Genomic DNA, 72,089 nt, shown 5'->3' with positions numbered 1-72,089 from the left:
TTTATAGTATTTACCATCTTGATGAGAATGCTATTAGCCGAATGACCCTTGGGCCTTGCCTTTTGCTTCTTTCTTTTCTTTCTTCCTTCAACGTGTTAGACAAGCCTTGCATCAGTTTTGCACTAAACCAAAAGCTGATTTTTTGGGACTTGAGAAGACAAGCTCATAATGGAGCTTTGACAAGAGTGGCAAGCAAGTGGGCTAGACCCACTAGGTGCCACGCACCCAACAATTAATTGTGAACTTTTGTTATCATTATATGTAGATGTAGGCTTGGAGATGGCCAAGCCATGTTAAATGTCATTCTCTTGTGTCTTGTCTAATTGCTTTATTTTCATATTTGTATAAAAGCGCTTTTGATAACCCTAAATCACAACAAATCAGTATAAAATCTCAAAGTTTGGTGTTGGTGAAGTTCAAAAAAGAAATTATGTTGTGCATTTTCAGCGGTAGTTTAATCGCATAATATTAATAAAAAAAACATATAGTTTTTGGTAACTTTTATGTTAAATGTATAGTAAAATGCTAAAAACTAGATTATTTCCAAATAAAGTAAAAGTAAGATTTTTTGTATAAAAAAAAAAAAAAAAGGAAATTGTTAACGATTGTCCGTAGAGCATTGGTTAATAATCTATTTAAAGAAAATTTTATGGAAAAATAAAAAAAAAGCAATTAATGTTTGTGTGAGTATATGAGAGTTTGTGAATTCAGTTTGTCATGTCTGATCGAGTGTGGTTGTAATCCATGTGGACCATGTCATTAATGTTGGGAAATTCTATATATCTGTGAATAAATTTTAACAAGCACAGTGGAAGTACAGCCACACAAGAACACAAATATTTACGTGAAATTCTTTTTCCTTGAGGGGAAAAATCACAGAAAAAATTCTGAATAATTTCACTATATTAAATAAAGATTACAACACTTAGAGATACAACTTGAGCAAAAAAAACTCACTTTTTCTTTTCACTCACTTCTCTCTTTCTCACTGTATATCTCTCACAATTTTCTCTTACCCTCTCTATTTTTCTCTTCCCTTTTGCTTGCTCTCACTCATGCAGTTCTTCAAGATTGCACCAGCCCTCACACTCTGGGCTTCACTTCTTTTCTTCACATCTTCAAATGGCCAAATGGCTTCTCCTTCTTTTCTCCCTTTCACACTCCTCACAGCGTCACAATAAATGCAAGCCAACTTATCTTGACTTTGCTTCAACCAATTTCTTATCTTCAGCACTCTCTTAGAGCATTCCTATCAAATCTTTTAAAAATTTTAGCATTTAGCATCTCAAAAAATCACTTTATCAATTTTAACAACTCATTTTACAATATACCCAACATCAAAGATTCTATTTTTTTACCATTTCGTTTAAAATAATATAATATATTCATTAAAATAATAATAAAAACTACACAAACCACTTTTTTCACCATAAGCATTAAAATAATATTATTTTTTTTAAGATTGGAGCTACAATAACCTTTCATTGAAAGCTCACTGTAACTCAGTTGCCATTTTTTTAAATTTAGCATATTTATTGTAATTTACTTGTTGGTACTTTTTACAAATTTAATGTTAAAATTTAGTATTTATAGCATTTACCATCTTGATGAGAATGCTATTAGCCGAATGACCCTTGGGCCTTGCCTTTCGCTTCATTCTTTTCTTTCTTCCTTCAACGTGTTACACACGCCTTGCATCAGTTTTGCATTAAACCAAAAGCTGATTTTGTGTGGCTTGAGAAGACAGGCTCATAAATGAGCTTTGACAAGAGTGGCAAGCAAGTGGGCTAGACCCACTAGGTGCCACGCACCCAACAATTAATTGTGAACTTTGGTTATCATTATATGTTGATGTAGGCTTGGAGATGGCCAAGCCATGTTAAATTTCATTCTCTTGTGCCTTGTCTAATTGCTTTATTTTCATATTTGTATCAAAGCGTTTTTGATAACCCTAAATCACAGCAAATCAGTATCAAATCTCAAAGTTTGGTGTTGGTGAAGTTCGAAAAAGAAATTATGTTGTGCATTTTCAGCGGTAGTTTAATTGCATAATATTAATAAAAAAAATATAGTTTTTGGTAACTTTTATGTTAAATGTATAATAAAATGCTAAAAACTAGATTATTTCCAAATAAATTAAAAGTAAGATTATTTGTAAAAAAAAAAAAAAGGAAATTGCTAGCGAATGTCCATAGAGCATTGGTTAATAATCTATTTAAAGAAAATTTTTATGGAAAAAGAAAAAAAAGCAATTAATGTTTGTGTCAGTATATGAGAGTTTGTGAATTTAGTTTGTCATGTCTGATTGAGTGTGGTTGTAATCCATGTGGACCATGTCATTAATGTTGGGAAATTCTATATATCTGTGAATAAATTTTAACAAGCACAGTGGAAGTAGAGCCACACAAGAACACAAATATTTCCCTGAAAACTCTTTTTCCTTGAAGGGAAAAATCATAGAAAAAATTCTGAATAATTTCACTATATTAAATAAAGATTACAACACTTACAGATACAACTTGAGCAAAAAAAACTCACTTTTTCTTTTCACTCACTGCTCTCTTTCTCACTGTATATCTCTCACAATTTTCTCTTACCCTCTCTATTTTTCTCTTCTCTTTTGCTTGCTCTCACTCATGCAGTTCTTCAAGATTGCACCAGTCCTCACACTCTGGGCTTCACTTCTTTTCTTCACATCTTCAAATGGCCTAATGGCTTCTCCTTCTTTTCTCCCTTTCACACTCCTCACACAGTCACAATAAATGCAAGCCAACTTATCTTGACTTTGCTTCAACCAATTTCTTGTCTTCAGCACTCTCTTAGAGCATTCCTATCAAATCTTTTAAAAATTTTAGCATTTAGCATCTCAAAAAATCACTTTATCAATTTTAGCAACTCATTTTACAATATACCTAACATCAAAGATTCTATTTTTTTACCATTTCGTTTAAAATAATATAATACACTCATTAAAATAATAATAAAAAACTACACAAACTACCTTTTTCACCATAAGCATTAAAATAATAATATTTTTTTAAGATTGGAGCTACAATAAGCTTTCATTGAAAGCCCACTGTAACTCAGTTGCCATTTTTTTAAATTTAGCATAATTATTGTAATTTACTTTTTGGTACTTTTTACAAATTTAATGTTAAAATTTAGTAGTTATAGCATTTACCATCTTGATGAGAATGCTATTAGCCGAATGACCCTTGGGCCTTGCCTTTTGCTTCTTTCTTTTCTTTCTTCCTTCAACGTGTTAGACACGCCTTGCATCAGTTTTGCATTAAACCAAAAGCTGATTTTGTGGGGCTTGAGAAGACAAGCTCATAAATGAGCTTTGACAAGAGTGGCAAGCAAGTGGGCTAGACCCACTAGGTGCCACGCACCCAATAATTAATTGTGAACTTTGGTTATCATTATATGTAGATGTAGGCTTGGAGATGGTCAAGCCATGTTAAATGTCATTCTCTTGTGTCTTGTCTAATTGCTTTATTTTCATATTTGTATAAAAGCGCTTTTGATAATCCTAAATCACAACAACTCAGTATCAAATCTCAAAGTTTGGTGTTGGTGAAGTTCAAAAAAGAAATTATGTTGTGCATTTTCAGCCGTAGTTTAATTGCATAATATTAATAAAATAAAAAATATAGTTTTTTGTAACTTTTATGTTAAATGTATAATAAAATGCTAAAAACTAGATTATTTCCAAATAAAGTAAAAGGAAGATTATTTGTAAAAAAAAAAAAAAAATTGCTAACGAATGTCCATAGAGCATTGGTTAATAATCTATTTAAAGAAAATTTTTATGGAAAAAGAAAAAAAAGCAATTAATGTTTTGACAATTATTTTTATTTCCCATAAAAGTTGTATAAAAATTTTCCTAAAATATATTATTAACTAATATCCTAAAGTCACTCGTTAGCGTGACCCAAAAAGGATTAGGCAAAAGGCAAAAAGTTTTTTGCCTTTTCCCAAACACTGTTGATTACACACTCATCCCTCCTCTACTTAATGCATTTTTTTATGCTTATTACCTAGGGTGTCTTGACAATAAATGCTCTACCGATGTATTTTGTGTTTATCTCAGTAAGAATTGTTTTATTTCTTATTATTGGATCTTAGTAAGAATTTAATCTCTTAGAGCTCCCAAAATCAACCTACAGTTGCTCATTCAATCACCAAAGTAAAGTATAAAGCTATTGTCAACACTGCTACTGAATTATTATCAATTCAATCTCTTAAACGTGATCCTGGCATCTCCCAACCTCGTCCGCCCTAGTTATGGATTGAGATCCTGTGCAATACCTAGGGTTTTGCACGGTGTGCAATTGCACAAATCCCATCCGTCCATTTAATCCAATGACTCCTTATTTTGACACCTTACCGAAATTAAAAAGACCCTTTTACCCTTAAAATTTTTGAAGTCTCGCCGTTGTTAATGCGTGTGAGTTGTGTTCATATTTGATAAAATCAAATTTCTTTCTCTCCCTGAGCTCCTCTGCCTCTCCCTCAACCCGTCGCCACCGCTGCCAGCATCACCCAACAAAGACCCATCAGCCAAAACAAAGAAAATACTCATCTTACCATCTGAAATTTCTGAACCCCCAAACACTCACACTCACACTCTCCTTCTTTCTCTGTCTTCAAGTGCCGTTTCTTCTACCTCTCCCTCAACCCGCCGTCACCGCTGCTAGCATCAACCAACAAAGACCCATAAGCCAAAACAAAGAAAATACTACTTCTTCCCATCTGAAATTTCTTAACCCCCAAACACTCACACTCACACTCTCCCTCTTTCTTTGTCTCCAAGCGCTGTTTCTTCTGCCTCTCCCTCAACCCGCCGTCACCGCTGCCAGCATCACCCAACAAAGACCCATTAGCCAAAACAAAGAAAATATTGCATCTTCCTAGGTTGCTTCCAACATCAAACAACTCAAGGAGGTGAGTTCTCTCTTTTGGGTTTTGATTTTAGTTCTACTAGTGATATATATTTCACCATGGAATCATTATTTAGTTTATGTTTTGAGGAATATTTTTGGGTAGTTTTTTTGCTGCAACTTGAATATTGTACATTTTCAAATGGATATGTGAAATATGGTCTAGCAAAATTATAGAAAGGGATGGTCAGTGGTACAGGGGATATAGCTAAAATCCCTATTTTACTTAGTTAGATGTTACATTGGTTGAATTCTATGCTTTTAGGTCCTGGATGTGTTTAAACTGTAGTGTTTTAGGTATGATACACTTAAATAGTTTCTTATGAAATTTTAGCTTGAAACTGTCCTTTATCAATTGGGTTATCATCTCTCATGATCATACATTGGTCTGTTGTAATTCTTATATATGATAAGCACAATGTTGGTATAAAAAATTTCAGCTTTTATTTTCAATGAAAAACATTCATTCTTCTATATTTATAATAGTAGATAATTTTGTACATTTGTTAATTACAGGAATATTCTTTAATTCATTGCATAGTGTGGTGAGAGAATTCTCTCAAAACATGGATGCCAATGCAGATTTGGATCCTAGAGTTGGTAAAATATGGAAGGCAAGTGGGCTTTGATGTTAGAAAACATTACATAAATAAAAGTAAAAATGATGGTAAGATAACATCAAGGGGATTTGTATGTGCAAAGCAGGGGATTCGAGGTAAAGAAAAAGAAGATGTGATTCGCACTCGTAACCGAGATGATACAAGGACTAATTGTCCTGTAAGGTTATATGCTTCATTAGTGCAAGAAAGTGGAAAGTTTAAAGTGTCTGATTTTGTTGGAGAACATAATCACACTCTTCATATATCATAAACAGTTTATATGATGAGATCTCAACGAAAAATTTCAAAAGTGCATGCGGGATTGATTGAGTTAGCATGCTCTTCTGGAATCAAGCCAAAGGCAATACATGAGTTGATGAGTAGAGAGGCTGGTGGGAGAGCTAATCTTGGATTCACTGAGCTTGATCAGAAAAATTACCTTAGAACAAGGCGCCAAAAAAACTTGATATATGGTCAAGCTGCATGTTTATTAGGGTACTTTCGAGAACAATTGATTAAAAATTCATCCTTTCAATATGGAGTGCAATTAGATAACATTGAGCAAATAACTAACATTTTTTGGGCTGATGCTAGAATGGTTATTGATTATGCTAATTTTGGTGACGTGGTGAAATTTGACACTACATATGGTACTAATAAAGGGCTAAGACCATTGGGGGTGTTTACCGGTTTCAATCACTATAGAGGGTTAACGGTTTTTGGGGCTGTTCTTTTATATGATGAAACGGCAGAATCATTTAAGTGGTTGTTTGAAAGCTTCTTAGTTGCACATGCAGGTAAAAGACCTTAAACAATTTTTACGGATCAAGATCCTACAATGGCAAAGGCATTGAGTGAGGTGATGTCTAACACTTACCATGGATTATATACTTGGCACATAATGCAAAATGGGATAAAACTTTTGGGGAATTTGATGAAGAATGGTTCTTCTTTTCTCCAAGTTTTTAAAATTTGTATGTTTGAGTTTAATGATGAAATTGAATTTGAAAAAACTTGGGAGGACATGATTGACACATATGCTAAACATGATCGTAGTTGGTTGGATACCATCTACAAATTGAAAGGAAAATAGGCGAAGTGTTACATGAAGAATGAATTTACATTGGGAATATGAAGTACCCAACTCAGTGAAAGCTTGAATGGAGATTTGAAAGATTACTTGAAATATGATTTGGTTGTGGCAAAATTTTTTGAACATTTTGATCAGGTGATTGAGCAAGAACGAGAAAGAAAGTTACAAGCTAAATTTAATGCTAGGCAAAAATTTCCCCAATTGGGCTTGAAAATTCTCCATTGTTGAAGCAAGTAGCACAAGTGTACATGCCTGTAATATTTTGAATGCTTCATGATCAATATGACCTTGCATCAGCAGCAAGGATAAAAAATCACCAAGAGGACTTGTTAGTGCATACATACACTGTTAAGTTTATGCATAAGCCTGGTGAGTTCATAGTCTCTTATGACACTGCAAATAAAACATTTTCATGTAGTTGTAAAAAGTTTGAAATTGTTGGAATTTTATGTTGTCATGTTCCGAAAGTCTTTGACTTCCTTGATATAAAGACAATTCCTGATATATACATTTTGAAAAGATGGACAAGAGAGGCAATAAGTGGATGTATCTTGGACAATAGGAGAACAAATGTGGAAGAGGATGTCAACTTGAGTGTTACACAGCGATATAGAAAATTATGTCCCAAGTTGGTACGATTAGCTTCTCGAGCGGCAGAAAATGAAGAGGCATTTGCTTTAATAGAGAAGATGATAGAGGAATATGAAAAGAAGGTTGAAGACATTGCAACAAAAAATGTGGTTGGTCATCAATTGCCCCCATCAAATGCCATTATGTAGTGGTGCAGAAAATCTTGATCCTAACCAACATTTGGAAGATTTGGTTGAAAGAGCAAAAGGTCTTAATAAAAAAGAAGGTCGCAAGGGTGGAAAAGGAAAGAAAAGTTGGGTTGAGAAGCAAACAAAAAAAAGGGGTAGAGTTGAATTAAATGATGAGGTTAGCCAATAGTTTTCCAAAGTAAATTTTATTTATTTATTTTTATCTCTTACTAAGTTTCCATTGTTTGTAAACTTTTATATTGTTATGGCTAATTTTATATATATATATATATATATATATATATATATATATATATATATATATATATATATATATATATTTTTTTTTTTTTTTCTCATATAGGAACTTGGTTTTGCTCCTAATATGCAATACAATAATTACGGCTCACATGGAGAACATTATTCGCATCAAGTAAGAGATTTTTTTTATTTGTAGTAGAATAACTTAATAATTTGTAAAGTTCGAGGTTGTACTACACTTGCCTTTTCATTTGTGAATTTATTAATAAGGTTTTCTTTTTTGTGATATAGTGGCCTTATCCTACCACTTTTTCCACGCCAATGATGACATCTAAATTGGGACCAATCCATAGTTACCAAACTAGTTTCACGTCATTCTTAAGGATAAACATACTTGTTTACATGTTTTGCACTTATAAGTAATTAGATTATTTCTTAAACTCCCTCTTATAATCATTTTGATTACATAGGCACCATTAACTCTATTATTGTCTCAAGTATTAAATCATGCTGATGTTGGTCAGGTAAAATGTAAATGTTTTTATACATGAAATTTTGAAAAAACTTACATGTTTACTTGTTTTGCAATTATAAGTAATTAGATGATTTCATAAATTATTTCTCTTATAATCATTGTGTTTACATAGGCACCATTAACTCCATCATTGTCTCAATTAACTCTGTACGGTACGGGATCCCCGAGCCCTTTAGGCCTTTGACCCCGACCCTATGGTACGGTCCCTAGCCCAACCCCTTGTACAAGGTAAGGCCCCAGGCCCACAAAGCCGTGGGCCCAAGCCTCATGCCACGGTGCTTGGCCTAAGGCACATTAGGCCTGTGATCTCAATCAACTGCGTCTCAGATGGGAACGTGATTGCTCAGGAGTACACGTCTTAGCTGTCCGGTAGGGCCTTGGGGAATATCACTGCCGAACAGCCTATAGGAGGTGGGAACTAGTTCTAATGCCACTACTACCATTCCCAACGAAACATCCACTTGGAAACAATGAAATTGGACCCCATCTCCACTAATAATCAGGAATAATCATGACATTCCTACTGACCTTACACTATAAATAAGAGACTAGGATGAGAAGTAAGGGGGTCGGAAAACTTTGGAGAGAGAACTGATAGAAAAGAGCGACAAAACTAAGAGAGAAAGGAGAGTGACTTTGTGAGAGGAGGGATTGTAGAAACTAGAGAGTATTTGGATCACCGAGTACAGGACCACCCATAGTAGGAAATCCTAAGCCCACGATATAAATAGATTGTGAGCCCAAAGTAGAGGTTGAGCCCAATAACCATATTTTGGGTACGCACAAACTCCATCATTGTCTCAAGTATCAAATGACGCAGCTATTTGTCAGGTAAAATGTAAACGTTGCTTTAAGTGACTATCTTCCCTCAGTTGAGCTTTGCCAATCTTCCCTACTTTATTTTTTTCATGAACTTGTTAGATTTGAAGTCTGTTTTTCTGATTGATTTGTATTACAAAGTTTCTGTTGAAGTGGCTTTATGTGTAAGATTTAAGTAGATCTTGGCTGCCAATCAGGTAGTTGATGGGTTGGGATATTGTTATGGCTTGGTTGTGTGTTGTCTTGTTGACTAGTGATTTGGGTTGGCTCTTTGATGGTTGATATCTTGGCTATGTAATCCTGGCAATGAGTGATTTCGGTTTTGGCTTGGCCTGTGGTGAGTGACTTTATTGAAAGGTCATTCCTGACTGGCCTTTTGTGTAAGTTCCACCTATAACAATTTGGTGAGTGACTTATATTTTTGGTTGAGGCAAGTTTGGTTTTGGTCCCTCAAATTTAAAATATTTAGTTTTAGTTCTTACTCACCAAATGAATATTGGTCAAGTAAAAAATAAATCCATGTGTTTATATCCTCTCTACTCACCAAATGAATAAACTTATTTGTTTATATATATACACAGGGAAATAAAGTTAGGTTCAATCATGGAAAAAATTAATAAATGAAGTTAGGTTCAATCATGAAGTTAGGTTCCATGTGTTGAAAATACAAATGCTTGCCTACAAACACGGCACTTTTTTGGTATGTAAAAAACTAATAAATGGTAATTTCAATTATAGTGAAATTTTCTCATGTTTGTTTAAGCTTAAAATGTGACTTGATTTTTTTGACATATTTTCAGGCTAATATTGATTTTGCAGTATGATGGATAACATTTTTTTTTTGCAGTTTGTTTGATAGTATATTGCATAGTGGACATGGTAGCATATTGCACAGTGGACAGCATTTTTGGACAACTTTGCCTTGGACAGTTTCTTGGACAACAAATCTGACTATTTAGACAACTGATTGCACATGTAGCAAATTTTTTGGATATTTTTTGTAACTAAAGAAGTTAGTCAAACATGTTAAATGTGTTAGATTGTACAAGTGCATGTTTGAGTAACTTCTAGTTAAACATTAATTATATATGCAATTGATTAATATTTTTAAATGCAATGTCATGTACCAAATCTTGTTCATTTTTTAAATGCAAGTAATTAATATTTTTATGCTTCATCACATATACGTGCTTGATTCTAGAAGCTCCTTGAAGAGAACTTGTTTAGGAGACAGATAACCAATTTCTTTTACATGCCCTTACTTAATGGAATGTAGCATCTCTTCGTACCCTAACTTTTGTTCCCTAAATTTGTTAGTACATGGTAGAATGAATGAGAGATTTCCAATTTCATATTAGATTTGGTGCTATTGAGTGTCTAATTCTGTTGTATGTAAAAGGAAAAAAAAATGAAAGAGATAAAGACAAAGGAAAAGCACAGGAAGAGAATGAGGAATTGTGGAGCTTGGCGCACGTTCAGGTGATCTAAATTGTGCAGAGATAAATATCAAGTTATCATGTTAGGAGAACAATTTTGGAATCCCAGCATTGTTAGAAATCTATACCACCCCTCCTTGTTTTTTTGAGGACAAGATGTTTTAGAGACATTGAAGTACTGGTATGTACCAAATTAAGGTCTATAAGGAACAAATGGAAAGTATAATACATGTGAAGATTATCACCTTTGTGTGGAAAATATTACACGATTGTTTGTCTGTTAATCTTAACTTGATAGAGCAAAAAACTCAACCAAAACACTAAAAACTATGGAAAGATGATACAATAAAAATATGAAAAATAAAAGTAAAAATCATGAACAAATCCAGCTTCACAGAGGGGAAGTTACACTTGGTAAGTAACTTGTTCAGCTCAGCAGCTCTGGTCACACTCTTGACAAAAATGACAACCTAATTGAAGTCCAATGTGTCAAGAAGGTCATTCAATTTGCAGTTTTTCTCTGCCTCCTTCAATAAACTGTAGTGTTGCACAAAGAGACAATGAAAATGTGCATTAGTTGAATGAGCAAGAGACAGTCAACTGATGAAACAAAAATATTGCAAAAATAAAAATAGCATCGAAGATACCTGTACAAGACCGTGATGAGTCAACTTGGTCTCATCATCAACATAAATTTCTATTGGCTGAAAAAAACGAGTGTCAATATAAAGTGCATCAAAATACCATATTCTACAACAACCAAAACTCAACAACAGTAGATAAACAAAAAACTGGCAATCCAAAAAGTCAATCCTTCTAAACTACGATGTATTGATTGAACTTACTCATTTCCCAAATAGTAGAAACATCCAACTACTACCCAAGAAATAAGAAGTTGAACCAATATCCTCACTAAGGCCCCACAAACACAATCACTTAACCACATATAACCAAAAGGATCAAGAGGATTGGTTATGCCCAAAGAAAAGCTCAGACTAGAAGTGGGGAAAACTAAAAATATTGCAAGTACTACAACTACAAATTCATTCCCTTGCCAATGACAAGGCAAATTGAAACCTCAGCCACAAAACCGCACAATTGACACAACCAACAAGGCAATGACATTTATAAATATAAAGAATATCATAACTTCATGATGCCTTATCACACCTCTTGCATAAATTTTTTGCAAACAGGGCGGATCTCTTTACTAAGAGTTGCTGAAAACATCATAACTTGCTTGTCATTAGGAGTCATTTTGAAGATCTCCTGCACATCTATCCTCATGTCTGTAAAACATACAAGAACATGGACAATAGAAGGCTTAAAATAAGAAAATTATTATCGCAAACAATGCAATACACTATAAAGAAAACAAGAGAATTGCAAAGTATCAGATTTCAGAACTAATTCACATAAACAAGGGGATAAAAGGAAGAAGAATAAGAAGACCATACCCAGTGATTCTAGTATCTTATCACACTCATCAAGAATAAAATGCCTCACATTCTTCAATCCAAGATCTTTATCCCTTGCCAAAGCCAATATTCTTCCAGGTGTTCCAACAACAACAACAACCACAATAACAACAATAACAACAACCACAAGAAGCAAGGCAATAACAAAAATCAAAGCAAAGGGAAAAAACATCAAGAAGATTAATACACTCACCCATTGCAACTTTTTTACACTACTACATGCAAAGCCCATCCAACCACTGTTCATTGGTTTCAAATCCAAACAAAAGCTATAACCATTACACCAAGGACACACAGGCTCACCATCAAACAGAAATTCAATAACAGCATATTCAACCATTATAGAACCAATTTAAATCCAAAAAGACTAAGATTAAAGAACCAATTTCATTATAGAAATTATAACTAACAAACTTCATGGCTAATGATCTGCATCTGTAGCGGTTTTTAGGGATGCCAGGAAAATTGAAAATCTGAATAAGTAAATTTTGTATAATTAAGAATTTGCTACCCATTTAGTTTCTTCTATATCTAAGGAGTGACACTTGATATGAATCATTCAACACAATAAAAGCATGCCTTTTTAACAACACATCTACAAGAAGTCTTTAAATTCAAATTTATGTAATTAACTCCAAATGAAAATATGTGCTGTCTAAAATTTTCTGTGAAAGCCTTTCAGTGTATTGAACATTCATGCTTTGGTTAAATAGCTCATAAAGGTTCAAAATTTCATCATTAGGAACCTAATAATTAATAAGCCCTTGATACAAATTACAAGGATTCAAGCATTTTTAAACAATTGAAAAAAATGCAAACAATATAAGACTTGATTTCAATTCCTAAGCTAAAAACCCAAAAAAGAGAAAACGGAATTAAATTCAACCCCAATGAGAAAAAGAGTTTGACCTTTGAATCTTTTCAATATCCATGGCAGTTTTCATCAAGCATAATAAAGCTATGTAAAATCTACAATAAATTCCTCCAAAGTCCTTAAGTTAAGCCGCCACAATCACTATTTTTGGAAGATTTACAATTCTAATATATTGTTTTTGTATCACGTTGGTAGGTTTTTAATGCCAGAGAAAGCATTTTTAATTCCACAATCACAATTTTTGTATCAAACATTTTTAAACAATTAACAAAAATGCAAGCAATATTAGACTTGATTTCAATTCCTAATCTAAAAACCAAAAAAAAAAAAAATAGAAAACTGAATTAAATTCAGCCCCAATAAATCAATCAACAAAATTGTGACACCATTATTTACTTTCCTTCCTTTCCTACCAACCAAACAGAGTTTATTTAAAAAAATGGAGATAAAAGAGAACCCTACCGAGTGGTGGTCTCTCTCTGAAACAAGCCCAAATCACCAAGGATAATTTTCATCTCCACCACCACCTCCAATGGTGGCTTCTTCTCTCCTTTGACCAAACTCTCTTTTTTTCTCTGTCAATCTCATATCCCTCTATAGATCAAACCTAAAAAAGCATCAACTTCTCTCTTGCACGATTCTCTCCAAACCCTAACCCTTACTTTCTCTGATCTAGTTCTGAAAAGGGTGCGAGTGTTTGGGGGTCGGGATCTCAGATGATGAGCTGCCATTTTTTCTTTGTTTTTGGTTATTTGTCTGAGTTGGGTATGCAGGAAACGGTGACGACAGGGTTGAGGGAGAGGCAGAGAGCAAGCGTGGATGTTGAGAGAGTGGTGGAGGCGCAATCGGGGTTCAGAGAGTGGAGCGTTAGGGAGAGTGACGGAGAGAGCTCGGTTGAAGTGAGAGAGAGGAGAGAGAGTTTTAGTGAAATTCAAAAATGGGAAGCTGAAATGAAATCTTGAGTGAGCACACGAATTGCCAGCGTGTCCTGGTGAGATGTCAAAATAAGGAGTCATTGGATTAAATGGATGGCTGGGATTTGTGCAATTGCACACCATGCAATACCCTATGTATTGCACGGGATCTCAATCCCCCTAGTTATAGTCCAACAATATTGGTTTATGTACCTCACTGCTAATCCTATTTTCATGCTCGCATGAAGCATGTTTAAATTGATTTTCACTTTGTTCGGGACAAAGTTGCAACTATGGCCTTGGATGTCTAATTGATTTTCACTTTGTTTCATCCCTTTTTCATTGGCTGATTTTTAAACTCAACGGTTTGGAATTTAACCTAATTCCCAGAAACCTATGAAATAGAGAAAATTGTGCAAAGAAACAATCCCACAACACATGAAAGATTTACGTAGTTCGACAATGTGCGTACATCCACAAAGTTGCAACAGTTTCATTATTTCATAGAGAAAATACAGAAACAATAGTATAGTACATAAATACAGCAAACCTTCGGCTCCATGGACAAAGCCTCACAAAAAATCTCATTTAAAACCCTAACGCTTCCATGTCGAGTCAGATCACAAACTAGATTAAATAAAAACCAAGCTCCACATAGCCGAACATCAACATCTGTCCACCCCTGTTGAGCTTGTGCCGGAAGGTAGGGGGTAATTAATGAAGCATTGCTATCAAACAAGCCCAAGCTAACCGAATGAAATACAACACCAAAGAAGATTTAGATCAGTTCAAAGTTAGCAAAATAATAGGAACTTTTCACACCTCATCTATAACTCATATTTTGAACTTATTGTAGTCTTTCTAAATACCTTATCAAGTGTAACTGTTTTGTCTACTTATGTTATCATTTTCCCAAGATTCAAGTGTGGAAACCAAAACACATTCAAACAATATTCTGATATTACAAGTATTGATAGATGTAACACTTAGGAGTGAACGTTTTGGTTGTGGCCCTGCATTGTTGTGTTGTTTGTGGATGACTCGGTAGTACCCCTTTTTCTACTTCCTAAGTATGAGTATGAGTTTTCCCAGTCTTAGATACTACTTGCCAAGTCTTGCGTTTTGGTAGTGACATGTACAATGTTTGAGAAATGAGATGTTGCTATGAAAGAAATACCATGGTTGTAGACAAAGATTAAAATAGAAGATTTTCCATTCCAGCGTCATATTTCGTCACACTCAGGTCTCTCACACGATGAGTGGCATATGGTTCTTGCTCATTAATTTTAAGTTCAACAGTAACGCAATCTAATTCAACTCGCTCTCAAGATTTGAACTTTCATTTAAATCATTTGGCATGGACCTTGTTCATATACATAAGAATCCGATTAAATTAATTATTGCCAAAGGTTTGTCTGTCACTCAAACCAGGGCTTCAATTGGGTTAAGAGAGAGAGTCAAAAGAGAGAAAGGTGAGTTTTAAACTCAATTTTATTATGAGATATGCTACGTTCACAACATTTTTACAACAAATTATAGGTGGTTAATTGTAAAAATGTTATAAAACTAGCGTTATGCCGTCGGGCTCCATGCAATGCATGACTTAATTAAAACTTAAAGTAAATAAATTGAAATCATATTAATAATTAGTGAGTCACTTGACACTTGAATAGAATTTTACCAAAAGTAAATTAATATTTAATGAGTCACATAACAAAACCACACAATATAATATGTAAATTTTACTATATTAAAATATAAAATTATAAATATTAAAATCTTAGTTTAGATATATGAAAAATTTTGGAAATAGCACTTCAGTGGAAGTAGAATTTTTAATTTATTGGAAATTAGATAATATAGTTTTAATTAGAGTAAACAATTGGTACTATAGTTTTACCCATCTTAACGTTATCAACAAAAATAAATCATCTTAATAATTAATGAGAGTGTAGACATTTTTCACATAGAGAAGAAAGCCTCTTAACACAATTATCACAACTTTTAAAACCCAAGTTTCTTTATATATATAGTATAAGCATGTGATTTTAGACAAACAAAGTATGCCTCTAATTAATTAGTGTTTTCTTTTGCTGGGATGATTTCATTCACTTAAAAAAGTTTGTGAGGTGATTTCTAAATCTTTATTCTTTGTAATATTCATCAAAGTTATCCTTCAAATAAATCCGACCAAAGATTTTTTTTAATTTTAAATCCTCAACTGTACTATCATGAATAACAATGAATATATTTCATAAGAAAAGTGAAGTAAAAGAAGAAGAAAATGAATTAAGTTACCATAATCATTACCTTTATTAAGAAAATGTTTATAATTTTTTTAAACCATTATCTTGCTGGAAATAGTTTATCCAAAGAATTGATAAGGAATTAAGCTACTGTTTCTAGCTAAAAAAAAATGCTGAAATTTGGTGCAACCACTTGGTAATTAAACAAAATATTTACTTGCCATATCACAACTTTTAAGTCCAACTTTTATTATATAATATATGATACTTACAAAAAAGAGTAGTACTACAGATACTACAAGTTTTACTACATATTGGTCTTACAAATAGATATGTCGCCAATAGTGAATTATTCAAAATCTCAGTTATAAGGTAGTTGAAATCTACCAATTACATTTATCACCATATCAGTTTGTAAGCTTCATGCAGTAAAACTTATAATACTTCTTGCATTTTCTTACAAATAACACGGCAGCTATTATAATTAGTATCACATCAATCACATAATAAACAAATTTTTTAATTACTTTTTTTTATATGTTTAAAAATTGATATATCAATTTATAAGACTAACATAATGCAATTAGTAGCCCTAGCAACACTCAAACCCTGAAAATGTGATGAGGAGTGAGGGCAGGTGGATGGCTCTTAGGCCTACAACAGAGGATAGATTACTTGGATTATTTAGTAAGAGTTAGGTATAATACGATTTGATGAAGTTACCAATTCAGGTAATTCAGGACAATAGGTTTAAATGTTAAAGACACAATATCTTTTTTTTTTTTTTTTATCAATAGTAGTAGTGTGCCAATGAGGCGGTGGAGATGAAAGTGGTGTCACTTGAATTATAACTTATTATAGTTAAGAAAAAATTGTAAACTTTTTTAAGCATTACTCGTCAAATTACCCATGCTTTAATTTGCAAGCACAATTTTTATGACTTAGAAACCTTCTTTTTACATTAGTCCACTCATAAGCTGTTAAAATTCAAAGTTTCAAACCAAATACATTTCTGACAGAATAAAATTTAACGACTGACCAACTGAATGTGGATTTAGATGGATTTCTTGTCATTTATATCTTCTGCTGCCCCATGTGAAGAGTCGTAGAGGTAATTAAATGATCGTAGCCTAAGGCAAACATTATACTATGTACTAGGAAATAGTACAAAAATAATAGAAAACTGAAAAAGAAGGGCAAAAAGTCTTGTAACCCATTTTCAGAAATAAAACCATTTGAATGAGTTAGGCTGCTGTTATTTTTTTTTTCCTGCGTATCATGCCAGGCATTCTCAAGCATTCGTGACATAACTGTTATGGCCAAATCGTGGGAGGAGAACTTGTTTCACAAATCAGTGTATATTTGTGATTTTTAATGTCACTGCTAGCTATATGTACAGGACCTTCTTCCTTGGTCTTCTCTATCTGTTAACCAAGGAACAATGATGTATTTCACAACCTTCGCTCGTAGGAAAATCAGCATGCTCATGAAAAAACTAGGTTTATTAAGTCATTCAAAGAACTCGTACAATCGAATTGACCCTACTGAAAGCTCCAAGACCCGCAAAGTTCCAAAAGGTCATATAGGTATGTACGTGGGAGAAGAGAGGAAGAGATACGAAGTTCCAGTGAAGTATCTATCATTACCAGCATTCCAAGAATTGTTTGTGCAGTCACAAGAAGATGAGCTTGAAACAAAAATAGAAGGTCCCATCATGCTTGCATGCAAAACTGAAGAATTTGATCAGTTATTAAAGCTAGCCAAAGTAGCGTCACAATCCTAGAAACTAGTTCTCATGTCTTTAAGTTTTCATTTTATTGTTCTTTGTGGATGGATATGGCTTAGAATAGTGTTATCGGTTTATTGCGCATATTTACTCTTGTTCTGCACTTTGCTAAGTTAGTATAAAAGCAATCTAGCCTTATTTTTTAATTTGGGGTCTGAACAAGCTCAAGTGTTTTCACACTAATTTGAGCTTTCAATTGACATCAGAGCGGATACACTTGTATTGGTTTAATTACCTAAGTGAGATCCTTGACCCCTTGTGTTTATTGTCATGGATAGTGTTTTGTATGCTTTTATGGATGTTTAGGATGATGTTGAGTGTAAAATGTCATGTGTTTGTGAAAATACCTCTATGAGTGTTTATCCTCATGCTTGTGATGACATGTTACATGACTCTTTGGGTGTTGTTAAAATTTCAAATGTCAAACTCTTGAAGAAAAAGGCTTAAGAAGTTTCATGAGAATTTGAGCAAGTTCATTTGCGAAAAGGATGATTTGATTGCTAAGCTCAATGAATCCGACAAATTGGTTGGAACATATAAGAAACTTGCTGAACATATAAGAAACTTGCTGAACATTCTCTTGAAAAACTAAAGGAGTTTGAACGTTTGAACGTTTAAATGTGGACTTGGATGCTAAACTTGTTTTGTCTAACAAACTTGTTGATGATCTTAAATGTGAAAATAAATCTCTTAAGATGCATGCCAAGTGTTTGGTTGCTGAACATATTGCTAAAAGGAAAATATTTGTTGCAATCATGTTGTGTTGCCCGATTTTGTGTATATTGTGAGTTCTACCTCTAAAAACAAATCGGTGTACATTTCTCCACACAAAATAAACCAAAAAGTAGAGAGAAAGGCTCTTAAGCCTAAGCCTCCGTTTAGGTCTCGTCCTAAGGATTTGAGTGGATCAAAATTTGTTCCTACTTGCCACCATTGCAGTGTGATCGGTCACATAAGATCTCAATGTTCCATATTGAAGAGAGAACAAAACCATGTTGCTGGTGTAAAATTTTAGACTTTTTAACACAATATGTTTAACCTAATATTAAGCCAAATTGATTAACAAATTTGTTAATTAAAACTATGTTAAACCAATATGTGTAAAATAAATATAATGTGGAAAAATAAAAAACACAAAGATCTAATGACCAAGGAAAACTAAACTGGTAAAAAATCTAGGGAAGATTTAACTTAGCTATACTCAAGGTAAAACAGATCCACTATGAAAGAATTGACGTTTGTACAATAAGACTTAGACCACTAACATCATATTGCTACCTCGAGGAAAAAACTTGCTACCTCGAGTAAAAAACTTACTACCACGACCACGTGACAGCTTCGAATCCACAGACTACTTCTTTCCTTTGATCTACTGCAACCATAAGTTCTCCTACTTATGACTTTGAGACTCCACTCAAAAATTTCAGATCTTTGTTAAGTTCTTTATGCAGCAACTGAAACGATCACCAAGTTCTTGATATGAATCTAGATCTTGATAACTCTAAGTGTGTATGAAGGTAAACACCTCTAGATCTCACAAAAGATTTAACACACAGCACGTCAAAAAGCCTCTAAAACGTAGCGAGGTTTCTCTTTTTATATGTAAAGTAAAACGTAAAACCCTACATATCAAACGGGCTTGGGCTGAGTTGGAAATCTTGCAAAAAAAACAATATGCACGTGGTTCGATCAATCGAGTCTAATTTTTTATCGATCGAGCCTTGCAGATTTAGTCCAATAAATTCTGTAGTCACTTGATTCCAACTTTGCAATAAAACATACTTTGAGCAAGCCTAAACCTAGACTCTATGTTTTGATCATGGTTTGCCAACACAATACATTTTGAAGTTCTAATACATTAGTCCCTAAGGTTTTATAACCTAACAGCTAGATCCCTCCCTAAAAAGCCCAGTGGACCTAAACCCATTGTTTGTCACCATTGTGGTGTCTTTGGTCATCTTAAACCTCATTGCTCTAAATTTCAAGCTCTTAAAAGAATCAAAAGAAAATAGAAACTTGAGCTTTTTAGAAGTTGTGCTTTACAAGCTAAACCAAATTTGATTGAAAGTGGTAAGTTGTTGAAGCATGTGGTTAATGCTCTTACCTCCTTGTCTATGTGCATCTTCGGTTCTCATTTTTCCAACCCTCATCTCACTTCTCATGAGACACTTATTCCAAACAATCGTTCCATTTGGATGAGAAAGGGTTTCTATAGTTAAGCTTATACTTTTTTTATCCTTGATCTAATTCTTTCGACCTTTGTGTTGGGTTAAAATGAATTGACCCTTCGCAAATTAATTAATTACCCTAGTTAATTAATTAGTCAAATTACATGCAATAGCATGGTAGCACAAACAAATCACCAAATAACTAAATGCAGTGGAAAATAAATTTGACACAGGTGATTTGTTTACGAATGGGGAAAACCACCAAGGCAAAACCTCACGGGGTGAATTTAAGGCCACCAATCCCGAGAATTTACTATTATCAATCACAAGCGATTATAAGTATAAGAAATCTTACCAAACCAAATGGCCTATCCCAAAATATCAACCTACTGTCAAACCCTTACCCCAATACCCAATTGGACTTGTATTGTAGCGGTAATCTCTCTGTTCAATGCACAAATCACAGTACGTGACTAACCAATGATGTACGAATCTCAGTATGTGACTAACTCTTTTGTATGAATCTCAGTACTTGACTAACTCCACAGCAACCCTTTGATTGATGTAGTTGATTTGCAACAGCTTTACATAGAAACACCAATAAGATCTTCAATGATGGTGTGAGAGACTTTGCTTGGTTACAGAACCCAAAGGCGTACAACAAACGCATCAAGAACTCTTTCTTCTGTAGAAGGAGGCTAGGGTTTCAAAAAGAAAACCTTATGAAGCTCTCTAGGGTTAGGTTTTTCTATTTCCACCTCCTTGTTTAAATAGGAGCTCAATGGGCTCTCCTATTCCAAATAGGTATACACAAACCTTGGGCTTTCTTAGTCCAATAAGAATTATACAAACCCATAAAAAAATAGCCTTTTAGAATAAAAACGTTGCTGGCTATAGTCTGAATCCTGTAAGCTCGATAGATCGAGACATGTGTCGAGATTTAATGAATATCGACAGGTCGAGCTTCTGTCGAGGAGGTATCGAGACCCTGCAGATTGCACTTTTATTGAGAAGTTCTTGAGTAATCTTCATGTCTTCAATGTAACCACTTGTAATGATCATCTTGAACCTACTTAGATTTACCCAAATACAAGTAAAGTGCGTTTTATCAAAGGATATGCCAATTACATAAAAAAATATGTCCCTTACACTTTGTAGGACTCTTCATGCATTAGATGCTTCATTATCATGCATTTATGCATCATGCATCTCTTTATATGCATTGTTTTAGTTGTTGATCTTACTTTATTGTTTTTGTTTTATGTGTGTACAAATCCAAAACCACATAAAAAGTGAAAAATCCAAAAAGTTTAATCATGTTTGCTTGAGCACATATCACATGTGAGTTTGGCATAGTACCTCTGTACTAATGGCGTAGTGTATTTACAAGCTTAGCTTGTTATGTATGCACATTTTTAAATGTGAGCGAAATCTAAAAATCTATGTTTGATTGTTGTAACTAGATCTTCAAGCTTGTCATAAATGATTAGTCAATAGTCTTATTTGATCTTGATACATGCATAGACTTGTGTATATATATCACCTCACATTTATTTTTATGTCAAAAAGCTCTACAAACGTCAATCTCTAAAAAGAGAAAGAGCTGAAAAAGCTTTACTTCGAAAACTAGTTTAACTAAGAAAAGGTAGAGCAAATTGTATTCAAAATGTATGATGCCAAAGTCAAAGACTTACTTCTCAAAGAAATATAAAAAATTTCATGGCATCATTGCTCAAAAGTTGAGTTGTATAGATCAAAAAGTTTGAAAAATAGAAGCTAAATGAAAAGCTTTCAATCAAATGTAAATACTTTGGTAAGGGATCATATATGTTCATTTCTACTAGTGAGATAGGTCACTTGACTTGGTGCTAGTTGTGTATGACTTGATTGAATTGATCATTAAAACTTCATACTAGACTATGTACTAGTTCATACTTGATTTGCACACACAACACACAAGACTAATGTTCAATAAATGTCTATTTCATTTGTGTGATTGTACGTGTTCAAATGTGATGTGTGTGCACTCAACCATATGCGGATCAAACCAAAAAGAATTTTGATCGTTTTATTTGTATTTGGAAGTGTTTTTCATCACTCTTTGTTTCTAGGTTTTGTACCTACTTTTTTTTTCAATGCGTAAATGCACTTTTAGTCCTTACATTTTGGCTTTTTTTCATTTTGGTCCCTACATTTTCATTTTACCAATTTTAGTCCCTAAACCAATTAAAGCGTGTTATTGTAATCCTTTTCGTCAGTCAATAGACGAAAATAACTGAGGTGACTAACGGAGGGATTAAAATATTATTAAAAATCCACTGTAGCACTCATCACTCATGCCACATCAAATTATAATTTAAAATATTTATTTCTCAATTTTAACAAAAGAAAAAGTATGAGTTAAAAAATTTTTTTAAAAAAATAAGAACACACCAGAACATAAGAACAAGAACAGAAGGTTAAGATGGGGATTTGGTCGAGCATGTTCCATTCGGGTTGGATGTCGACGGAGGATTTCAATGGCTCTCAGCGCATCATGTTGTTGGCATTGGAGCGGTTATTATTGTAGTGACGATCGCGGCAAGCACGTTCCTTCTCTACCTCATGCTTTTTGGCTTCGACTTACTCGTCACGGCGTTGAGGGAGCTGGTGCTATTGCTAGAACCTCCACTTGGGGCCGAACTTGGGCTTAGGTGCAGGCTTGCCATCGATGAGACGGAAGGAGGAGTCATCATCGGCGATGCCAAAGGAAGGGAAGGAGTCGTCGTTGGAGAAGTCGAAGACGGAATCAGAAGGGTTCTTAGAGCGGTTCTAGTTCTGGTTGTTGAAGTTGGTGCAGGTCCAATCAGCGATACGACCAAGCTTATCGGAGCGGGAGAAAGGGGCGAAGGGGATGTTGACAGGGAGATTTAGGTTGAGATTGGAAGAATCGGGCAGGCCCCATCCGTCAGGATTGAATGGGACTTCTCCAACTTTGAACGCTCGTAGACTTGGCTGTTTGCGTGGTAGTGGATCGGCTTGGGTTCGATTTTATTGGAATGCAGATCTGTGTTGTAAATTGTGTTTTGTATATGTAAATCATGTAAGTGTTTTGTATATGTAAATGTGTATGTAACCGAGTGGGTTTAGATAAATTTTTTGATTTGGATTTGATTGGAGTTGGGTTTAGATGGAATGGACTTTGATGGTGTTGTCCAAATTTTTATTCTTTCATTTTCTTGGCAACCAAATAAAGATTGAAAAAGAATTGAGAAATGATTTTGCTTGCGTTTGAGGATGAGGGCTTTGGAATTTATGATTTTTTTTTTTTATGGTGTTTTTATGCTTAATTTTCTGGGTTTATGAATTTTATTTGATGGAGGTTTCGTTGTTGATTGAAAGATGAGAAAATCTGGGTTTGAATTGTGATTTTGTATATTTGGGTTTTGTAGTTTGAGAAAATCTGAGAAGATTTGCTGCTAGGTTTGTATTTGTGTTCTTGCTGGAGATTGATTTATGTTTGTGTTTGGTTGAAAAGAAAGGGCAAGAAAATCCAAGAAAATCTGGGCATGTGTTCTTTGGTGTTCTTGTTGAAGATGAACATAGATCTTGATGTATTTTTGGATTTTAATTTTGTTTTTTTCAATTTTAAATTTATTAAAAACTTAAGAAGATTAGATTTTTTATATTATTTTATCTGATGAGTGCTACAGTGAATTTTTAATAAAAATTTTAATTCCTCCATTAGTCACCTCAATTATTTCCGTATGTTGACTAGCGGAAAGGACTAAAATAACACGCGTTAATTGGTTTAAGGACTAAAAGTGGTGAAATGAAAATGTAGGGACCAAAATGGAAAAAAAAAAACCAAAATGTAAGGACTAAAAGTGCATTTACGCCTGTTTTTCAATGTTTCAAGCTTGTTTTTGTGTTGAGAAACAGGGGACAGAGTCTTTTGCGAGTTGTTCGCAAGTAGTTCGCAAGTTGGCTGCGAGTTGCGAAGCAGAAAAATGAATTTTTGGTCATCAAACAGAGAGTTTCACGAGTAACTCGCGAGTAGGCTATCTCGCAAAATTCCCAGATCAGCTATTACATGGGTATTTCATGAGCTTTTGGTCAATGACTCCTCATATGACTCTTTTATGACTCCATCCTCTCCAAACCCTCTTTTTCAAAGCTTCTACATCAAAACCCAACTAATTTCAATTGCTTTACACTCCATAAACATCTCTAAGGTAATCTTTAACACTTTAATTAATTTTGATCCTAATATTATATTTTTGGAGGTTTTATGTTCATAGTTGGGATTTTCTCAAATGGGGTTTGGAAAGTTTAATTTTTGTCAATCTTTTTAATTGGGTTTTGTTTTAAATGATGATTTGTTTTTGATGTTGGCCCCTTGTGGCAAAAATAACTTGTATTAAGGGTATATTTTCATGTGTTCATGCATTGTTTAACATATATATGTAGTGTGTGCACTCTAAGTGTTTGATAAAATGTCTAATGGTATTTTTTCATTCTTTTGGACTCCAATGAGTACCAATATTTAGGGATTGACATGATTAGTCATGTTTATCATGTTTTGATCATTGGTTGTGTGTTTTACACACTTTGCCTCATGAGTGCTTGTTCATACATTGATCATGCATTGCACATGCACACTTGATGCACCCTCATGCACACACCTTTGCTACCCTAGTCATGCCTTGGTTTACATCTTGTTTCCTTATCCTTAGCATGTCATGTTTATTTTATACTTTGTAACATTTTGTTTTTAAGATGTTTTACCTTTTGTTTGAGCTTCATTTTTCTCATTCATCTTGCATCCCTTATACATCATTACCCTTGTTCATATCTTCTTTTCTTTCCCTCATTCATCTTGATTCATTTGTCTATTCGTGACAAAAAGAGGGAGAGTATACTAGAGAGTTATATCATTTCTATATGACTCTTATGCATATTCATAGGGGGAGAAATTTTATCTCGTGCACATTCGTAAGGGGAGAAAGCCATAAGGGAGATGCATATACTAAGGGGGAGAAGACACCTTTTTATCAAGAAATCCTCATTTTGTTTTGTTTTATTTTATGTTTGTTTTCTTGTTTCGCTTTATGGTGCATTGAGTTATGTTCAGTATCTATGCTTTGTTGTTCTCATCGCATCGTGTTTATGTGTTAGATATGCATACATCCTTATGTTATTGTGCTTTATTTGTTGCATGTTCGGATGATCATTTGTTTTGCTATATGTTCATTGTAGTCATTTCCATATGATAGTCATATGTTTGATCAAGTTATTCATATGTTTCACATCATGTTTACTTGATCACATTTTATTTGTTACATTATACTTGTCCTTTTATTACTTGCTTTACCTTGATGTGGCGTTTGGTACGGGGGAATCCACATTACTCTTGGCATCTAGATTCCTAAGAATGTGATTCCTAGGAATCACATTCCTAAGAATGTGATTCCTAGGAATCACATTCCTAAGAATGTAGCTATTCCAATGTTTGGTTTCATTAGGAATATCTTAAGATTCCTAGGAATGTGAGATGATAACGCTTGGTTTATTCCCAGGAATCTTAAATGAATTATTTATTTTTCCTATTCTATCCTTAGATTTGAATGTGAACTACCAAGTTCTTAAAAAAAAAATATTCCTCTAAATAAATAATGAAAAACCAAATATAAACTATTAATTATGAAAAATTCATTAAAATTATAGTCTAATATTTCAAAATGACAGGTACAATACAAAAATAACTATTTAAATTCTCAAATGCTTTTATTCTTAATAATAATTTTAAAAGAGTTTAATCCATAATAATTTGTTTTATATTTTATCTTAATTGCTTAAATGATAATGAAAAAGGGTTAAAATTGTCAATTTATAAAAAATACAATTTCCTTTAAGCTTGGGAATCTGGATTCCCACCTGTTTTAAAGGGAATCCACATTCCTACTGAGAGGGGAATCCAGATTCCCCTGGCATCTGATTCCTTAGCGTGATTTGCAACCAAACATAGGAATTTTTAAACATTCCTGAGAATCCTAAAATATTACCCCGTACCAAACGCCACATGAGGGTCTAATGCGTTTTGTGCAAGTGGTTCAAGATAGAAGTATTTTGTTCCAAGTTCATCGCAAGTTTTAGATTTAAGTGTGAGTAAGTTTTACCATTGTTCCTAAACTCACGTTTAAGTCTAGAGTCTGCTATACAAGGTTTTAAAACCTGGATCGTTCATTGAACCGTAAAAGGAAGAGGTTCAAGATTTTTGAGGTCGAACAGAAGTTGAACCGGGGTTGAACCGTGATGATGTCATAATTAATTTAATAATTAATTAAAGCCTAAATATAGATATTAAATTTATAAAACTAGCAAAATTGACTAATATATCTATATATGTGAGGAAAATTTAATGATTTTCAAGCATATATTTAATAATTAAATAAGAAAGTTAATAAAAAAAATAATAACCATGAAAACATTTAAATTTATTATTTATTTTTGAAGTAAAGTTGAATATTTTTGAAAGATTTTAATTATAAGAGATGGATAATTTAATTAAGTAGAATAAAATTGTGATAAGTTGTTTTTATAAATAAATAAAAAAATATTATTAAGGGGTTGGACCTCACGGTTCTTGACCGGTTCGTGCGGTCCAACCCCGGTTTTAAGAGTTCACATAATTAACTAAAAATACAGTTCTTTATGCTTAAAAAATCGGTTTTCATCCCGGTTCCCGATTTTCACGGTCTGACCTCCCGATCTGGGCCGGTTCTGAAAACAGTGCTGCTATAGGGTGTTTTGTTACGTAATAGCCAAAGGAGGAGATTTTAAAGTTGTGATTTACAACTATTTTTTATGTTGGCTTTATTCCATGACAAAAAATATCGTAATTGTATTAATTTATTTCCTTGTATTTTGTGAGATTTTATTGTATTGGATTTCGTATTAAGTTGGTAAAGAATCGAATATGAAATGAAGATCAGTGCAGTTTCACGACTAGCTCGCAAGAAGTTCGCGAGTAAAAGTTCCCGCAAAAAGGTCTCATGAGAAGTACATGCTAGAAACTGAAGAGTCAAGTGCTAGGTTGCATTTCGCGAGTACTTCGTGAGACAGGCCATTTCGTGAGGTACCTGCGAAACTCTCTGCCTAGAGAATTTTAAGTATGACTTTCTTACCTTTCACCCATACTATATATACCTTCATTACTCACAAAAGTAAAGGAGGCTATTTAGAGAGAAAACCCTTGACAGGTTTCTACAACACAACACACCCACCTTTTAGAGAGAGCTACTCATCTTTTAGTGAGAAATCATTGTAGTCTCTTTTCCTTTCCCTCTCCCATTATTATACCTTGAGAAGAGATTTGTACCCAAACACAATTCACACCTATTTAGAGTGTAGAGAGTATTTTAGAGCTTGGGAAGCATTTGAGATTTGCCAAAAGAAGCCGGTGAGACTTGGTAGATACAATCGGGCAGTATTACGAGATTTGGAAAGTTAGTGAAGACAAGACTCCGAGAAGTCCGTTGGTAGCAAGAGCTTGGGGGACTCAAGTACATTGGGAAAACTAGGCTTGGAGGGTCTTTTGTTATTCGTGTACTCCAACTTATTTACTAGTGGATTGATTTTGACTTAAAGGGTTGCAAAGAGGTTTTTCGCCAAATTCTTCGATTTCCTCTTCGATAACACATCTTGGTATTATCTTGTGCTTGCATCTTTCTTCCCTACTTTTTAAGGCTTCATTATATTGTTCATTGTGGATGGAAATGGCTTAGAGTAGTGTTATCGGTTTATTGCGCACATTTACTCTTGTTCCACACTTTGTTAAGTTAGAGTAAAATCAATTGCCGTATTTTTTAATTTTGGGTTTGAACAAGCTCGAGTGTTTTCACACTAATTTGAGCTTTCATCATGCATGCACGTAGATTGTTGCGAATTTATAAGTTGGATTCACCAATTGCTTTCATGTTTTAAAAAAAACAAAGTCTTTAACTCTTGGAAAACTTTCCTTCTTTTTCTTATTTTTTATAAAGGGAAAAACTTGCTATGTTGTTTCTCGATATACTTTTGCAATCTTTTTTACTTTCTCTCTTCCTTTTTCCTTTCTATTCATTACTAAATCACTAAACATGAGATTTTTAGAATCTTGTCTAGCTACCCAATAATTATTAGATTGCGTTTTGGATTCATTTATTTTCATCAACTTATTTACCATAATTAGTTTATTATATGAAAGTATAATCGTAACTAAAAAATCACTACTTTAAAACGGTATACATTCTCCCTTGATCAAGAAAAAATAAGCTTATCCATATAAAGTCTTAGTCTTATTCACGTGAAAGAATGATAGGAAAATGTCTTATTCTTGCGTAAAAACCCCTAACATATATACTTAATATAATAAATTCATACGATTTGACTTTTTTATTTTCCAAATTGTTTTGTGCGTGTGTGTATACTATACGCTAGTCCAGATCTGCGCGAGTCACATGAATATGTGATTATTTTTAATGTGATATAATGTATAGTTTGAGCTCTGAAATTTTTTTGAAGATAATATATTTAAATTAGATGTCTTTAGAAGAAGTGGATTCAGTTACTTACAAAGGTATTCCAACACTCAAAACATTTTTCTCTTTCTTGATTGTGTATAAGCATCACCATTTATGTTCATTGACTCTCTCTCTCTCTCTCTCTCTCTCTCTCTTGTGGGCAAAACATGGACTATATAGGAGAGAGAAGCACAAGGGGAGGAATGGTTTGAAAAGAACATAGGAAAATAGCTGGAAAAATAAAAGTAAGAGAAATGGTTGTAGGAAAAGTAACGTAAGATGGAGGAATAATTGGGAGAAGAAGAACCACAAAATGGAGAAGAATAGTTGGAGAATTAGGCCCCGTTTGGTAAAGTGGTTTAAACACACATTTTCAGTTTTTAAACAACATTACACACATTTTCACCCACACGTATTTCAAAAAACTACAAATAATATAACTCAAACTTTTCTACCAAACGGGCCCTAGTAACTGTAACGTGAGGAGTAACGAGGGAAAATAATCACACACAATAACAACAACAAAAAGAGGAGAGGAATGGTTTGGAATAGGCCTGTCCACGGGTTGGTCCGGGTCAGGTTTGTGCCCAACCCGAAACCGACCCGACCACGTCAGGTCTCCAACATCCAGACCCACCACCGACCATTAGATGAGTCGGTTCGGGCGACTCGGATATCGGGTACGGATCAGTCGGTGGTCGGTCGGACTCAGGGAAAACGAAACCAGGCGAAATCAGGCCGGAACTAACTGAAATCTGCTAGATCTGGAAGAAACATGGCCGGATCGAGCAAGATTTCTTAACCTACTCACCAAATCTTGAAGAGATCTCGACGAGTTCTCGAAGAGATCTCACCGGATCTCAATGGATCTGTCAAGAAATGATAAAAAATCCTCATACTTGAGAAAATCAATGTGTGTTTCTGATATATAGGTGATCGGATCAGTTGGAATCGGATTTTGAAGAGCAAACCCGTCAACCGACCCGCCGGTCTCAGTTTCTGGAGGTTGAAACCCGCTGTCAACCGTCACTATTGTCAGGTCGACCGGTTTCGAGCACGGATCGGACGATTCGCCTCGGGTTGGTCGGGGACGGGCTCTAGTGGACAGCCCTAATTTGGAAACATGTGGCTTAGCACAACAAAGTATCAGCAAAATTAATTGTTAATTGTGCGGGTGTGTGTGAGAAGGGATGAGTTTGAGCCCTCTTCCGAATGGGCCCAACTCAAGGACACCAACCGAGGAATGCCATTGACAGTTGATCAAAGAAGGAAGAATCCTTGGCATGGCCTTTAGAATAGGGAAGGGTGGAGATTGAGATTGAAAAGTAGTCATGGAGAAAGGCTAGGTCAGGTTAGGAAGAGACATGTGAGAGAAACAATTGTCACTTCTGCATTAGTTACGTTCACCTACCAGCATCCACTCAGGATTAAATACTGAATGACCTGTCTAAACGTCTAAACAGTAAAGCAATCTTCAGCAAGCCTACTACTACTACTGCTACTAAACATAGGTAAAAGGACAGCTGATGGGAAAACAGCCCACTATGCATCCCCTGTTCGTGGGGAGCTGCACCATCCACTAGTATAAATACCCCACATACCCCACCTACTTCAACAAAGGGGACACCAAAAAATAAAAAGGATTGACAAGTGGAAGAGAGGTAAAGAGGATGGCAATAAAATCGGAGCTTCCGAGGAAAGGGAAAAAGAGAGTTTAGAGGGAGAGAGCCATCTTTGTTATAGTTAGGGAGGTGCTACATAAACATAAAACAGATTATATTGAGTAACCCCCTATTGAACAAGCCAATCTTTGTTAGCGACCTTTAAATTATCACAACAAAGTCAACTCTATTCTTTTTCTTTTTTCTTTATCATGGTGAGGCACTTCAAGAGTAATCTTTATCAAAAACAATATAAAAAAAAAAGTAATCTTTGCACGGATAAGATGTGTGTAACACAAGCAAGTTGAGGGCCAATCCAAGCTCAACTCAAAGAACATGATACTCTGCCCAAAAGCCCAATTTTGCAGCAACTTGAATTCTTTAAGCAAGTCATGGATGGGTTGCGATTAGGCCATGCAGTAAATTATTCGTTGAGGGTTAAAATTACGCTCAATTGTATTCTTTGGCTAATATAACTACGTAATTTTTAATTCTAATGCAATTAATTGAGTATGTTTCTGCAGTTGCAAAAATAAAAGAGTTTGCGCTGTCAATAACAATCTTGAGAGCTGCCACTTCATATGAAAGTACAGAAGTTAAAAACCGTGCCCATATCTCCTCTCCCAAGATTTACTTCTGAGAGACTAACAAGTGGCCTTTAATAGACTAACAGAGGATCTTTTTTTTTTATATATAAGAAAAGTGTTCAATTAAAGGATCATGTTACTAAGCTAATGGGCTGTTATCCAAAACAGAATTTTATTTATTTATTATTATTATTGTTATTATATTATGGGGGAGAAGTGGGGTGTTTCTTTTGGTTTCTTCTTCTGTCAGGACAGACGCTAGAACAAACTATATACACTAGCTAGTGAAGAAGATGCCCCTAAATACATAAGGCGTTTGATTAGTGCAAAATGGAAGAAGATGAATAAAGAACCAATTGCAACTTCTTCCTACTCTGAAACATTTATTGAAATTGTATTCAACCTTGGAAGGATGGTCCAATGCACGTACCAAAATAGAGAGATGGGCAAGGTGTTGGAAACCATGAAACGAAGGACCGTTTATCATCATTATATGCTTACTCCATTCTACCATATAGAGATCAACATGATGAATTTTTTATACATAAGGATGTAAATTTGAAGCTTATCAATTGTATTACATATATTACTTCTGGGATTTGTGAGTTAGTTTGTCTTGTGTGATCTTTTATTTTCTTATTCATGTGAAAACAACCTTTATGTGTTTGACAGTTCATTTTGTCTACTAGTTTCCTTCAAAATATGCATGACACAAGCTAGTTCTGGGTTATTTGGCCTGACCAAAAAATATATAAAAAAAACATATGGATGACATGCTTCTCTCTTAAGATGTTACTAATAATTCCGGTAATCTTGCTCACAATCACAAGGTAACATATCACCTACCATAACACAACAACTTCTCCTACGTCATCTGTAACTCATATTTTGAAGTCTGAACTAATTGTAATCTGTCTAATTTTGATAAGAATTTTACTAATGTGTGCCCTGCACACAATAATATACTATTTTTAAAAAAAAATTTATTAAAAATTAACAATTTTTTTAATTTTCAATAAAAAAATTTCAAAAATAAATTTGTTAATATATACCCTAAAATACATTAATCGGAACCTCATACCTTACAAGTGTAACTGTTTTCCATATCTTGCCAAAAGAAAATGTCAGATCACAAAAGTCTTGGATAGTCGGTAGTACCCAGTTTTTCTGCTTCCTATATATGGTTTGTCCAGATTGTCTTTGGATACTATTTGCCAACACGTTTTGGTAGTGACACGTGCAATATATGTTTTCTGAGTGAGTTGCGATATAAGCAGTAGACAAAAGATTATAATATAAGATTATTCCATTCCAACATCATATTTCGTCACTCATGTGTCTCACACGATTTGTGCAATGGTTATTCCTCATCAATTTTAAAATCAAATGGTAACACAATTCTAATTCAATTCTTTCATCAAATTTGACTTTCATTTAAAATATTTTATATGGGCCTTGTTCATATTCATAAGAATCAACTTGATTGATTATTGCCGGAGGTTTGCCTGTCACTCAAACCCAAGCATCAATTTGGATTAAGAGAGGAGTTTTACATTCTCAATTTTATTATAAAATGTTTACAAAATTATAATTAGTATCACATCAATCACTTATCAAATAATTTATAATTACTTCCTCACGTGTTTGAAAATGATACATTAATTTATAAGAATACAATTTTTTTTTAAAAAGAATCAATATAATTCAAAATTAGTAGCCCTAGCAGCACTCAAAAAAGTCCCTACAAATTAAATGTGATTGAGAACAAGTGGGTGGCTCTTAGGCCCACACACAACACAGGATTTGGATTGGATAAAATAGAAAGAAAGAAAAAGATTGACAAGTTATTCCATCGTCAGATTAGAATAAAATTAAATTATCTATCCCATTTTTTCTATTTTTTACTTCTTTTTTTTTTTTTTTTTTGAGAATCTTCTATTTTTTACTTTATACTTCATCAATCATAACTTGTCATGTATTAATTTAAATTTTCTTATAAAAAAATTAAAGTTAAAAAAAATCAAACACATGATATACCATACTTGATAAAACACAAAAAGTAAGACAAATAATTTCTATACGATAAATTAGATGACAACTTTGAATGTGAAACATTTAAACATGAAGCAAGGCTAACGAATTAAAAATAAGGGTGCTATATTATTTAGTAAAAGTATCAAGGCTAATGAATTAAAAATGTGGATTCTAGTTAACTCAATTGGCAAAGGTTCTCATCGCAGAACAATAGATTTGAGGTTTAAACTTCAACTAAAGTAAAAACCAATTGGTGTGAGTAATCATAATGGAGCGAATGGTATATGTTGAAATTTTATCATATTTAAATTATTAAAAAATTATTGAATTTTTTTGGTATAATAGGATTTTTTTTTTTTAATTTGAGAGAGAGTTTCAACCTATGACGTCTGCTCATGATAATAGCTCTTTATTATCAAACTAAGATACTAATCAGTTTTTGATTGTGTTACAGTCAGGAAATTCAGGTTACGATAACTTTAAAGAAACAATTAATTTTTCAATCTTTTATCTAATGAAAGTAGTATTAAAGAGGAGTTAAGCTGAAAGTGATGTTAAATCATATATAAACCCTTACCTGTGTTCATAGTATTACTCTTCAAATTACCCATGCTTCAATTTGCAAGCACAATTTTAATTTGTTTACTCAGAAAACCCTTCAAAAATAAGTCCTTTCATCAGCTGTTAAAATTCAAACCAAAGCCAACATTTCTGAACTTCATTCCATAAAGACTAACCATTACAAACTTCTAGAATAATATTAGACAAATTAGAATATAACAACTGACCAACTGAGTGTGGATTAGAATGAATTTTTTGTAATTTATATCTTTTGCTGCGGTGTAGAGGTAAGTAGATAAGTGTGGCCCTAGGTAACAATACTACTACCTTACAAAAGAATAAAATATAATCGAAAAATAAGGGCAAAAAGTCTTGTAACACATTTTTCAGGGCACCTTTCATCCTTGCAACTGACCAACCCTCCGAAAGTCTCTATGTTTCAGGCCAAGGCGCATGTTTCTTGCGTGCATAGGAAAAGGGGCTTCTATGCTAGGAGATGTTCTTCTAAATAGGCTTTCGAATCTTTCTATAGACAACATCCTCCTACAAGCTGAAGTACATGAAATTTATAGTGGGGTTGAAAGTCTTGGAGTGGACCCTCAACACTTGCGCGAAAATGTTGACAAATATTGCGAAGGTGTTGCAGACTATTTGAAGATGAAAGAATCTCTGAACACACGACCAAGTCCTGTTATCTTAATTCGACGTGAGGCTGAAGTTGAATTCCTCCTTTCTAAGGCATCGCATGAGAAAGCATCTTTGAAGGCCGAGCTTGATACTGTTAGATTAAGGATTGCTGACCTGCAAACCGAGCTTGTCCAATTAGAGCAATCATTGTCTCAAATTGAAACTCATCAAGTTGAACAAGATGATGTTGTGCAAGCCTTAGAAGAACAACTTGAAGAAGTCAAATCCGCTCCCGTTCTTGAAGGCCAGGATATGGAGGCTTTAGAGAAGATACAAGCCCTTCTGGAAGATAATCATTCTAGCTTAAAAGACTTGAAATGGATGTCGTAATCTCTTTGTTTTAATTCCCTTCATACGTGTCATCATGCTTTCCCCTGTACTATTTTCCTTTTGTCAATCAATAAAGAAGACTTTATTCTCAGCCCTTTTTGTTCATAATTTGATAATATAACTCTCTTTTTTTTTAGTGCGTGATTGAACTTAGCAGAAGATACTAAGTTGCTTATGTACCCTTGAGAGGGATCAAGTCATTACGTAGTTCATCATTTTTTTTTTAATGATTTTTTTTTTTTTTTACCAAAAAGAGAGGGCTCACGTGTGTAATCCTCACCCTACACCCCACGGCATTTCATGGGTATCAATTACGCAATAGTGGATATCACCTCTAATCGAACCCGAGACCTCAGCCTCAAGGGCGACAAGGGCATCCAACCACTACGTCACACTCGTAAATGGTGGCATAAAGTGGGATTAATTTCTCTTTATTTGTACACTTTCAAAGGTAATGGGAAGACATCATGTACCCTTGTAGCGCTGCAGTGGGCAGTTTAAACTCTTACCAAGGAGCAATTCTTAATGTTCAAGCATAGAATCGTTTGAGGAACTTCCCATTGATGGGGCCGATCCTTACACCCTCCTGATCAATCAACTTGTAAGCTCCATTGGTGTAGACTTCTTGCACAACATAAGGTCCATCCCATTTTGAAGTGAACTTATTGCATGTGCGATGAGTTGTAATGATAGGTCTTCGAACGGCGAGGACTAAGTTACCAACTTGGAATGATCGCGGTTTAACTTTTTTATTGAATGCGCTTGAAAGACAAGCTTGATAGCACTCAAGGCGCTCCTCGAGCCTTTTCTCATCAAGTGCCTCTAATTCTTACAATCTGAGCTTGGCATTTTCTTCTTCAGTCAATCCTTCTTGAATGGCAATCCGTAATGATGGGATTTGGCATTCTAAGGGAAGGACAGCTTCCACTCCATAAACAAGAGAATATGGCGTTGCTTGAGTAAGCGTTCGAGAAGTTGTTCGATATGCCTATAATGCTTCTCTGATCCTTTCGTGCCAGTCTCGTTTTGTCTTGGATACTACTTTCTTTAACAAACTTCCAAGTGTTTTGTTAAGGCTTCAGCTAATCCATTTGCCAGGGCATTGTACATGGAGGAGCTGTATTGTTTTAATTCAAAATTCTCGCATAGTTTTGTCATTAGCCTATTGTAGAACGGTTTGCCATTATATGTTATGATATACCGAGGGACGCCATACCGATAAATCAAGTGAGTTCGAAAAAAATTGACCACCGTTTCTTTCTTCACTTCCCTAAGAGGCACAGCTTCTGCCTATTTCGAGAAGTAATCAATTACAATGAATCTCTAGCTATGAGCTTGTTAGAAATTCTTTGTTCTTCGTGTTCTTCGCGTTCTTGATACGTTCTTGGCATTCTTCGTCTTCAAAGGTTTGTGGTGGAAATTCTTCAGTGCTTTAAAGGTTTGAATCCGTAGAGCTTCGTTGATTTATGGTTTGTTGAGGTCCCTGGAGGCTTTCGAGCTTGACTCCAGTAAACTTCGAGATCTTGGTTGAAAGCTTGGATGGTTTTGCTTCGAATGTTCTTCGGTTTTGATGTTGAAGTTCTTGAAGGCTTTTAGGCTTAATTCCTGCAGAGCTTCTATACTTCTGAGTGTTTCTGAATCTTCTTTGATGCTGCTTATCCTCTAGATGGCTTGGTGTCCCCTCAAATGCCTTAGAAAGGCTTCTATTTATAGGAGTTTGGGGGTGGGTGAGCAACACGTGGCGAAGTCTAATTGGTGACACATGTCACAGCCTAATTGGTCCACTTATGTCATTGCTTACACGTGCTGGATTGCTTGTGTCATCGCGTACACGTGTAGGGCAGCTTATGTCATTGCTTTCACATGCTGATGCATTTTATGCCCCTATTTCAATGATATTTAGCAAATTTCTGTTGGTTTCTGAATAGAGATAGCAAAACCTAGCGGTAGTATTAGCAAAACCCAGTGGTAGTATGTGGCACTTTGTAATTGGCCATATTTTATGGACTTGGTAGTATGATGTGTCAACTTGTAATAGGTCGAGAATTTTCCCTCTCTATAGTGACACCAAAATTTTCACCCAAACCGTGTATATTTTGTGCTTCAATGGGTCCCAGTGAGGTGAGTTAATTTTTTTTTTTTTTTTGAAAAATAATTACAACATGCTGCTAACTCCGCAGCTCGAACCATTTTTCCTTAGACCCCCAAGCACTTTGTACATGGAGATGTGTCAATTCAACTACAAGGCCTTTGGCGAGGTGAGTTAACTATGTGAAACAGTATATGAACTTTTGACAAAAATTTAGGAGTAATTCTAGGATCACAATAATTATCACAATTATTTTATATAACAAAGTGTTTATGGACCCACTATTTTTTCCTCCACTCACAATTTGTTACATTAGAATTATGACAAAATCAAACCCTTTTGGATATACATCACTGTCAATTTCTTTAAAACATTCTCCCCTCTCTCCATGTATATATTAAAATACTTAGTATTCTAAAAAAAGAATTGTGGCAAATTCGTATCACATAAAGTTATAGTGCTAGATTTTTTTGAAAATTCTGAGTCTATAGTGGAGCTTTTTTAATATTACTGCTAACTATAAATAGGATTGGGACATTCTTCCTAGTCAACTATCTCTTTCACGAAAATTTCTTCTTATATCCACATTACTCCTTTAGCATTCACAACCTCCTTCAAATTAATTAGCATATCTGCTTTTCTATTTTCTTTGAAAATTGAATAAAAACTAGCTAGTCTCTCTCTTTCCAAGGAACAATAATGTATTTCACAACTTTTGTTCGTAGGAAACTCAGCATGCTCAAGAAAAAACTACGTTTAAATCATTATAAGAACCTGTACAATCGAATTGACTGTACTAAAAGCTCCAATAAGACCCGTAAAGTTCCAAAAGGTTATATAGGTCTGTACGTGGGAGAAGAGAGAAAGAGATATGAAGTTCGAGTGAAGTATCTATCATTACCGGTATACGTTTTTAGACCCCTTAACACAAGTTGTTTAACCTAATTATTTAACCAAGTGATTACTTAGATAAATTATGCAGATTTAGGTTAACACAATAATATCATATCATGCACATAATGCAGAAAAATAAAGAACACCACGATATGATAACCCAGAAAAACCTAACCAATAAAAAACTTGGAGAGAATTTAAATTAACTATCCTCAAGGTAAAAAACAAATCTACTATGAAAGAATTGAAATTTTTACAATAGAATTTAGACCACTAACATCCTATTGCTATCCTGTGTAGAAAACTTACTACCACGACCACGTGACAGTTTCGAATCCATAGACTACTTATTTTCTTGATTTGTAACAACCACAAGTTCACCTACTTGTGACTTTGAGACTTCACTCAAAGGTTTCAGATCTTCTTTAAAGTTCTTTATGTAGCAACTAAAGAGATTACCAACTTCTTGATGCAAATCTTGATCTTGATAGCTCTATGTGTGTGTGAAAGTAAACACCTCTAGATCTCACAGAAGATTTAGCACATAACTCTTCAAAGACTTCTAAAACGTAGTTAAGGTTTTTCCTTTTATACGTGAAGTAAAATACTTAACACCCTACACGTCATATGGGTTTGGGCTAAATTGAAATTTCTGTAGAAAATTAAACCTGCACGAATTTCGATCGATAAAATCTAATTTTCAATCAATCGAACCTTGCAAATTTTGACCAATAAATTCTGCAATCACTCGATTCCAATTTTACATAAAACCACACTTGAGCAAGCCTAAATCTAGACTCTATGTTTTGATCATGGTTTGCCAATATAATATATATTGAAGTTCTAATACATTAGTTTCTAAAGTCTTAGAACCTAACAACGAGCGTTCCAAGAATTGATTGTGCAGTTACAAGCAGATGAGCTTGAACCAAAGATACAAGGCCCCATCATGCTTGCATGAAGAACTGAAGAATTTGATCAGTTATTAAACTTAGCTAAAGTATCTTATGGTATGCTAAAAATCCTAGAAGTTTGTTCTCATGCATATATGCATGTAGATTATTGAGAATATATAATTTGTATTCATTTGCTGCTTTTATAATTTGTATTTTACTGTTAACAAACTACATGCTTTTCATTAATTGTTCGTTCTTTTTTTAGGTCATGCTGCATAATCATGTTTTACAAATGCAATAGTTGTTGTTTGGATGCAAAATAAAGTTCTTTGGCTGATAACGAAAAACTTGCTATTGTGTTTCTTGATTTTTGTTTGCACTCCTCTCTCTCTCTCTCTCTCTCTCTCTCTCTCTCTCCTTTTCTATTCATTGCTAAACCATCTAAGCATGGGATTTTATGCAAATTCTTAGCTACCCTATTACTATCAGTGTGCATTTGGATGAATTTATTTTCATTAGCTTATTTAGCATATTTAGTTTATCATATAGAAGTATATTTGTACTTAAAAAATGTGATAATTTTAAAAGTTGTACATTCTCTCTTTATTAAGTAATAAATAGTTCATCTATACAAAGTCTTAGTCTTGTTCACGTGAGAGTATGATATTGCTAATAAATTTCAATCATAGTTTTTTTCTTACAACAAAGTGGGAATGGAGGATTTCAAACCCGGATTCTTCAATGAACAAAATAGACAATTATACTAAATTACAAGATTCTTAGCATTTCAATTATATAATTGTTTTTATTTACTTTGCCTTGGGTCACATTAATTATATGATTGAATTTTTCTTTTTCATTTGTGGATTTCCTTTATGCATTTTATTGTTGGTATACCTCTTTTATAACATGACTAGTGGACTATTATATTTGTTTTACTTCGAACTTCACTGGGGAAAACAAATCTTAAGTATTTTATCAAATATTTTTAAGGTTTAAAATCAATAAAAGCAACAAATATAAGATAAAAAGAAAATACAAAAGCAAGAGTATTAATTAAAAAGGAACATTATTGTTTCCTTTTGAAAGTGACAAAAATTAATAATATGATCGTAAATTCTTTACGTATAATTAATTCTTCTTGATAAAATTATATGTAAACCAATAAATTTTAGGGATAAATACATAACAAACTCCATCTTTTGATATTATTTTTTAGATAACATGTTGAAGTTTCAAGCACATAAATGTTCATAACATAGTTTTTTTTTTTTTAGAGAATAACATAGTTTTAAAGGTAATACAATTTGAACATTAATTTTATGAACATATATTAACAAAAATAACATTAATTTACGTATGTTATTTTTAGGTTCTACCCAGCTACTAAAAATTCCTCCATGTGAACCATAAATGGAATTTTGAATTTAAAAAACTAGGAAATGGCTAATTCAGGTCGAAAAAAAACCCTAACATATATACCTAATATAAATAAATATAGAATTTTTTTTCTTGCCTTAAAATATCATTTAATATTCACATGATTGGCTTTTATTTTACAAATTTTCTCATATGTGTATGCATGTATACACTAATTGCAAATGTAAACAAGGCACATTTATTATAATGTATAATTTAGACTCTAAAATATTAAAGATAATATGCTAGAATAAACTATTTTTACAAGAAGTAGATTCAGTTAGTTATGGAGGTACTCTAAGTTCTAACACTCAAAAATTTTCTTTTCTGAGTCCCTTCCTCTCCTCCCAAGTTAAGCTGAGAGAGAGAGAGAGAGAGAGAGAGAGAGAGAGAGAGAGAGAGAGAGAGAGAGAGAGAGAGAGAGAGTAAACACCTAGTGTAACTCTATGTGAGTTGCACCACTTTAAGTTTACTTTGAAATAGTATGTTCACAAATAAACCATTGGATTATGTTATCTCCCTGTACTTTTTATGTTTGTAAAATGTCAAGACAATCGAAACTCAATAACCATCTTATCATAAAATGTTTGAATATCAAGGTTTTTAAAATTATACATAAAACATCAGTTTATGAATTAAATAGTAAAAAACATCTTATTAACATGAAATTTGGTGTGTATTAACAATGACAAAAATATGTAATCTAACAATAAAATTTTCAAAATATTAATTTAATAAGAAGTCACATAGAGTTACAACACGTCTAACTCTCTCTCTTTTTCTCTTTTTTTATTATTCTTTTTTTTTATTATTATTAAGAATAACAGAATGTGATTGTCCTAAACTCTTAACCCATATATATCAAATGCGCATGCATGTATCCTTTATATAAACCTTACTCCTAGAGTCCAATACTGGAATTGCTTATATATTGATTTTAACATATATGGATTTTTCCATAAAACCTTCTCGCTCATACTTTTTGCAATTCGCTTTCCTACTACAATATATTAACATTTAGGTAGTCGATCTCTTTTTTTGGCATAAGATGAGTTCTAACTTAATGGCAACTTCTAATCCTATAAGCAAGGATGGATGTAAACACCTATTGGATAAGTGTTTTGCTTACCAATTTTAAAAAAAAAAAACAAAAAAACAAAACAAAAGCTGATTTATTATTATGTACGTATGCAAATGATTATTGTCCCAACCTCCAATCAAAGTTAAATTGGAGGTTCTTCTCCACCAAAAAAAAAAAAAAAAAAAAAAAAAAAAAGAGGTTAAATTGGAGGTGGAGATTTTAGTTGTTAATGTTTTTTGGATTCCCATGGGCCATGGCATGTGGAATGATATACGTCCTTACTTGTGCAGCAGAAAGAGGAAAATCAATTTTCTCAAGCTTATGTACTACCGAGTAGTGACTGTTGGGTACCTTCAATGTACCTTTGTACTGGGCACCTTTGCAAGTCAACAAATCTTTTGGATGCTTTGATCAGGAATTGAGTTGCTATATAATATACCCCATATCACTATTTCATTACAAAGATCCTACCTTAGAAGCATGACATGCAATAGCACGGACACAAAGCTTGAACAAGTGCAGATCATCAGCAGGTAGGAACTGAAGTGCAATGCTATCGTAGAAATTCGACTACTTGTTCTGTAGTTTTATGTCTTCTTAATGTTTTCTAATGCTCGCGCTTTCATATAACAAGACACCCATATCAGTAAATAAATAAAGTTGTGACACAAATTTTATTTTATTTTACTACCGAGATTCATGACAATTTAGGAGTTGGAAGCCATACCTGCCGAATTTGTTAGTTTTAGAGATCAGCTTGTTCTACATTCTAATATATATCCATCTTTACTATACGTATAGAAATGAGGGGCTAGGAATTTATTGATTTTACATCTTCCTGTAGTACTCTTCTTTTTTGGGAGGGGGACAAAATATTTCATTTACTAGACTCTTTACTATTTAAATGATTGTTTCATTTCAATCTCTTTTTTTTTTTTTGAAATAAATTTCATTTAAACCACCTTGCACCTGATGTTTTAATATAAGTAACAGCATTTTATTTTTATTTTTTTTGAGAATCTAAGTAACAGAATTGAAAGCAAAGGGGAATGATATCATAAGAATGTGAAAAAAAATTGAGATTAAAATAAATGAAGGGAAATAACACCCTCAAAAACACTCATGCTAATACCATAGTACATGAAGCTATATCATAGTTATAACATTAGGCAAGAATTAGGAATATGATCAGAAACCCTCCAAAACTAATATAATGAAAGACAAATGGCTTCTCTGAATGCCTCTACTACTTTGCTAATCCAATGACCCTCATTGGATGTCCTCGAATGCTTTTTTAAATACGTGGTGTGGTAGAAGGCAACTGGTCTTCCACGATGTCTTCAACTTTGCTGACCAACAGCAAAATATAAATTACTCCAAACTTTCTATTAGCAAATGACCAAAAACAAAAAGAATTTACAATGAATATTATATAGAAGTAAAGATCTAAATCAATGGCTTAGGCAAAATATGAAGACGGTAATGATTAAAATTCACGATCGCTCTCTATACTCCTTGTGGTTGCGCAGGCTTATCTACACCCTCGATCACCTAGCAGGAAGCTCTGATGCTTGACCACTCAGGGAAGGATTTGATGAATTAGAAGGCATGGACCCGTTATCATGAGAGGATGGGCCACCCCACTTTTGCTCTACATCAATTGGCTCTACTACGTGTACTGTACCATCACTCATGCCAAGTGCAATCTGGTTAGGCTCAGATGGATGAGCAGCTATAACCAAAGGAGAGGCCGAGTTGCCGCTGCAGAAGATTTTTGTCAGATTTTTGTCAAGAAATAATACTTCCATAATTGAGGCTTTGGGAACATCAAGTAGACCGGTTTTTCATAGAGAAAAAAAAGAACTGGTTTCTACTTGAATCACTAATCAATAAACGGCAAGCTCCACAAAAGAAAATTATTTTCTCACCTAACAGAAAACGATGGAATGTAAGCAGAAGGTGCTATTCGACATCTGATCCTTAAGCTATCCGCATCAAAAACTCCAACAGCACCATCATAAAAAGAAGCATAAACCAGTAGACCATCACATGAATAAATTGCACTTGATATGGGTGCTGGAAGTGTGTCTTTTGGATACCACTGCAACATGGATTGGCAAAACAGCATTAAAAGACATACCATGGTGACTGCAATTAAAATTTGATAATCAAGAAAACAAACTCAATGATATGATTACAAAATTCACAAAGCTAACATATTTTGATTTCTTTTTATAAGGTAAGTTTTACATCCTATGGGTTTTGAACCCACAGCTTCACACTCCGCTTACTCGCCAATTCTTATGGCAGGAAGAAGTACCATTAATATATATAATTGTGTTTATTCTTAAATGTATCCCTTAATATGGAGTACCATTCTAGAACTCATTGGCAAAACTTATGCTACCAATGCTTGTCATCTGTTCAAAATTCTGTATGGTTATCAATTTATTGGTGCCCCCTACAGTTTTAACCTAAATCATGTGTATCATTCATTTTACCTTCTTCTTTTTTTTTTTGTGTATCATTCATTTTACCATATAAATGCTAAATTGAAAATACTAATCCTACATCTTTTCACGATTCAAGGTATAAAGTTGAGTTTTCCATAGCTGAGCATTGGGACCACATTTGGTGCCCAATTTTCAGGTATCCCCCATCCCAAAATAATTTGAGAGAGAGAGAGAGCTGCCTTGCAAAAAGCAAAAGTATCAGTTCATATGTTTGTTTAACATCACTTATGACGGTGCTCTAACCCAACAAAGAAGGGGGGTGAGGGGCAAACTTAAGAGTTTCCTAACGTGAACTTGATACAGGGATCACCAGCATCAGACCAATCAGTCGGAACAGTAAGATGATCCTTTTAACAAAATATGTTTTCAGGTTTCAAATGGCTATCAGTAAACAACCACGTAAAATTGACATAACATGCAAATGTTATTAAAAGAATAAAATTAAAACCCGACCTAGTACTTAAAAATATATGTAACTTACATAAGAAATGGTGACAGGGAGGGGGAAGGGAGTTTAAAAAAAGGTGGCCACAAGCATGCACGCAGTGGTTGGGGGTGTTGGTTTAACAAGTAGTTGAGGTCTTCAACAAGAGAGCAAAGAGGGTACACATTATGAAAAGTGAGTTTGATGCATCTGTTACTAAATAACCCTCTGTGGTGCATGAAGTGAAAAAACTTGATATGATAGTTCTATGGATCAAGATAGAGATTCATTTGCAACACTGACAAGTTCTTTCTAGGATTGTAGTTTAGTCTTAGTATAGTTTATATAAGTGCCATATTGTGCTCCAATGGAGACAAGTTTATGATGAATAAAATTTCAATAGGAATTGTTCCAATGACTTGGTGCTGGTTCAATGCAACCATGCTAATTCATATATTTTGTTTTCTCTTTCTAACTTGATTCTAAGCTCGGATGTTGATTTTGAGGCTTATTTATCTTTTTTATTATGTTGATTCTCAATTCCTTTAAGAGAATTTGTGCTGCATCAGTCTTGTTATCAAGCTCATTGTTCTGAATCGCCTTCAAGAGGGCCATGTTGAAAGCTTTTACATTCAATTTGCAGTGTGTCTAGCATAAAGGAAAGCACTGATATTTCAACTATAATGCCAGCTGAACATCAGCCTATGTGAATGCAACTGCAAATATGTCAGGAAGTAAAATGAGATAGAATTGAGAGAAGGGAGCTGTTGCACTGTTCCACCAAGGACATTATTTGGTTGCTTTCGTCCACACCTTAACTAACACAGCCTTTCTGTACCTGCCTCTAGAAGAGAAAACCCTCCTTCAGCCTTCAATGAATTGAAAGCTGTAATAATTATTCCCAAAAAAAATCCTAATTGATAACAAATATGTAAATGATGACGCGAATGCCACGTTGCCAAAATTCTAAATGATCAGAAAGTATAGTCCTTCAAGCTAGTAGGCTTAATTACTCAAATGCCTACCCTTTTATTGTATATTTCCATCTTTAGTGATCATTTGGACAGCGTCTAAGAAGTCACGTCTTGCATCTGGCATTTGTATGTCCATGGGACCCATGCTACAGTAGCCAAAAATCACGCCCAAAGACTGAAAAATGCGTGTCCGTGGGTACCGTGCACTGTTCACGGGACCCAAAAACCTCTTTTTTCAGCAAAATTTTTATTAAAAATGGGTCTCACGGCACTATTCACATTTAAAAATTATTTTACAATGTTTTCAGTTTTCAGTTCTCAACAAATAAGTGGTATCCAAACACACCCTTAGTCTAGTTAATAGGTGCTCTGGTTGCCTTACCAAAAATAGAAGGTAAATACTTCATAAGGAAATACGAGAAGGTAAATGGTTAATTAGGCAATACGAATCAAGGACAGTAAGGTGAAAAACTTACTGAGCGTGAGCATTCCAGCTTGCTGTCGTAGATAGCAATTTGACTTTCATGTACAACCAACACATGTGCTTGATCATTATGAAACTGAACTTTAGTTTCCCCAACCAGTGGGGCTTGGCGACCAGCTGGTGCTGGAATGAACCTTGTTTTCTTCTTCTCCCACCCATCAATGCTCCACACACATAACTGCAACTCAATTGATCAAAAGTTAGAACCAATTATCACATAATTTCTAACGCAAAGGAGAGTAATAACAGTGCCTCATCCTGCTAACTCAAATCTAAAATTATTCAGTCATAAGAAGCCCCATTTCAGTTTAAAAAAGCAACAAAACTCCACTCATGTTTTTCAAGGCAAACAGAGCCTTAATACTGTAATTACAAATTTTGGTTGTATTTTTTTGAAGGAATTTAGTGTTTTCCCCTTTTGTATTTATTTACTTTCCAACAAAGTTTATTACTTGTCCAAAAATAAAACACACACAAACATAAAAAATATATATATATATATGTATAAATATATATATTAAACATCTATATATATATATATATATATGGATTTATTGTGGCAAACATTTTTGATAAGCTGGGAAGCACGGGTGCGGCGTTTGGGCCTCCGCACTGGCGTCCGACGCGGGGACGCGCAAGCGACACCGCTTCCTGCGCGTCTGTGCCGCGTCGGGCATTAAAAAAATAATATTTTCGGCGCGATTCGCGCCGATACGGCGCCGATTCGGGCCAACACGCGCGAAATCGGGCCGATTCGCGCCGATTTGGCCCAAATCGGTACGTATCGGGCGCAAACCGATACCGGCCGAAATTCAAAAAACAAAAAAAAAAGTATTGCTCTTCAGCTAGGCTCTCTCCCATTCTCTATATTCTAGTTATTATTTACTATTGCTCTTAAATTTGGTATATATTTATATAATGTGATAAAAGTATGTTTAGCAATATATTAAAAATATAAATAAAAATATTTTTAATAATTTTTTAATCGCCGCACCCGCACCCGCACCCTACTTTTTCAAAAATTGCCGAGTCCCGCACCCGCTCCCGCACCCGCACCCGCACCCGCACCCGCACCCAAATCCCGAAACGCACCCGTATTTCATAGTTGATAAGTGATAAGCTTTATTGATATAAAAAAGGAACACCCTAATACACAGGGATTGTACAAGGGATCAAGGTCTACCTCAAGAGCTTAGTTAGTAAAATGTACGTATTATACCATATATTACACACATTTTAAAAGCTTGTGTTCACCATACAAACAAAATTCAAGGAGTGGATTCAATATGAAGTGAAAGTAGGTTGGCACATAAGGACAATTCCACAGCACAAATCCAATAAAGATTCAAAAGAAATCACTTATTAAAAAATAAAATTCATTTTTTGCTGAATTGGATAAAAATTATCATGGTCATACATTTATTTGACAAGGTTGATTTTTCTCTAAAAAAATTTCAAAATGTAACACCACAATTATTTTTTCATACTATTTGTATCTTTTCTTCTCTTTTACACATAAAAAATTAGATATCTAAAATGATATAGTAAGATCTCTAGAAAGATGTGCTCTCTACAACTGGAATACTTGGACCAAAACTTAAATGAGTTACTAGAGCATTTCTCAAAAGCAATATCATTGGTACTTTGGTAAACAAAACAAAAGACACCTTGTCAGAGAAAAGACACCGCTCTGATGGGTTTTATATTGCAATATATTATATGTTAGCTCTCCCAGTAGGAAGACTTGAAGACTAATTCTTCTTTTTTTAATAGGTCTTAGAGGACTAAAAGAAGATATTCAACGGTTCTAGAGAAACATAAAACAGAGTGAATCTAGTAACACCTATTGAACAAATCAATCTTTGTTAGTGGCCTCTAAGTTATCACAAAAAGTCAATTATGTTCTTTTTATTTTTCTTTTTCAAGGTGAGGTACTTCAGGAGTAATCTTTGCATGGATGTGATGCCTGTGACACAAGCAAGTTGACATACATTCAGGGTCAACCCAAGCTCAACACAAAGAACATGATACCCTGCCCAAAAGCCCAACCCGGCAGCACAAATTGCACTCAAGCGTGCTTTGATTTCTTTAAACAAGTCATGGACGGTTTGAGATTAGGTTGAAGAGATCAGGGCAAATCAAATTGAACAATATGAGACATCTACGAAAGTCCAAAGAAAAAAAGAACTTTGATTTTAAAGAAGTTTTTCGTGTCTATTATATTTAATTCAAGTATAAATCTAAAATGAAGAGAATAGATTCAATCTAGAAGATTGAGAAAACAAGAATATACCACAAGCAGAGAGAGAAGCTTGTAGGATTAAGGGGATTTTTTATTTTTTTCAATAACTCAATAGTTGGGGAGGGGAAATTGAACCCTAGATGTCTCTTTTGGAAACACCAGGAGGTAAGTAGGATTAAGGAGATATGAAATCTATCAAGAAGATACTGACAGCCCTGGGTGGCTGGATTTTCTTTTTCTTCTTTTCATTTTTTTCATAGGTGAAGACAACACATGCACTCATACAGGAACTTAGGACCTTACCCTTCACCCCATAAATATAGGGAGGGGAGATACTACCCAACCCTAACTTCTAACAAAACTAAACCAAAACCATTTAAAAGTTGGGCCAGGTTTGCTTTAGGTTCAAACCACCAAAATTATAGCATTAGTGGCTATTGTATCTACCTAAAAAATGCAAGAATTCCAATGAGAATACTGTTTGAAAGTGAAATGTGTATGACAGTCCATAGGTGATTATCCTAACAATGTTTTGGGGTTCATAGTGGGTAACTGGTGGATGTCAATGCTCAACTAACTTTGATGGTCTTATATGTAAGTAAGAATGCTATGGGATGCTTACAGACCATTGGGAAAACATATAAGGAAATGCAATTTTTCAATTCCTCCCTTTTCTGTCTCCCACACAGTTAATGCATGCAACGTAATGGCACATGGGTGTATCAGTGCTCATTGTTCTGCATCAGTGTGTGTGTGCGCGCGCGCAATTAAAATAAGAGAAGGTTTGAACCTTACTCACACCAATGACCCAAACATTTAGAAAGTACAAAGACAAGGAGCCCAAATTTGGAAGACACAGCCGGGAGAAAAGCAACCTCACTGAAGGTAAGCTTGAGCTAAAAATTTTAATCCCCAGCGGAAAAAGATAAGATTAGACTTAAGATCCTCTTGAAATGTTACAGGCGGTGCTCTGAGTTTGTAACAATTTTTTTTTTTTTTTTTGACAAACAGTTGGTAACAATTTGAGTGTAAAACAAGAAAAAGGAATTTGAACTTAATTATTGGCATCAACATTAAGGATGAGAGACTGCATATACTTCTTTATTATTTATTTTTTGAAAAGAGAAATTTCAGATAATTTCTGACTCCTCTGAGGTAGTGGCAGAAGCATGAAGCCAACAACATTCTTTCTTCTAATGGGAAATCCTCAGGCTTCATAATTTTAAATATCTGGTGGTGTAATGGCCATGCGGTAAATATCCGTTGAGGATTAAAATACTCTCATTCATATTTTTTGGCTAATATAACCGCATAATTTTTAATCCTAATGCAATTAACTAAGTATGTTTGGAGCCACTATCAAGTGCCATAATAATAGAGCTTCCGTTGTCAATAACAAAATCTTGAGAGCTGCCACTTCCTATGAAAGTACAGATTAAAACAGTGCTCAGACCTCTCCCAGGATTTTACTTCTAAGAGACTAACAAATGGCCTCTAATAGAATAAAGAAGTCGTATGTGATTTTTTTGCAGTTGGATTCAGGGATCAGGCACTAGAGGATCAAGTTACTAAGCTAATGATCTGTTATCCAAAACAGAAAGCTATTTTTGGCCCAGGACACACTCACCTTCCTTCTTCTTTTTTTGTTATTATGGGAAGGGAGTGGTGTTTCTTTTGGTTTCTTCTTCTGTCAGGCCACATTTGCTAGAACAAACTATATACACAATGGATTTAAAGTTTTCCTACAGGACATAAGACTCGCTGTAACAAGTCTATTCTTGGCAGATAAGCTCTTATCAGAATGGTCAGAATCCGCAACCTAAGAACCACATACTCATCACTTTTTTTTTTAATAAAGTAGCCCTAGTACAAACTGAGAATACCATGGGTACATCAAAATCAAACTCTCAAAAGTAGTGAGTTTCAGTTAGCTCAACTGATAAAGTTTCTGAGGGTTAAATAAGAGATCTGAGGTTTAATCCCCACTTACACCAAAAACTGATTGGCGTCTTGATCTAATAATAAAGAGCTATTATCAAGAGTGAACGCCATAGGTTGAAACTCTCTAAAAAAAACTCAAAAGTAAAATGACCAATCAAATCTAATAGGGTGAAAAAGGACGCAACCACATACACATCACTACTTTTGGTATTCACTTTAAACAATAGTATGTCATTTGTACCAGCAGAAGTCAATGGTTGAAAAACTATAACTTCATTTTGATAGGATTTTGGCTTCAGGGAAACCCCTTCAGTCTCTAACAAAGAATTGTTAATACATGCATGATATATAATGTCTTGGAAATTCAGCAACTGCCCCAATGACTGACCATCTGAATGGTATTTATCTAACCAAATATAGAAAACAATTTTGCAAATGAAGACCACTGACAGCATGTTTCACAGAGTATGAAGTCAAGGAGACCGTGACCCATTGTTGGCTCCACAAAGTATTCTATTACTATTAGAATTATAAAAGCTAGATTTAATCAACCAAGAAATCATGTTACAGAATATATCACAGTACCAAATATAGATACCAACAGCCACTAACCTGTGCGTCAGCTCCAGAAGAAACCAGCACATTTAAGGTTTGGGAAAATGCAAGCCCTGTAATCCGATTCTGGTGACCCTTGAGTTTGGTTTTGACCTGTGAACGATATTAAGGATTTTGATTATATTTCCAAAACCAGACACCATGCAAAAAAATGCTGAAGGTCATCAAGTGTGGAAGCTCATATGATTATTGCGATTCATGCAATACATTAATTTATTTATTAAACAACATCTAAAATCCATAAGACTATACAATTTCCAAATAATCAATCTTTTACCTTCAATGATCACACTTCCTCCATGAACATGAGTTTAAAACCAAATGAAAATGACAACTGACCGTTCTTATTACATTATAAAAAATTAAATAATAATGATAATAATTATTTTATTAAAAAAAAAAACCCCACAACCCAGCAGTAATTACCTCTTTCTAATATTAATGATTTCCCTTTAAGGATCACACTTCATCCACGAACATAGTTATAAAGAGTACTCTCTCAAGTCTCCCAACATACTTTTTATCTCTTTTTACCATTCCTAAAGCTATGGCTGCTAGATTGGAAAGTATTCAAAGGAATTTCCTTTGGGGGTCTTCTAAGGGGAATTTCAGATATCCTTTGGTGGCTTAGGAAAAGGCGTGTTTACCCGTTGAGATGGGTGGTTTGGGGATAAGAAGTGTGGTGCCTTTTAATCAAGCTCTATTAGGGAAGTGGCTATGGAGATATGGTCATGAAGTTACCCATCTCTAGCGGCGAGTTATCTCCACTAAATATGGTGAGAATCAAGGGGGGTGGAGTACTAATGTTTGCAAGAGGACTCATGGGTGTGGCCTATGGAGAAGCATTAATGAAGGGTGGGAGAGCTTTTCTAAGCATCTGTCTTTTGTAGTGGGTGAAGGCACTCGTATCCCCTTTTGGCATGATAGGTGAATTGGTGACAATGCTCTAAAAGATCCCTATCCTGAGCTTTGTGTTCAGCGGTCAAGGATGCTTGTATCTTTGAAGTTTTGTGGATTCCAGAAGGGAGTACTGTTAGAGTGTGGAATTTAAGGTTTTATAAAACTTTTGAAGATTGGGAGTTGACTACATCTTATTCTCTACTTCAGCTTACCCAAACTCGTATTCCCCGGAGTAATAGGAGAGATACTCTTTACTGGCGGCTTAAAGGTGATGGTAAGTTTGACACTCAGTCTTACTACCATGCGATTCGGGGTGCTTCGAATTCTTTGTTTCCTTGGAAGGGTGTTTGGAAACCCAAGATTCCTAAGCGTGTGGCGCTCTTTTTGTGGACTACACATGGTAGGATCCTCACTTTGGATATTCTAAAGCTTAAGGGTCGCCCTTCGGCTAATAGGTGTTGTATGTGTTGCTGTGATGGGGAGTCGGTAGACCACCTTCTTCTTCTTTATCCTGTTACCTATTCCCTATGGACTTTTATGCTTCAGGCCTTTGGTATTTTTTGGGTTATACCAAGATCGGTGGTGGGTTTGTTATCTTGTTGGCATCAGTGGCTTGGGAAGCATAATTCGGACATTTGGAACTTGGTTCCAGGGTGCTTAATGTGGATTGTGTGGTTGTAACGAAATCGTCGATCCTTTAAGGACAGAGAAGATGTTGGATGAGTTAAAGGTTTTATGCCATCATAGTCTTTTTGAGTGATCTCATTGTTGGGGTTTTACTGATTGTTCTTCTCTCTCTGAGTTTTTGTCCTCCTTTAGCTTAGTTTCCTGACTACCCTCTGTTTGTTGTGCTGTTTGTTTTTTTTATTTCTTGTTGTTCATCATTATGAACTTGTATTTATCTTTTTTCTATCATTTATAATAGTTTTCTGATTACCTATCAAAAAATGAAGACCAAAAAGAAAGTGACAAGTAACCACAACTTATAAGCACTTATACAGATAAAGATTCTGAAGTCTTACATGAACTTAACTTGCATAAACAATCCAATAAACTCAATGATGTCATATGCTTTCAAGATAGACCACACGGCATTAACATAAAGTAACATACAGTTGGTTGGTCACAACTTCTAAAACTTGAAGTAAAATAGCTAGGCTTTGAAAGGATAATGATGCATTATCACTAGCAACAAACAAATCATACAATTACTCACCTAATGAAACGATAAATTTTTCATTGATCAAACATGAATTTTTTTAAGTTTTACAAGAAAGAATAATATCAAAAGAGATGCCTCACCTCATCAACTCTGACATTATATATTTGAATAGTAGAATCCTCCATTCCTACAGCAATTATATTATTATCTTGAGGGTGGAATGCCAAAAAAGTGGCTGCAGGAGGTGGGGACATAAATGTTGTCATGACCTGAACAGTAGTCACCAGGTTAATGTGGTCAGTGTGGACTTCTTATAAGAATTTAATTGCACAGTAGCCAGCTGAACTTAAAATGTGAACAAAAAAAATTAGTATTTTTTTTTTATCGGTAAGTTGCGCACTCAGTGGGTCTTGAACCCATGACCTCACCCCCCATCCCATTATTATGTGAAAAGAACGTGCCAACTGAGCTATAGCTCATCAGCGAGGTTGCCACAACAGTGGCACAACATATGCAGTAGCCAATGTTTTAATTAGAAAACAAGCAAAAGCAGCAATAACAAACCTTAAATGTCATCATGTTGAACAAAGAGACCTTCCCACCAGAAGCAGACATGACATAGGAATCATTTTTAGATAGAGCAATACATGCAGAAGATTCATCAGATGGTTTATTTTCGTTTACATCATTACTCATAAGAGTTCCACTGGGAGGTTGCCACAACTGTGGCACAACATATGCAGTAGCCTGAAGGATTTCAAGGAGATAAGCCATTAGAAACACCATAAACATATAAGAAGTAATTTGCTTAGATAGAAAGTGAACCTTTCCCAGTTGATTCCTTTCACTACGTTGCCATTTCCAAAGTTTGTGAACAGCATTGGAAGCAAGGGCCAGTAGAGCCATGCCACTGTTAGTGTAGATCAGTCGCACAACCTGAAATTGTGATTTATTTCCTTAATTCGAACTGCATAGGAACTATAAACTGAACAAGTATATCCCTTTGTACATCTAATACTTATGCACTATACCTATCAAAAAAATATATACTTATGCACTAACTATAAATATTATAAACTGAATCTGGAATCAATTCTGAAATCTTAATACCTCTCAGATTATTGTTATCCATCATGATTGAGTTTGCTCCTTTTTTTAACACGCAATCTCTAAATATTGAACGTGTACATTTAGTACAACAACAATAACAAGAAGCCTTATCCCTAATTTTGGAGTCGGCTATGTATCCTCAACATGTTTACATTTATTACATGTAGAAAATACGCTGTCATTAGGCGCACAATGACATGAACCCCACTCTATTTTTCCACCTTCTAAGGTTAATGATTTTCCTAAATAGATTAGTCTATCAATCTATTTCATTAATATCTCTCAACAATTAATGACAATATTTAGAAAAGGTTGGAAACCAAATCGATGAGATCTGATCAAAAGTAAAGAATCACCATTTTTTTTTTTTTAATTATCAGTAGTTACACATTCCTGTCATGGGTTTTGATCCCATGACTTCATCCTATACCTGGTTCTTAACAGGGAGAGAAGGTGCCATTTGATTTGGTAAAGAACCATCACTGTTACAAGAAGTTTGTTCTACAATTATTAGTTGAAGAACATAAAAACTATATTGGAACTGGGGGAAGAAAACCTACAAAAGTGGTAACCCAGTTGCTCAAGCTCATTTATAGGTCTACACAGAAATATTATATTGTATATTGTCCTTTTTTGAAATCAAAATAAGTAGAAGTACCCTTATAGGCCATAAGAAATGAACAAAAACTTTCAAGACACAAGGTTGTTTTTTTTTTTAGTAAGTAAAGACACAAGGTTGTGTCATCAACACATTAGTCTTTCCAAAAAGGGCAGAACTTATATCTGGATTGGGTACTAAGAGAACTTCATTTATAATAATTGGAATTGTTGACATATTTGCATGCATAGAATCTACATTATGCATCACCAACATTAATAATTGTTTCACTGATAGCCTATGATTACATTCCATGACAAATTTATAAGCAGCAACATCTTAGTTACTTCTATCCAAAGATGACCATATCCACCCTGGGTGGAGGGTTAAATAAAATGATAATGGAAGTCTAGACGCCATGATAAATTCTTCTTTCTATTCTTAACTTCAAATTAGTTGAATAAATAATAGAAGGATACTCTTGATATATATATATATATATATATATATATATATATATATATTAATAGTTTTCTAAATTAGCAATAAATCCTTAGCATAGAATCAAATATTTAGTATTTGTTTTATAAGCTAGCTAAATATCAAGCATTTATGCAGTAGTATAACCAATCAACACAGTAGCGGATGCTGCAAACTTTTTAACATTCATTATATACTTATTTTAATACCAAATCCATCAAAACTCCGCAGTTAAGCATGCTTGGATAAGAGTAATACTAAGATGTATGACCTCCTAGAAAGTCCTCAAGTTGCAGCTCTATTTATCAATAATAATAATAATAACTTAATTCTTCATTAAAGCATCAGTTATTTAGTGTCTTCAGCATTTAAGGTCCCTCTACACATCAATTTCAATGTATCAACCAGAACAAGGTTGTACTAAGGCACACAGCTATCGTGCCTCAAATCAAAACCAGTTCTATAGGACCTGTTGTCTTCTCTATGCGGTGCCTAAGAAAAGCCTACTTTTCGTATTTTTAGCTTGTTTGCCTTCAAGTCCATTAATGGATTTGAGCAATATATAGAACAATTTAAACATGTCTCTCAATTCATGTAAGGTGTTTCCATATATGCCTACAACCATGTGTACCATGAGTTGAATTAGGACTTGTTGTCTTCTCTATGTGGTGCCTAAGAAAAGCCTGCTTTTTGTATTTGTAGCCTGTTTGCCATCAGACCGTTAATGGATTTGGGCGATATATAGAACAATTCAAAGATGTCTCTCAATTCATTGAAGATGTTTCCATATATTCCTACAACCATGTGTACCATGAGTTGATTCAAAATACTAAATTATAATAAATGGATTACGGGCAACACATGGGAGCCTCATTCTAAAATCCTAAACACACAATAAGTTAAAAAACTAGGCGACTGCCATGAAGCATTTACCTTTTTTCAATATGAAAGCATGATAGCAGGGATTGCCTTTAGAGGAAAGACACCTCCCTAAGGCTCTGTTTGGTTGGGAAGATAGAAAATATGTGTGTTTTCTACCATGCTTGTTTTTGGTAAGGAGGATTAAAATATGGAGGGAAGAAGAGTAAATTTCTATTAAGTCCCTGTTATTAAAAGTAGAAAGATGGAAAACAAGGACAATTTTGCACTTTCCTTCTCATGAGCATTTTCTCTCCTCTTTTCTCCCAAATTTGGGAGGAAAAAAATAGTGGGCCTGGGCGGAAAACTCTATCCACCCCACTTTCATTCCTCTCCCTTTTCACTCCAACCAAACAGTGGAAAATTACATTTTCCTCTCCCTTTTCCTTCCCCCATTTTCCATCCTCTCCCTTTTAACCCAAACCAAACATTGTAAAGTAGAAGAATGCATTCCTCCAATATAATACAGATGTTTTTGAGCCAACTATAGTGCCACAAGTTTTTTTAACAAAGATCAAATTAATCTACATTCATTGTAGTCCCTTAAAATATTTCAACTCTGAAAAGGCACATATTTCAAAGGCAATAGTTTTTTTTTTTTTTTTTTGATAAGCTTCAGAGGCATTAGTTGTTCCCATATATCTACCATTTTTTCCAGTTATCCAGTTCCCCTAAATTTTAAATTAAAATTGTGTTTCTTTAACATGTAAATAATGAAATGAACAACAGCATTTTTAGGCTCGAAAACTTACACTTGACTTTGGGGAATGGGCAAAAATGATTAGACAGCCCAAAAATAAAGTGGACTATTATTATGGGAAGAAGGGAATAAGCTTATAATTCATATTATCTATCCCAAAAAAAAAATCTATCAAAAAATTCATATTAAGATCCAAACTCTTAAGTAATCTATTTCTTTGAAAATTTCCCTTCCATGTCTTCATACATTATGGCTTCATTAATTCTTTTATGATGAGCCAGTGCATTTTACCAATCACAACATATATATGCTATTAGGTATCCCCACATCATATAACCTGAGGTTCTTGGCTGGAGGTAGCCAATGGACAACCTTTGAGCACTGTGCAGTTTGATAGTTTTCAAACCATCGACCCTACAAGTATTTATTAGGTCCACAGTATCATGGACTCATATAGAAGGCTTTTAACAACCAATGCAACACTTGTGGCTTGACAAGCATCAACATTCTGAGTTTCCCGCTATGAAATGTCCAATGTACCAATGAATGTTGTTGGTTTATCATATGACGTACATTATTCTCATAAGATGAAAATCTGAGATAAAATGTGCTGTGTGCCAAATCCCTACAGGATGATGGCTGATAAAATAACAAGAATACTAAGAAAACTATCATAAAAGCACAAGCATTCCTTCCCAATATAAAGCAAGGTTGCACCAGGCAGCTTGTGACCGGTCAGATTCTTAAACCACCTACCTTGACTGCTGGTACAGGGTCAGGCAATCGCAGAGCCTTGAGCTGAGATGTATCCACAATATCAGATGATTTCCAGCTCAGAATCTTTTCTACATCATCCGAGATTCGTGGTTTGACATCAAGAAGCCTGCTGCTGTCCATGGTACCCTGCAATAATGCCCAATGAAATCATCGAGACTACATAGCACAAACAATTGTAAGCAACCGAAAAAGATAAACTTACAAGACTACTGATAGATACAGCAGCAGGATTTCTATCAGGACGCTCCATTATTGGAGCAGCAGCAGGAGAAACATTTGCTAATGGGCCCAAAGAGTTACCAAGCAGGGGCTGCAATTAAACGGCCATGCTTAAGAGATTGACTTTAAAAACGTAGATAGCAAAATAAGAAATTAAGAGATTGATTTTAAAAACTTCAATAGCAAAATAAAGTTAATTTCTATAGAAATTTGCAAGAGTATAATATCTTAAGATACAGGAGAGGACACAAGCATCTATCAAAATACCAGCTACATAAATGAATTCATTTAAAATAGTATAAATCAAGCCTTCCTAAAGGCCTAAAATTACAAAGAAACATACGAAATCAAAATCAATACATTTCAAATTGTGGGAAAAATATGTGATTATGACATTTTCATTAGAGGTCATCCTACAACTCAGAAATTGAGATACCCCCTATGAATTTCAACCAAAAAAAAAAAGTGACCACACGAGTTTTTCAAGGTACAATTAGTTAACAAACATATCAGGGTTCACCTATGTGGCAACTCAACATGATCTTCTATTCCAACCATGACCTAAACTCTTGTACTAGTACAGGCTTCTCATTTAAATACTTGTATCTTTAAGCAGGTCTGACTAACGTATTGAAAGGTCTCGGGTTTTCTTGATAACATGAAACTATCCCAATAATAAATATAAATCAACAAATCCAAAGCACAGGACCACCTTAGAGTTAATGGGTTCAGAAGGGCCTCGATTTTTATCAATAGCCCTGCTCTCCAGCATCCTTATCAAGCGCACACCATCATTGTTGGCTAAAATCTTGATACCATTGTCACTAGTTGTGACCGCCAACAATGACCCTTCCTTGTTGAATCTTAGTCTAGGACTAGCCTGCAAGAAGAATAGAATGAACTGTGACTTATCCACCGTTCAACATGAATATCAGTAGTCAAGTGAAAGGCAGCAGTAAACTAACAGGCAATCCACCATCTGCATCAACAGCTATCAACATATTGGTAGCGTCCATATCCCAGAACTTAATCTGAAAGTCATCACCAGCAGCTAAGAACCGGTTCCTGGTTGTGTCAAACTGAACAACCCCTAAGGAGCGCTTCCTGAAACCAGAATATGTCCGTTTTATAGCTCCTTCACTCTCATTCCACTCAACTAGATGTGATTCACCTTCTTTACTTGTTCCGCATGAGAAGAGCCTGTAAGAAATTACAAGTGTGGTTAAAACTAATATTTCATGGATGGCACTAGGCATAGTGAGAATGGTAACCAACTCAAATGATTAATATATAAATAAAATAAAGTAAAAGAGGGGGACAAAAATGAGCTTAAAAGGGTTCCAGCACAGTAAACGCTTTCAGATAACTCAATCCATAAATATAGAGAACAAAAGATACACAAAAAAGAAAGAAAGATGTTAAACAAATATGAGCCCTATTTATCATCTCTCTAACAGGCAAGCTTTACCTGGTTCCATCCGCACTATATGCCATCATGGTGCACCAAAGACCAGGAGCATCATAATCCACTCTAGATCTTGGGCAATCATAGAGCCAAGCTTTGATTTTCCCATCAATGGCAGTAGAGAAAATAAACTGCATATAAGGACAAAAGGAGTTTGAAAATAAACCATGCCAAAGATAAGACCAATTGGAAACCATAAGATATGTTGATAATGGAAGCCATCTGATCATTCCAAGTTGCCCTATCATCAAAAGTCAACACACTAAAATACTAAATCAGTCAAAAGCTAATAATAAAATTCTAATAAAATTACTTGGATATTTTCTTTGTAATGAGGACAGACTGAATATACAGGAGCTTCGTGGCCTTCAAAAGTGTACTGCCTACGTCCCGTTACAGCATCCCATACCTGTCATAAGGAATATTACAATGAGGAAACTCAGATTTCCTATTTACAGAAAACCTCAAGATCCCAGGTCAATACCTTAATCGTCTTATCATCACCGCATGTGACAATACACAGTTGCTTGTTGGGATGAGCAAACGCAATGTCATTAACACCACCAACATGTGCATCAATCTAAAAGATGAGACCATCAATTACCTGTTACTTGCCATTACCAAGGGAGAACAAAAATCCAGGGCAGAGAGCTTACCTCCAAATGCTGTCTTAGTTCTCCATTTGGATTGTATGTATATATTTGAACAATATGCTTTGAGAAGGCAACACCTAAAAGATGCAGAACATTTAAATTTAGCACAAAAAAAGGATCCAACAAATGAGGATTTAAAATAGTCTTGAGCAAGAGAGTTGTCTATATACCTAGCATAAGTCCATCGGGCCCCCAAACACATCTATTCACTGATATCGCAGCATCATTCACCAATGCTGTCTGGCAGCATAAACAAGATTAAGTTGCAAAGAAAATCACTTGCTATTTCTAACACCCAATACTTATATAATCAATTATAGATATGGAGGTGCTAAAATCAATTCATTATTGCACCAGGGGAGTTAAAAATTAAGTCCCAATTCCAATAGCATTATGGGGTTTACAAGCATAGGGAACGCTATCCTCATTTTCAACTCTGACCGAAAGAATTAGACCTCCAACAAAGTTGCAGGAAAGAATACCTGTAATGGCATAGAGGCAGCTGAGATATCCCAAACCTTGAATGCCTTATGCACCAACCTTTCCCGGGACCCAATTTCCCAAAGGCCAATGTCACCAACATTTGTCCCAACTACAAACAAATAATTGAGAACTTTGATATACAAATATAAAAATATTTCGTGAAGGGAAAAATATTCTAGTATGAACCTAAAAGAATGGTTTGTTGCTGTGGATGAAAGTCCATGCTCATGACATTAGATCCTTGATTGAGGGTCCGCACGATAACTTTAGGAAGGTCATCTTGTGAACAGACATTAGGAGTGTGCATTACACTAGAAAAGGAAACCTACAGAGACCATAGGTAAGCACATACTTTTCATAAGCAAAAATAATAGGACAATGAATATAATCCCCCCACAAGAAGGCCAAGCATAACTTGTTTCACTTAAAAGCATGAATATTGGACTTGAAAAAGAAACTTAGTCTTCCACACCTCTTCAGACGGGCCAGTGCGTATCCGCTTCATCAAGTTCTCGGAATCGGCGGATTGATAATCCATGCTTGTTACACCAGTGGAGTTCCTTGGGTGTTTTAAGAATGCAGCTGTATCATCCGAAAATAATCAGTAAGAGTAAGTAATTCTAGCATCAATTATCTCAGTGGAGAGCTAAAAGTACTAAGAATCATTAAGAACATTCTGACCCGCACTAGAAGGCTGCACAAGACCAGGGGACCCTGCTGCTACAGCAGCATGAGGTAAAGAAGGATTGGTGCCTGACATCCACCCAGCAATAGCACCCGGAGCTGGGGAGACAACAGGCTGAAATGGCTGCACAACAAGTGGCATTGCAAGAATTATTAGAATGCTGCTATTTCTTTCCCTTTTCCTTTGGCAAGTAAATAGAGGGAAAATACTTACCCCATGTGCACCAATAGGGGGAAATGCCCCAGCCTTAGGAATTGGTCCCATAAGGGGACTGTTTGTGGGGGGAGGACGACCTCCATTACTATTTGGAGAGCAAGAATGATCTGTGAAGAGTGTTTTAATATCAGGGTTTGGACGAGGATTCTTGCAAAGCTGATGCTGCCAATTTAGACTGAAAATTTCAAATAAATAAATATGTGAGAAACCAACTATTGTCAGGGAAAGTCAATTTGAATTAATTTCTACCAAGTTGGAAACATAACAAAAGAGATTCATATACATATACATATACATATACATATATGCAGTTTGCATATGTATATACATACAAATATAAGAGGAAACCCAATATAGAGACAACTAAGTCTACTCCTGAAAACTCCAGTCAATATTGAGAATTTAAAATGAATCCATGACAACAAACTTGCACGTTATATAAAACTTGGGGAAAGCTTAGGAATGACCTCTGATTAATTAAGGTCCTTAGCCGTGAACTTTTGAAGGATGGGAACACAAGCTTATCACGAAACAGTGGGTTTGCTTCAATTAGCTTTTTGAGTTCTATAAGCATGATGTTTCTAGCCGATTTTGTGTCTCCATACTTTGAAAGCTGCTCATTTTGCCTGAAGATGCAAAAGAAACAGGAGATATAAATTATGACAAACCATATTAAAGTCCATTCAGATTAACAAAGAAGAAAGGATAGATACCTAAAGTTATCGAGAGTAAGCAACTGAGTAATCTCCTTGAAAAGTTCTTCATTAAAGGATGCAAAAACCTTAAGATCTTTGACAAGAATCTCAACAGCCTTTGCTCGATCCTGCCTGAGTAAGAAACAGATATTAAACTGAGCAATGCTTTGTAAACTGAAAAACAGTCAAGCTTTCAAAGAGTTCCAAGAAATTCATAAGGGGGAAATGCTGACAGCAGCAATTTTGAATACTCACCTATCAAGAGCTTCCAAGTACTTCTGCTTCCTAATTTCAAAGAAAATTTTCATTGAATATCGGTTGTCTTCTACCTTTGTGAAGCCACATAAATAGCGCTCCACTTCATCCCACTCACCCGCCTGGACCTGATCCTCAAAATGTTTCATATTGAAGAAGAAGCCAGACTCTTGCTCTAACCTAAAAGTTCAGAAACCCATTACAAGCATATCCTTAAAAATGAAGAGCCCAATTGTCTCATGCTCCATTTTGCTGCCTAGAAGAGGCAGGAATAACAAAAAATGCTATGTAATTTGTACCCAGCGCAATGCAGTTTCGGCATTAACATACAGGTCAAAGTACTAATAAAATCTGAAAAAGCAAGTCCTGAAATCACATAAATTTGGTTCATTTCTAAAACAAACAACATAAAAACATAGGCTTTTTTTCACATTTTGGCTAAATAGAGGCTGAGATATTAAACCCTGCTTAAAATGTGTATACTCCTCATTTCCAGAACTTCACTGCAACCACATAGAGGCTAGGAAACAACAAAAACTTACATAATGAATACAGGACTTACTTATGAACAGTTTCCTTGAATTTTTCCTCATCCAGGAACTGCAGTATCAGAAACACCAACTCCCTACTTAAGGAAGACATTGTGCCCGGTACTCCTAGACGCTCCAGTGCAAAGATCCAATGTTAAATCCAAAGCGTTTAATTCCACCCACAATCAACACAGGCGGTCCCAGAATCCTCTCTCAAGCAGTAAAGATCATTAATTTGATGAAAAATATAATACCCAGATGCAATTTCTTCTTCAGCTTTCTTTTCGAACCAAATTTCACCTCAGTCTAAAGTCCGAACAAAAATAAACACTCCTCCAAAATCAGTACCAAGTAATGCCTTCATCCAAACAACACAAAACCCTAATTTCAGAATACCAGAACAAGCACAATTTTTTAAAACAATTTTAAAAAAAAAAAAAAAACCAATAAAGATATCACCCAAAAGAGCCTCTTGCTCAAACAAAAACTCAAATAAACCCTAAAATTTTTCAGCTTCTAGCACAAAGATCCAGCACTGTAAGAACTTGATTTAAATGTAAGCTAAATGGTGAAACCAAAACAAGTTCTAAAGCTTGATTATCCAAAACATATTTCATAGTACAAGGAAGAATATTTATTTGTTCATTTTCTACAACAAGAGAGGGAAAAAAATACATATACAGCCTTACTGGTCCTTCAGAGAATGCAAAAAAGAATCACTTTTTTGTTTAGGGTTTTGCAACCTCTTCTTCTTCTTTCAAATGGGTTTTCTTTCCTCTCTCTCTCTCTCTCTCTCTCTCTCTCTGTGCTTTGCAGCTATAACTCTGCAACAACCCTCTTTTTCTCTCTCGGACTCTGTCTGGAAATGGTTTTACACAACTTTTGTTTCTCTCTCTCTCTCTCTCTCTCTCTCTCTTTTTATCTATCCATCTATCTATCTTTGAATATGTTTATACTTTTTTCTCTCTCCAGGACAAGGACAAAGGTTGTGCTGTTTGTGTTGTGCTCTCTCTTTTTCTATCTATCTCTCTCTCTCTCTTTCTGTGTAACTTTTTTTCTCTCTCTTATAACTTTGAGCTTTCCTTGTCGCTGTCTTCTCTCTCTACAATTAGATATTACTACCATATTAATAGTCTACTATTCTCTCTCTCTCTCTACCTGATTTTTCCTATCTATCTATGTGTCTCTCTCTTTCTCTATTCTCTACTCGCGAGTCTATTACAAAAACACAGTACAAAAAAGAAAGACTACACTAGCTGATGTCGTTTCAAATAAATACTGTACCTAGGAGTGGGGAAAAAGCTATTCTGTGTGAGCCTGTGAATGTGATCCCTATCTGCCCTTTCCCCCACTTCCCTTGTACTATTGCTTAAGCTCTTTCTATTATTGGTCAACAATGCACTACGCTCCAAATCCAAATTGTTCTAAAGCTAGACATCCTTTGTTGTGTCTATTCTTTGTGGCTTCTGTCCCACCTTACCCTTTTCGCTATTTACCTATTTGAAATACATACATATAAAGAGAACTAATAAATTACACTTATTATCATAAAATATTTTACAATAGTCAAAATAAATATGATGTTTTTTTTACGATAAGTAATAAAATAATGTTAATAAATTTAAATAAGAATCAGTAAAACATGTTAACTTGGTTATTATGAAAATAGTTGTATTTGTGATATTAGCGCAACAAAAGTTGAGCCAATAAACAAAACTGGCTTTTTTGGAAATAACATGCTCCAACTGTTATCATCTTTTTATCTCACTTTTAGAAAATAGGGCAATAGGCTACCGAAATCTATGGGATGCTAAAATATTGGCATCTCGTAATTTTTGGTAGTTTATTGCTAAAAAAGTGAAACAAAATAAAATAAGTTAACTTATATTATCAAAAAATTTAGTTTTTTATATAAAAGGTGACAAAATAGATTTAAAATAACTAAAAAATTGACGTACCAGAACAAACAGCATTTTCATATATTTGTTGATTTTTAAGGGATTGATTTAGCGGTTCTTAGCACTTCATAAGATTTATGAGGTTTACTAGGTTCAAGGCTCCTAATTAGCATTTTAGAGTCATCACCACTTATTAAAAGATATAAGGGTAGACAGTAGGGAGTGAGAAGTTAGGTTCAAACCACAAACATGGAACACCACAATAGATGTCAGAATCATTTGCTATTACTTGAACTCCATCTACAGTTTATATTCTATAATCTAAAATATATGATTTATAATGTATATATAAACCAAAGCTAATGTTAAAAAAACATGCTTTTCAAAATTTATATTTTCTAATGTCATCATTTTTATATATTTTTTAAAACGATTTAAATTTTATAAGACTTCCTTATAAACTTACTATATTTTTAATCTTTATTATAATATTATCACACCATATTTTCTTAAGAGATTAAATTTTGTAGGGATGTGATGTAAAATTCATGTTTTACCCTCCTAATATGACACATTATCTTAGCACTTCATAAGATTTATGAGGTTTACTAGGTTCAATACTCCTAATTAGCATTTTAGAGTCATCACCACATATTAAAAGAAATAGGGGTAGATAGTAGGGAGTCAGAAGCTAGGTTCAAACCATAAACATGGAACACCACAATAGATGTCATTATCATTTGCTATTACTTGAACTCCATCTATAGTTTATAATCTATAATCTATAATCTAAAATATATGATTTATAATGTATATATAAACCGAAACTAATGTTAAAAAAATATGCTTTTCAAATTTTATATTTTCTAATGTCATCATTTTTATATATTTTTTAAAATGGTTTGAATTTTATAAGACTTTCTTATAAACTTACTATATTCTTAATCTTTATTATAATATTATCACACCATATTTTTTTAAGAGATTAAATTTTGTAAGGATGTGATATAAAATCCATGTTTTGCCCTTCTAATCCTAATATGACACATAATTTTATCACATATTTAAGAATAAGCAAGACTACACTCAATCAATTCTAATACCCATATATAAATCAAATCAAATTAGAGATTTATTAAAATGTTATTAGGTGTAATAGGATATATTGAATTTTAAATAAAATTTTGATATGACAATCTCTTATTAAGTATCCATTTGCGTCTGCGTTGAATTTTAATACCCAACGTCTGCGTTTTCTATTTTTTGGAAAAACATGTTTCAACACTTCTAGTGGGTCCTATGCACTATTCATGAGATCCACAATTCTCTTTTTTCAGCAACTTTTTTTTATTAAAAATAAGTTTCATGGCACTGTTCAAACATTTAAAAATTGTTTTGCTACAATGTTTTCAATTTTCAGCAAAATAAGCGGTATTCAAATACATACTAAATAGTATAAAACAAAAATTTTACTTTTCATACTTACTAAATTCAGACTCTTTCTTTAAATAGTGAAATAAATAGTGTCAATTAATAAATACTATAATTGTCAAATTCTTAACAAAAATAAAGAGAGTAGTGTATGTATTTGATTATGCTTGCTTCATTCGTTAAGTTTTCCTTTTTCTAGAAACTAAAACCACGATAATGTAAAAGTATTAATTACACTATCCAAAATGTTTGACCTAAAGATAGTTTTTTTTTTTTTTTTTTTTGGGGAGGGGGGGGGGGGGTGGGGTTTGGGAGAAAAGATCTAGACATAGGAAGTACTATCAAATATAGGATTCCCATGTACATGCACACTATTTATAAATTATTGGTGTAAGGAATGAAGTTTTGTACGGGGCCTATAGCACAATACAGTAGGGGTCACCTCTATTGTAGCACTGCTCAGAGGGGTGAAGATGCTTTAACTCCCCCTCGTGTCTATACTGCAGGAAAGACAGAAACCTTATAGAAAAAAGAGCCATTGTGAGGTCGGTAGGTTGTTTTTGGTTCTCGTTTGGTCCATTCCTTCTCCCTCTTTTACCCTTCTCATTTATTTCAACACTTCTCATTAATTTTTTATCGGCTTCTCGCTCCACTGGTAAAATCTATTTATTATTAAATGAGAATTAATTGGTGTTTTATTGGGATAATAATAACAACAATTATTATAAGGTGAATAATATAAATTAAATTTTATTGTATTTAAAATAGAACAAAAAGTCTTGATTTATTTTTGAGATGCCGAGATAGTCAGAGGATCTTTGATAGAGTAATCTGAGATAAGATTTTTGTAATTTTTTGAAATATGTGTGGATAAAAAAGTATGTGAAAATGTGTGTAATGTTATTTAAAATATAAAAATGTGAATTTGAAATGGTATAACAAACAGACCCTCAGTGTTTAAATCACAAATATAAACACAACAAAGAATATATATATGTGTGTGTATTATTTTTTTTTTTAATAGAGAAAATTTAATTAAATTTCAAATTGGATTATAATTGTAGTCTAATTTTTTGCCATGTGTTCTATATATATATATATATATATATATATATATATATATATATATATATATATATATATATATATATAATTTCTAAATGAGTTAATATTGTGCAAATGACAAAGAATCTAATTTATATATATATATATATATATATTAATAGGTAAAATTAAGAAACAATCCAATTTGATTCTAATCGTAGTCTAATTCTTCGCCACGTGTCCTATTTATATATATTTTTTTAATTTCTAGGTGAGCTAATGTTGTGCAAAATATGAAGAATCTAATATAAATAAACAATAAAAAAAACCTAATAAAAAAGGGTAAATTCATGTGTATATCCAAAAAAAATAATAATAATAATAAAGAATAAGGAAACAATAAAAAACTCATGTATATATCTATGACTTAAATAATGTATAATTTGAATCCATATATGTGTAATTGTATTGTTTTTAATTGTACTGTACATATGCACGGATTATACACTACTGTCATTAATGTTGTATTGTCAATTAAACTCCTAATTATTCAATTATGACACTAAGACTAAGAATCTAAGATAAATAATAGATGAATTCCTTTTTACTTTTTAATTGTGATTTTAAATATGAATGATATAATGATTATAAAATAAAAATTAATAATGTCAACTTAAATTATTAATTAAAAATATTTCGTTCAACTTGTTCAAGATATTGTGAATATTGATAAATACAAAGGAAATTTTTTTGTAAATAAAATAAAAAGGTTTCAATTAACATGCGGGAATTTTTACTAGACATCTATAATTAATATATAAAATTTTAATCATGTAAATTATATATATTGTGACCCAAAAGCATTTGTAGAGTCATTGTATTATCTATATCTATTTGGATCATTGTACTTTTTATATCTGGTTAGAATTGCCTTAAAATACATTTTGAAATGGTCAAAATTAATAGGATTCATTCATACAAATAGATTCTGAAAAACATGTTTAGACTTTAGACCTTTTATGCACGAATTATTACCAATTTTTTTTAATTAATAATTCAAGTAGTTTTTTTAATATATAAGCAATAGCTCAACTAGCTAATTAATCAATTACACATGCAATGTAGATAAAGCATAAAATAATTAATCACATAAGCAACCTCACTAAAGAAACAAGTAATCGTTGATGAAGTGAAAACCCTAATTGGGCCTAACCCATCGAAAATTATATCTTGTACCCGGCATATATGCTGGGTACACCACATACAAGCTCCTAACCCAGCTAGCTAGTCAAATACGATACAAGCTAACTTACAATAACTCCAACACATGTAGAAGACATTGTATCTGAGTTCCTCACTCTTGCTTTCAATACACTCGAGGAGATATTGTTAGGGGTGGCTTGATGCATTTGGAGGCCTAAGGCGAAAATTAGTTATTTTGTTTCATATATGAAATTACTGTTAATCAACATAAACCATGTAAATTTTTTTTTTTTTTAAAAGAAGTTTATAAACATAAAAAAAATTAGACAAAACTTTACATTTATTGATGTGGCCAATTGATAGTAATAAGTAAAAGAGTAATGTCAGCGGTGAATATAGTTGAAAACTAGTAAAAGTTTGCTAATTTGACTATTACGAAAAATGTTGTGAATTTTTTTCTTAATTGCTTTCCTTCTATTCTTTTATCTTTTAGAAGTGCTACATTCATAATATTTTTCATGACAAATCTTAGGTGTTAAGTTGCTTTTTATTTTCTAGTTGAACCTACCACTAAAATTATTTTTTTGCTATCAATAATAACCTTTAACAATCTGCTATTAAGATTTTTTGTAAAAATGTTGTGGACATAGCATTTTTTTTTCTATTTGATAAGAAAATATTATTTTATTTATTGGTTAATATTTTGGCTTAATTAATACTATTGATTAAAATTTAGGGGTCTTTTTTTCACTTGGGCCCTTAGGCAGCTGCATCAATGGCTTATACCATTGAGCCGGCCCTGGATATTGTGTTTAGAGCTTTTAACCTCTCATTAATGATGATCAATAAGAAAGTTATGGAAGATAAAGAATCCTTCTTAATTGGTTTTTCAAGATGGAAGCAAATGACTATAGAAGCAAGTATCATGATTTTTGTAATAGAGTTTTGTTGAATAAGAGTCCAACAAGAGTTTCTGCCTAATCTCACATAACCGAGTCTGATCCTTGCACGATTGAGACTTCAACTTCGTACTACCAAGCTTGTATTCTTTGCATAGAAAATAAAATCTTCAACCTTTAGCCTTCATTGCCACTATTTTATAGTATTAAAATCAAACAATACAAATAAATTTGTCATGAAATAAAAATCACGACAGATTCAAAAAATGAAGTTTGTGCAAGTGGCATTGATGCATACACACTTCTTTTTATTAAACGTGTTTGTCTTAATTGATTGTAAAAAGGTTGAAAAATAATGAGAACTCTCAGAAGCCTGTGTAAGAATTTCTCTGTCATAGAATTTTTCTTATTAAATACAATGGAGTATATATAATTCATCCCACCTCACCAGATAATTTTGGTATATCAAGGAATTAATATCTGTCGGAAATATTACATAAAGTAATAATGGAAGAATAAATTTAACATAAAAGATGAACAGAAAATGTATGATTTGGAAGCATAAAATTGTTATCCTTAGACAATATTTGCCCCCACACTATTGTTGCTATTGGGTTATCACAAACTTGTCTCCAGAATACAACAAAGTTATTGGTTTCTACAGATAACAATTCTGGATAATACTCATAGGAATTCTTGTGTTTTTTAGAAACTAATTTTTTGGAAGAGAAAAAGAAAAAAAGTAGTTATCAAGTGAACATAATCCACTATTTATATCCATAGGATTATATTTTACCAAAAGCCATATATGAAAAGTTAAAACGTTACATAAAACCGTTCACAAGGCTTAAAATCTTTTCAAACATTTAATACAGTTACTAGAAAATTCTGTAGAAAATTCAATTTTACAAGTCTCGATTGATTAAGAGAAATCAAAAATCGATCGAAGGCTCTTTTAGATCGATTGAATAGGAATTGAACAACGATCGAGTCATCCAGAAGCTTCAGATCAAATTTATTGATCATTTCAATCGATCGAACAAAAGTTTTGACTGATTGAACATATTGAATTTAGAATTTTCACTTAGAAAATTTTAAAACTTGAATTTTTTACTTTATCAACTTTATGAAACAATATTCTTCAAACTCTAACATCATTATTACAACCTATCTATGTATATATTTTTATATACAACAATATCTTATACACATGAATTCATCATAAAAAAATTGAAAAAAAAAAAAAACAATTGTATGATACTGTTGTTAGTAGAGTAACAAATAGAAAATTGTTTTATCTTTTATAGCTATTTGAATCATATAAAATTATAATTAGGTTTCAAGCAAAAAATAATAATATAAATAGGTAATTAATGTACATGCAAGGTAACTTTTAAGTTATTTATTTATTTTAAAAGTAGCTAACGTTTTAGTTGGTACCTTATGATATGGTGCTTGCTGCTATTAGTATAGATAATAATGGAGGTAAATAACTTTTTTTGGGGGGGGAGGTGGTACTATTCGTATAGATAATAATGGAGGGTTACTGTACTTGATTTGTTGTCCAAATCATTCATATTCCAATTTCTAACTAAATTAGCCGGATTATTGTCATTTCTTAGGGCAAATCAAAATGTAATCTTATTATAAGTTTCAGCGGTAAAGTATTTATCATCGCATAAGAAATTTGGATTTAAATCTTACTTATACCAAAAACCAATTTATATTTTAGCTTAATAATAAACAACAACTATCATGGACCAGACACCATCAATTTATATCCTACTGTATTCGGTAACAAAAATACAATCTTTGTTATCTTATTGCCTTTGATTGTTATTTTGATGACAAAAAAGGGGTCTACTCCATTGCCACTTGGGACATACTTACTCATGTGGCTTACTCCAGAACAGTAAAGTGTTTTCTCTTGGTGGGATTCAAAGAAATCATGGCATAATAGTTTGTTGCATTTTGAAGAAAGCTAGTGTCTAGTATGGAGTACTTTCAATTTCGTACTAAAGCACACGGTCCCCATTACCTGTGATTGATGATGAAACTTGGCTTGGAGCTCCAGAAGTCCAGCCCACTCGCTTCACCAATCGGTCCAATCTGATACCATTGCTCTTTTGTACATTGTAATAACTCACTGTAATCGTTGATCAGCTTATTTATTTATTTATTTAAACCCCTTTAGCATAATTTTTTAAGGGCATGTTTGATAGACGGTAATAGGCGTTGTAATGTAATAGTTATTACTATGATTTATTATTCTTTAGTTTAGTTATATTTTTATTACAATGAATAGTCATTCCTTATGAATAATTATTCTTCAAAATGAGGAATAATTGTTCCTCTTTAAAATATTATATTAGTTATTCCTTAGTAAGTGCAATAATTTCAAACTTTAATATATTTTCAAATAAACAAACTTTCCATATACATCTAACAATTATAAAAAAAAAAATCATAAAAAATAACACATATCTCTCTTAAATTTAAAAATAACAATTTTTAAGGAGATATAATTGTATGAGTAAGATATTTTCTAAAATAAATGTTAAGTTTATTTTTTATTTTTTTTATTTTTAGAAACAAGTTAAGTTTCATTCTAATGTTATAACTTACAACCAAACTAATAAATAAGTTTAGTTATTAAATTACAACATACTTTATTATTAGTAATAAAGATTACAATTTCTATCGTAATCCTCATTTAGTATACCAAAAGGTTTTACCTCCAATACTGTCACATTACCCACTAATTAAATAAAAAGTAGAGATTAAAACTTATTACTATTTGCCATTATATATTTAAAACAAAAAAACTATACTAATTCAAAAAATGAATTTGGTTTACTTCTAGTAATTTTTTATTTTTATTTTATACAATATAGAATTTATACTTTAGCTTAATCTAAGTGTATGTGTGTGTGAAGCTCCTTCTTAGAGACTTAAACCTCGGCCTTTACCCCCCACATTTCACAAACATTTATACTTGTGGAGTGACTACTGTAATAAGAGCGTGCGGTAGTACTTTTAGTACTTTTTTTAAAATATTAGAAGTAAGTAAAACTTATTTTTTAAATTCTAACTTTTCTTTGATGTATAATTATATTTTTACCGACTTTCAGCTAAGAGAGTAATTACAAGCCAATATGATGGTCCCACTCATTTATTTATGTGGAAAGCACTTTCTTATGTAGATTTTTCCTTTATTTTAGATAGGTATATATCAAATAAAGTGACGAAAATGGAGTTTGAACAGCATATATTGAGTCACGTCAAAACTATTGTGCGCTAAAGGAAACAATCCAAAAGAAAATTTTTTCTACATCGATTTATGGGCTTTGACATATTGCATAAGGATTGAATCTCTTTAAAGAGAATAAGACTTATGAGTCTCAATTTGGTATTTTCTGATTAAATTTTAAATTTGTTATAATCAAAATATTATTTATATTGTCTCACATTCTTTAAGGGAGTGTGTTGTGTATATAGCATAATTTGTCTCACCTTCCTTTAAAAGTTACCATGACTTTTGAGTGTATTTGTGAGGTGCGTTTGTGTTAGAACTTAGAACCTCTTTTCCTCTCCTTTGTGTGTGTGTTTGTTTCTAAAAAAAAACCTCATAAAGTATTACATTCTAATATCTTTTCTTTTCTTTCTTTTTCTTTTTCTCTTTTTTTAATGGGATTGAGAGTAACACTTTACATAGATCATAAAAAATAATAGAGATAAGGGAAAGACAATAAAAGAAGGTGGTGAAATGTTTAGCAAAATAATAAGAAGGTGGCGAAATATTCAATATTTTTTAGTAGTTGGTTGACATGACACATGAGATGTCATGAAATAGTTTGAGAATGCAAGATGAAACTTTTTTCCC

At 33.7% G+C, this 72,089-nt stretch overlaps 2 protein-coding genes and 1 pseudogene across 3 annotated transcripts; 2 read left to right on the top strand and 1 right to left on the bottom strand.

The window, feature by feature from the left end:
* Window positions 1–5,519: 5,519 nt before the first annotated feature.
* On the top strand, window positions 5,520–7,583 carry LOC142620374 (protein FAR1-RELATED SEQUENCE 5-like; annotated as a pseudogene).
* A 9,086-nt stretch (window positions 7,584–16,669) lies between these two features.
* Window positions 16,670–17,739, top strand: LOC142620373 (auxin-induced protein 6B-like). Its single transcript, XM_075793750.1, has 2 exons — window positions 16,670–16,687; window positions 17,356–17,739. The coding sequence occupies exons 1-2, from the start codon at window positions 16,670–16,672 to the stop codon at window positions 17,737–17,739; spliced, it is 402 nt and encodes a 133-aa protein (XP_075649865.1).
* A 24,017-nt stretch (window positions 17,740–41,756) lies between these two features.
* Window positions 41,757–62,765, bottom strand: LOC142618318 (protein TOPLESS-RELATED PROTEIN 2-like). 2 transcript variants are annotated; one of them, XM_075791226.1, is made up of 26 exons: window positions 62,421–62,765; window positions 61,764–62,089; window positions 61,202–61,381; window positions 60,965–61,078; window positions 60,719–60,877; window positions 60,249–60,426; window positions 60,032–60,158; window positions 59,823–59,932; window positions 59,537–59,675; window positions 59,350–59,459; window positions 59,038–59,107; window positions 58,871–58,944; window positions 58,699–58,794; window positions 58,528–58,623; window positions 58,218–58,345; window positions 57,715–57,949; window positions 57,462–57,629; window positions 56,733–56,840; window positions 56,510–56,656; window positions 52,773–52,883; window positions 52,512–52,694; window positions 52,088–52,216; window positions 49,883–49,978; window positions 45,080–45,265; window positions 42,621–42,793; window positions 41,757–42,453 (listed from the first exon to the last, which is right to left on the bottom strand). In XM_075791226.1, exons 2-26 carry the CDS (start codon window positions 61,841–61,843, stop codon window positions 42,240–42,242), a joined length of 3,411 nt encoding a protein of 1,136 aa, XP_075647341.1. In that variant the 5' UTR covers window positions 61,844–62,089; window positions 62,421–62,765; the 3' UTR covers window positions 41,757–42,239. The 2 variants fall into 2 exon arrangements, with proteins under 2 accessions (XP_075647341.1, XP_075647343.1); XM_075791228.1 differs by having other exon boundaries at window positions 62,407–62,721.
* Window positions 62,766–72,089: the final 9,324 nt, after the last annotated feature.

Source organism: Castanea sativa, chromosome 12, assembly GCF_040712315.1.
Source record: "Castanea sativa cultivar Marrone di Chiusa Pesio chromosome 12, ASM4071231v1".
Lineage (NCBI taxonomy): Eukaryota > Viridiplantae > Streptophyta > Magnoliopsida > Fagales > Fagaceae > Castanea > Castanea sativa.
The sequence above is the reverse complement of the archived record's forward strand: the minus strand, read 5'-3'. Positions and strand labels throughout refer to the sequence as shown.

What these genes read in the sequence shown, in the direction of transcription:
- LOC142618318 (XM_075791226.1), bottom strand. Translation starts at nt 61,843, where the DNA reads ATGTCTTCCTTAAGTAGGGAGTTGGTGTTTCTGATACTGCAGTTCCTG. An exon ending in TTCAAGGAAACTGTTCATAA is followed by an intron (nt 61,382 to 61,763) that starts GTAAGTCCTGTA and finishes CTGAACTTTTAG; the next exon opens with GTTAGAGCAAGAGTCTGGCT. An exon ending in AACTAAGACAGCATTTGGAG is followed by an intron (nt 58,795 to 58,870) that starts GTAAGCTCTCTG and finishes CTCATCTTTTAG; the next exon opens with ATTGATGCACATGTTGGTGG.